Below are 72,089 nucleotides of genomic sequence, written 5' to 3' on the forward strand. Positions count from 1 at the left end.
GATTGTAAGGGGGGCATTTCCTCCCCATATGGGACAAATTACTCCTCCTCCTGATGGTAAGGACGCCTCATTTGTCTCTAGATGGTACAGGCGCCTCCTACTCCTCCAGACTCCTCCAAATGTTAAGGGAGCCTTCTCCTTATTGTGATGGTAAGAGTGGCGTCCTCCTCCCACCATATGAGACAAATGACTCCTCCTCCTGATGGTAAGGACGCCTCATTTGTCTCTCGATGTTATAGGCGCCTCCTACTCCTCCAGACTCCTGATGTAAAGGGAGCCTTCTCCTCATTCTGATGGTAAGGGGGGCATTTCCTCCCCATATGAGACAAATGACTCCTCCTCCTGATGGTAAGGACACCTCATTTGTCTCTAGATGGTACAGGCGCCTCCTACTCCTCCAGACTCCTCCAGATGTTAAGGGAGCCTTCTCCTTATTGTGATGGTAAGAGGGTCCTCCTCCTCTCCCATATGAGACAAATTACCTCCTCCTGATGGTAAGGGCGCTTCATTTGTCTCTCGATATTATAGGCGCCTCCTACTCCTCCAGACTCCTGATGTTAAGAGAACCTTCTCCTCATTCTGATGGTAAGGGGGCAATTCCTCCCCATATGAGACAAATGACTCCTCCTCCTGATGGTAAGGGCGCCTCATTTGTCTCTAGATGGTACAGGCGCCTCCTACTCCTCCAGATGTTAAGGGAGCCTTCTCCTTATTGTGATGGTAAGAGGGTCCTCCTCCTCCCCCATATGAGACAAATGACCTCCTCCTGATGGTAAGGGCGCCTCATTTGTCTCTCGATGTTATAGGCGCCTCCTACTCCTCCAGACTCCTGATGTTAAGGGAACCTTCTCCTCATTCTGATGATAAGGGGGCATTTCCTCCCCATATGACACAAATGACTCCTCCTCCTGATGGTAAGGGCGCTTCATTTGTCTCTAGATGGTACGGCACCTCCTCCTCCTCCAGGCTCCTTCAGATGTTAAGGGAGCCTTCACCTCATTCTGATGGTAAAGGGGGTTTTCTCCTCCCCATTTGAGACAAATGAATACTCCTCCTGATGTTAAGGGCGCCTCATTTGTCTCTCGATGTTATAGGCGCCTCCTACTCCTCCAGACTCCTGATGTAAAGGGAGCCTTCTCCTCATTCTGATGGCAAGGGGGGCATTTCCTCCCCATATGAGACAAATGACTCCTCCTCCTGAGGGTAAGGACACCTCATTTGTCTCTAGATGGTACAGGCGCCTCCTACTCCTCCAGATGTTAAGGGAGCCTTCTCCTTATTCTGATGGTAAGAGGGTCCTCCTCCTCTCTCATATGAAACAAATTACCTCCTCCTGATGGTAAGGGCGCTTCATTTGTCTCTCGATGTTATAGGCGCCTCCTACTCCTCCAGACTCCTGATGTTAAGGGAGCCTTCTCCTCATTCTGATGGTAAGGGGGCATTTCCTCCCCATATGAGACATATGACTCCTCCTCCTGATGGTAAGGGCGCCTCATTTGTCTCTAGATGGTACGGCACCTCCTCCTCCTCCAGGCTCCTCCAGATGTTAAGGGAGCCTTCACCTCATTCTGATGGTAAAGGGGGTTTTCTCCTCCTCATTTGAGACAAATGAATCCTCCTCCTGATGTTAAGGGCGCCTCATTTGTCTCTCGATGTTATAGGCGCCTCCTACTCCTCCAGACTCCTGATGTAAAGGGAGCCTACTCCTCATTCTGATGGTAAGGGGGGCATTTCCTCCCCATATGAGACAAATGACTCCTCCTCCTGATGGTAAGGACACCTCATTTGTCTCTAGATGGTACAGGCGCCTCCTACTCCTCCAGACTCCTCCAGATGTTAAGGGAGCCTTCTCCTTATTGTGATGGTAAGAGGGTCCTCCTCCTCTCCCATATGAGACAAATTACCTCCTCCTGATGGTAAGGGTGCTTCATTTGTCTCTCGATATTATAGGCGCCTCCTACTCCTCCAGACTCCTGATGTTAAGAGAACCTTCTCCTCATTCTGATGGTAAGGGGGCAATTCCTCCCCATATGAGACAAATGACTCCTCCTCCTGATGGTAAGGGCGCCTCATTTGTCTCTAGATGGTACAGGCGCCTCCTACTCCTCCAGACTCCTCCAGATGTTAAGGGAGCCTTCTCCTTATTGTGATGGTAAGAGGGTCCTCCTCCTCCCCCATATGAGACAAATGACCTCCTCCTGATGGCAAGGGCGCCTCATTTGTCTCTCGATGTTATAGGCGCCTCCTACTCCTCCAGACTCCTGATGTTAAGGGAACCTTCTCCTCATTCTGATGATAAGGGGGCATTTCCTCCCCATATGACACAAATGACTCCTCCTCCTGATGGTAAGGGCGCTTCATTTGTCTCTAGATGGTACGGCGCCTCCTCCTCCTCCATGCTCCTTCAGATGTTAAGGGAGCCTTCACCTCATTCTGATGGTAAAGGGGGTTTTCTCCTCCCCATTTGAGACAAATGAATCCTCCTCCTGATGTTAAGGGCGTCTCATTTGTCTCTCGATGTTATAGGCGCCTCCTACTCCTCCAGACTCCTGATGTTAAGGGAGCCTTCTCCTCATTCTGATGGTAAGGGGGCATTTCCTCCCCATATGAGACAAATGACTCCTCCTCCTGATGGTAAGGGCGCCTCATTTGTCTCTAGATGGTACGGCACCTCCTCCTCCTCCCGGCTCTTTCAGATGTTAAGGGAGCCTTCACCTCATTCTGATGGTAAAGGGGGTTTTCTCCTCCCCATTTGAGACAAATGCATCCTCCTCCTGATGTTAAGGGCGCCTCATTTGTCTCTCGATGTTATAGGTGCCTCCTACTCCTCCAGACTCCTGATGTTAAGGGAGCCTTCTCCTCATTCTGATGGTAAGGGGGCATTTCCTCCCCATATGAGACAAATGACTCCTCCTCCTGATGGTAATGGCGCTTCATTTGTCTCTAGATGGTACAGCACCTCCTCCTCCTCCTCCAGGCTCCTTCAGATGTTAAGGGAGCCTTCACCTCATTCTTATGGTAAAGGCGGTTTTCTCCTCCCCATATGAGACAAATGAATCCTCCTCCGGATGTTAAGGGCGCCTCATTTGTCTCTCGATGTTATAGGCGCCTCCTACTCCTCTAGTCTCCTGATGTTAAGGGAGCCTTCTCCTCATTCTGATGGTAAGGGGGTATTTCCTCCCCATATGAGAGAAATGACTCCTCCTCGTGATGGTAAGGGTGCCTCATTTGCCTCTAGATGGTACGGCGCCTCCTCCAGCCTCCTTCAGATGTTGAGTGAGCCTTCACCTCATTCTGATGGTAAAGGGGGTTTTCTCCTCCCCATATGAGACAAATGAATCCTCCTCCTGATGTTAAGGGCGCCTCATTTGTCTCTCGATGTTATAGGCGCTTCCTACTACTCCAGACTCCTGATGTTATGGGAGCCTTCTCCTCATTCTGATGGTAAGGGGAGCATTTCCTCCCCACATGAGACAAATGAATCCTCCTCCTGATTGTAAGGGCGCCTCATTTGTCTCTAGATGGTACGGGCGCCTCCTGCTCCTCCAGATGTTAAGCGAGCCTTCACCTCATTCTGATGGTAAAGGGGGGACCTCCTCCTCCCCCATATGAGACAAATTACTCCTCCTCCTGATGGTAAGGGCACCTTATTTGTCTACAGATGGTACGGGTGCCTCCTTCAGACTCCTCCAGATGTTAGGCGAGTCTCCTCCTCCTCCTCAATCTGATGGTACGGTGTGACCTAGATTGGAGATATACCAAGCAAACATATTAGCAAAACATAAATACAAGTTCTGTATTAAATTATAAGCATATCATATTTCAGATTTCTAAGCTTCATTTTAAAATAAAAACAGGAAAACAATGATCCACAGCATTCCCCATTTGCTATTACATAATATTCAGGTCTGGCCTGTCCATGTGTACCTTTTTGTGTCATATAAATATGGTTTATCATTTGGATACTTAACACTAGAGTAACACTTTATATTTAGCCTGAGAGCAGAACAGCCGATTGTGTTCAGATTTAAATTTTCGGTACTCACTTTTAATGATCTGCAATGTGCGAGGAGCAGCAAAACAGAGATCTTAGTCTAAGAAAAAAAGAAAACCAATCATGACTTTCATGACATTAGAAACATCAGAGCAGTGATGGAGAATACGCTTTTGCCTGGATAGAAAGGAATCTAGTGGGTGGGATGTAGACACTGGTAGTGGTTACAGGGAGGCTTTGCCATGTAGCAGGGTTCACGTAGGGGTGGTATTACAAGCCAATGTGATGGTTACACAAAAATGTTTTCTTACATAGTCTATTCATAGAAAAAGTTTGTCATTATTGCTTTCTGAGGGGCTTAAAGAGGATCTGTCACTTGTTTATTAATGCCCTATCTCCTAACTAATCTAATAGGCGCTATTATGCTAATAAATACAGTGTATGTTTTTTTTTCAAAAACGTTTATTATTTGCTAAGTAATGTGCATTTTTCTAAATACAGTATGCTAATTTGGCTATACTTGCCAAATGGGAGGTAGCTCTGGGCGGTGTATTGTATTCAGTATGACGCTGTCCAATCAGCGTCATACAGTTCTCCTCTTCCCAGCCCAGCAACACAGAATCATCATATAGCATACAGCTTCCATTCCAGACTGTGTTTTCAACTGGTGAGACCTCCGGTTGTTTCACAGCTAGAACTGCAATCGATTAGAATCTCATCTTTTATATGCCACCATAAAAGATTTCCAAAGCCGGAGGTATGGCTATTTGGAGTGATCCCCCTTCCTTTCAGCCTCAGTCTCTCACACTGTGTGAAGCAGCTTCATGCTGATAGGACAGCGTCAGAGACTGTGAGGTAGCGCCACCTGAGGAGAATCGCTGGTGTTGACACACACTTGTCTGGTATAGGCTCATTTGCATATTTAGAAAAAAGCTCATAACTTTTAATATAATATACATTTTGGGACACAATTTTTACTATCATTAGTGTTAGAGTTTTAGATTAGCTAGGAGATTGGGCATTACTAAACTAGTGACAGATCCTCTTTAGGTCTCAACAACTTCTGATAGTTATTTACTTATCCACCGGAGAGACTATGGCTGACACAACGTAATTGACTTTACTGTGGGATGTGTTAGATAAATGAGCCCTTTGTCTATTGAAACCGGGTTATTATATCACATAAAGATATTTACTCCAACAATATATCACACAATAAAACGTATAGGGGGAATTTATTACAACTGGCGTTTCATATGCCAGTCTTACCCTAAAGAGCACTGAAGTAAGATGTTTCTTACTTTATTACACCTCTTAATAAGTTAGGAGCATCTCTGGATGCTCCGCTCTCGCGCCAGAAAAGAACATCTGTGCAAACTATGAGATGTGAACAGAGCCTAACAAGTGTAGAAAAAAAGAGGGTGACAACACTGGAGCGCTGTTTGTCCCAGTAGCAGTTTATTTATCATGTAAATGCATTGACCACATTTGTATTTACCTGGATAGCCAACTGGTTTTCCTGAAGAGAAATGACCAAGAAATGATGAGAAATAAATTATTACTTTAACAAAACTAGAAATATTATATGGAAAAGGATATAAAGAAAACGTAATGTTGTAGCCAGGTCACCAACGCATGCAGGTAGATATATTATGTTCATAATGATTATAGTTACATCCTTGCAGCAAAACATTACTGCCCTGCAATATTCTAAACATATTATAAAAAGTCTTCTAAAACGATATACAATATTGTTCTGGTAACAAAGGGTGACATTACGTAGTCAATGTCTTTACATTTCTTTCTATAAAGTACAGATGGCAAAACGAATGTAAAAAAATTCAGTAAAATGCCACTGCAGCACCAGTGTTGGCCGATTATACTATAGATGTGAACAGAGTCTAACGTCTCTGGACAGTCTGTTTAGGTCATACAGGACTTCTCCATTCTTCCATATTTGGAGCAACTGCTGGCAAAAGCCATGTAAGAGAAAACTACAATTAATTTTTGTTTAACCCCTTGATGCCATATGCTGAGTTATAACTATTGGTTCCTCACCTGGGAATCTGCACGGGATCCTCTGTTTCTTCTACTGCAACCTCCCTGTTTATATATATTACATAAAACAGTTCTTATTTAAATATATAATATATATGACTGGCAGTCAGCGGGGATACATGATTATACAAATACTTGTTGGGGGGGGGGGGGGATTATAGAGGAAAACCTTACAACAGATCACAATGGGTTCATATGTCAACCCATAGTCTCCAGCAGTATGATGTCCGCTCTTCTGCTTCTTCATACTTACATGATGGTCTCCAGTTTAGGGCGCCATTTATATTCCTTGAACTTAAATGGTCTATAACAAAAAGCACATATTTGTTTAGGATTATTGAGACTTTGTCCTATTTGAAAGTTACAGAAAATCTCATGTAGGTTAGGAACACACACAACGTATTCAGTGCGGATACACTGCATCAAGCTGCGCAGCGTATCCGCCCTGAACACTGCAGGGATTGCCGTCAGAAATCCCCGCACCACACTGTGGTGCGTTATTTCATGTGTACATTCCGCTGTGCAAACGATCGCACATACTTACCCCCTCCCTCCTCTGACGTCCGCTCTGGCCTCCCTGAATGATGTTGCAGGCCCATATGACACTGCTGCCTGTGATTGGCTGCAGCGGTCACATGGCCTGCAACGTCATCCAGGGAGGCTGGACTGGAGAAGCAGCAGGGAACTCTGGGTAAGTATAACTTTATTTTTTCTTACTTGCGATTTTTGCGGCGCATCGCTGTGATTCCGCCACAAATATCGCAACACACGCTGCTTTGTTGCGTATCCACAGAATTAATTGACATGCTGACGTTGAAGTAACCGCACCGCAGGGCAATTTATGTGCGGTTATTCCGGCGGAGATTTACCGCAGTGTGGGGACAAGATTTGTTGAAATATCACCCACACTGCTGCCACTGTAAGGCCTCATTTACACGAGCGTAATATACGCACGTTCGACGCGCGTGCTTTTCACGCGTGTCGTACGCACCTATATTACTCTATGGGGCAGTGCAGACGATGCGTGAATTTTGCGCAGCGCGAGTGCGTTGCGTAAAACTCACGACATGTTCTATAATCGTGCGTTTTTCGCGCATCACGCACCCATTGAAGTCAATGGGTGCGTGAAAACCACGCATGCCGCACGGAAGCACTTCCGTGCGAACTGCGTGATTCGCGCAAGAGCTGTCAAAAGGTTGAATGTAAACAGAAAAGCACCACGTGCTTTTCTGTTTACAAACATCCAAACGGAGTGTCAAATTAGAGATGAGCGCACCGAACTTCACCGGGTTCGGTCGAACTCGTTTTGACCGAATCCGGCAAAAATTTTTCCAGTACGCAACGTCAGGAGACAGTCACTGTCCACGGTGCTGAAAAAGTTAAACTGGTTCAGCACCATGGACAGTGACTTCCGATCACAATATACATGTACGTGTAAAAAAAAAACAGAAGTTCTGACTTACCGATAACTCCCGGCTTCTTCCTCCAGTCCGACCTCCCGGGATGACAATTCAGTCCAAGTGCAGCGGTCACATGGACTGCCGCATCATCCTGGGAGGTGGGGTCGGATGACAAGAGAGGGACGCGTCACCAAGGCAACGGCCGGGAGACCAGACTGGAGGAAGCAGGAAGTTCATGGTAAGTATGAACGTCTTTTTTTTATTCACAGGTTGGTGTATATTGTGATCGGAATTCACTGTCGAGGGTGCTGAAAGAGTTACTGCCGATCAGTTAGCTCTTTCAGCACCCTGGACAGTGACGGACGTCGACTAGCCTCATCTCTATGATGGCGGCTGCGCGAAAATCACGCAGCCGCGCATCATACACTGATGACACACGGAGCTGTCAAGTGCCTTTTGCACACGCAAAATGCTGCGTTTTTTGCGTGCGCAAAACGCACACGCTCGTGTAAATGAGGCCTAATACGCAGCGGATTTTCGGCAATGAATCCGTTGCGGAAAATCCGCAGTGTTTACACTGTGTGTGTTCCTACCCGTATAGTGAAATCTCAATAAACTACATGAATTAAAACCTCAGGATTTAATGTTGTTAAATTGACACAAATCCCAGGCTAATTCTGAGTCCCTATGTCAAGAAGACAGATAACAGATAAATACCTGAATTCTCTCGGTGCCTTCATCACCTTCTCAATCCATCTATTGTGAAAAAAAGAAGAAATGTTACATATAATAAGGGGGTAACAATGTTACATATAATAAGGGGGTAACAGTCACTCCTCCAGGTGCTACACATTGGGGGAGATTTATCAAAACTAGTGAATTGAGGAGTAGTTGCCCATAGTAACTAATCTGGTTGCAGTCACACGCTGTGTTGTTGAATCATAGTTTGACTGCAATTTTGCACAAAACCGCAGCAAAAACTGCAATTCAACCTCAATGTGTGAATACAAGGCTGGAATCACACATGCAGTTTTTATCTATGTAGTACATTTTATATTGTACTATAGACTTTAGGCGACATGCACACGACCGTAGATTTTGTCCGCAATTAAAGACCCATTTATTTCTATTGATCACGGACACCTTCCCATATATTTTCGGGAAGGTGCCCAGGCCGTAGAAAGCCTCCGCAAAAGATAGGACATGTCCTATTTATACCATCCATACTCCCATACTTTGTATTCAAGCACGGGCCGAAAATGCGGGTGGCTGTCTGCGGCCGCCAATGGCCGGCCTTGCACGTAATTACGCGGATCGTGATTACGGGCACTGCCGTGTGCATAGGGCCTAAGTATAACATCTAACCGCACAAAAAAAAAACATAAAATAATGCTGCGAAAACCACCATTAAAACGCCACGAAAAACGCAGCATAACGCTGTATGTAAGTCCAGACTAGGGCCACTTTCACAGTATTTAGGTCAGTATTTTGTATCAGTATTTGTAAGCCAAAACTAGATGTAGATCTAAAACACAGGAGAGGTGCAAATATTTCCATCATACTTTTTCAATTTATGTTCCACTCCTGGTTTTGGCTTCAAAATACTGACCAAAATACTGCTGTGTGAAAGTGGCCTAAGGACCAGTTCACACAGAGTTTTTTTATGCTGATTTTGATGTGGAAACCGCTTCGGAATCAGACCCAAAAAACAGCTGAAATCGCTCCCCATTGATTTCAATGGGAGGTGGAGGGATTTTTTCCGCAGCAAGTTTTAGCCGTTCGCAGTAAAAAAAAAATTGCCCTGTTTTTTTTTGCCACTCTTGCGCCTCAATTGAAATCAATGGGAGGCAGAAAAAGTAGTTTTCGTGGCGCTTTTTGCCTGCGGCGCTCAATGGCCGTGAGTAAAAAACGCAGCAAAGATCGCAGCAGAATTTACAGGCAGGTCAAAATCTGCCTCAAAATTCCTGAAGGAATTTTGAGGCAGATTTTTCTGCCTGCAAAAAAAACGTGCGAACAGGGCCTAAGGATTTTTTCACTACAATTAATTTTTGTTTAACCCCTTGATGCCATATGCTGAGTTATAACTATTGGTTCCTCACCTGGGAATCTGCACGGGATCCTCTGTTTCTTCTACTGCAACCTCCCTGTTTATATATATTACATAAAACAGTTCTTATATAAATATATAATATATATGACTGGCAGTCAGCGGGGATACATGATTATACAAATACTTGTTGGGGGGGGGGGATTATAGAGGAAAACCTTACAACAGATCACAATGGGTTCATATGTCAACCCATAGTCTCCAGCAGTATGATGTCCGCTCTTCTGCTTCTTCATACTTACATGATGGTCTCCAGTTTAGGGCGCCATTTATATTCCTTGAACTTAAATGGTCTATAACAAAAAGCACATATTTGTTTAGGATTATTGAGACTTTGTCCTATTTGAAAGTTACAGAAAATCTCATGTAGGTTAGGAACACACACAACGTATTCAGTGCGGATACACTGCATCAAGCTGCGCAGCGTATCCGCCCTGAACACTGCAGGGATTGCCGTCCGAAATCCCACACCACACTGTGGTGCGTTATTTCATGTGTACATTCCGCTGTGCAAACGATCGCACATACTTACCCCCTCCCTCCTCTGACGTCCGCTCTGGCCTCCCTGAATGATGTTGCAGGCCCATATGACACTGCTGCCTGTGATTGGCTGCAGCGGTCACATGGCCTGCAAAGTCATCCAGGGAGGCTGGACTGGAGAAGCAGCAGGGAACTCTGGGTAAGTATAACTTTATTTTTTCTTACTTGCGATTTTTGCGGCGCATCGCCACAAATATCGCAACACACGCTGCTTTGTTGCGTATCCACAGAATTAATTGACATGCTGACGTTGAAGTAACCGCACCGCAGGGCAATTTATGTGCGGTTATTCCGGCGGAGATTTACCGCAGTGTGGGGACAAGATTTGTTGAAATCTCACCCACACTGCTGCCACTGTAAGGCCTCATTTACACGAGCGTAATATACGCGCGTGCGACGCGCGTGCTTTTCACGCGTGTCGTACGCACCTATATTACTCTATGGGGCAGTGCAGACGATGCGTGAATTTTGCGCAGCGCGAGTGCGTTGCGTAAAACTCACGACATGTTCTATAATCGTGCGTTTTTCGCGCATCACGCACCCATTGAAGTCAATGGGTGCGTGAAAACCACGCATGCCGCACGGAAGCACTTACGTGCGAACTGCGTGATTCGCGCAAGAGCTGTCAAAAGGTTGAATGTAAACAGAAAAGCACCACGTGCTTTTCTGTTTACAAACATCCAAACGGAGTGTCAAATTAGAGATGAGAGCACCGAACTTCACCGGGTTCGGCCGAACTCGTTTTGACCGAACCCGGCAAAAATTTTTCCGGTACGCGACGTCAGGAGACAGTCACTGTCCACGGTGCTGAAAGAGTTAAACTGGTTCAGCACCATGGACAGTGACTTCCGATCACAATATACATGTACGTGTAAAAAAAAACAGAAGTTCTGACTTACCGATAACTCCCGGCTTCTTCCTCCAGTCCGACCTCCCGGGATGACAATTCAGTCCAAGTGACAGCTGCAGCCAATCACAGGACAAGCACAGGCTGCAGCCAATCACAGGCTGCAGCGGTCACATGAACTGCCGCGTCATCCTGGGAGGTGGGGCCGGATGACAAGAGAGGGACGCGTCACCAAGGCAACGGCCGGGAGACCGGACTGGAGGAAGCAGGAAGTTCATGGTAAGGATGAACGTCTTTTTTTTATTCACAGGTTGGTGTATATTGTGATCGGAATTCACTGTCGAGGGTGCTGAAAGAGTTACTGCCGATCAGTTAGCTCTTTCAGCACCCTGGACAGTGACGGACGTCGACTAGCCTCATCTCTATGATGGCGGCTGCGCGAAAATCACGCAGCTGCGCATTATACACTGATGACACACGGAGCTGTCAAGTGCCTTTTGCGCACGAAAAATGCTGCGTTTTTTGCGTGCGCAAAACGCACACGCTCGTGTAAATGAGGCCTAATACGCAGCGGATTTTCGGCAATGAATCCGTTGCGGAAAATCCGCAGTGTTTACACTGTGTGTGTTCCTACCCGTATAGTGAAATCTCAATAAACTACATGAATTAAAACCTCAGGATTTAATGTTGTTAAATTGACACAAATCCCAGGCTAATTCTGAGTCCCTATGTCAAGAAGACAGATAACAGATAAATACCTGAATTTTCTCGGTGCCTTCATCACCTTCTCAATCCATCTATTGTGAAAAAAAGAAGAAATGTTACATATAATAAGGGGGTAACAATGTTACATATAATAAGGGGGTAACAGTCACTCCTCCAGGTGCTACACATTGGGGGAGATTTATCAAAACTAGTGAATTGAGGAGTAGTTGCCCATAGTAAGTAATCTGGTTGCAGTCACACGCTGTGTTGTTGAATCATAGTTTGACTGCAATTTTGCACAAAACCGCAGCAAAAACTGCAATTCAACCTCAATGTGTGAATACAAGGCTGGAATCACACATGCAGTTTTTATCTATATAGTACATTTTATATTGTACTATAGACTTTAGGCGACATGCACACGACCGTAGATTTTGTCCGCAATTACAGACCCATTTATTTCTATTGATCACAGACACCTTCCCATATATTTTCGGGAAGGTGCCCAGGCCGTAGAAAGCCTCCGCAAAAGATAGGACATGTCCTATTTATACCATCCATACTCCCATACTTTGTATTCAAGCACGGGCCGAAAATGCGGGTGGCTGTCTGCGGCCGCCAATGGCCGGCCTTGCACGTAATTACGCGGATCGTGATTACGGGCACTGCCGTGTGCATAGGGCCTAAGTATAACATCTAACCGCACAAAAAAAAACATAAAATAATGCTGCGAAAACCGCCATTAAAACGCCACGAAAAATGCAGCGTAACGCTGTATGTAAGTCCAGACTAGGGCCACTTTCACAGTATTTAGGTCAGTATTTTGTATCAGTATTTGTAAGCCAAAACTAGATGTAGGTCTAAAACACAGGAAATATTTCCATCATACTTTTTCAATTTATGTTCCACTCCTGGTTTTGGCTTCAAAATACTGACCAAAATACTGCTGTGTGAAAGTGGCCTAAGGACCAGTTCACACAGAGTTTTTTTATGCTGATTTTGATGTGGAAACCGCTTCGGAATCAGACCCAAAAAACAGCTGAAATCGCTCCCCATTGATTTCAATGGGAGGTGGAGGGATTTTTTCCGCAGCAAGTTTTAGCCGTTCGCAGTAAAAAAAAAATTGCCCTGTTTTTTTTTGCCACTCTTGCGCCTCAATTGAAATCAATGGGAGGCAGAAAAAGTAGTTTTCGTGGCGCTTTTTGCCTGCGGCGCTCAATGGCCGTGAGTAAAAAACGCAGCAAAGATCGCAGCAGAATTTACAGGCAGGTCAAAATCTGCCTCAAAATTCCTGAAGGAATTTTGAGGCAGATTTTTCTGCCTGCAAAAAAAACGTGCGAACAGGGCCTAAGGATTTTTTCACTACAATTAATTTTTGTTTAACCCCTTGATGCCATATGCTGAGTTATAACTATTGGTTCCTCACCTGGGAATCTGCACGGGATCCTCTGTTTCTTCTACTGCAACCTCCCTGTTTATATATATTACATAAAACAGTTCTTATATAAATATATAATATATATGACTGGCAGTCAGCGGGGATACATGATTATACAAATACTTGTTGGGGGGGGGGGGGATTATAGAGGAAAACCTTACAACAGATCACAATGGGTTCATATGTCAACCCATAGTCTCCAGCAGTATGATGTCCGCTCTTCTGCTTCTTCATACTTACATGATGGTCTCCAGTTTAGGGCGCCATTTATATTCCTTGAACTTAAATGGTCTATAACAAAAAGCACATATTTGTTTAGGATTATTGAGACTTTGTCCTATTTGAAAGTTACAGAAAATCTCATGTAGGTTAGGAACACACACAACGTATTCAGTACGGATACACTGCATCAAGCTGCGCAGCGTATCCGCCCTGAACACTGCAGGGATTGCCGTCCGAAATCCCACACCACACTGTGGTGCGTTATTTCATGTGTACATTCCGCTGTGCAAACGATCGCACATACTTACCCCCTCCCTCCTCTGACGTCCGCTCTGGCCTCCCTGAATGATGTTGCAGGCCCATATGACACTGCTGCCTGTGATTGGCTGCAGCGGTCACATGGCCTGCAAAGTCATCCAGGGAGGCTGGACTGGAGAAGCAGCAGGGAACTCTGGGTAAGTATAACTTTATTTTTTCTTACTTGCGATTTTTGCGGCGCATCGCCACAAATATCGCAACACACGCTGCTTTGTTGCGTATCCACAGAATTAATTGACATGCTGACGTTGAAGTAACCGCACCGCAGGGCAATTTATGTGCGGTTATTCCGGCGGAGATTTACCGCAGTGTGGGGACAAGATTTGTTGAAATCTCACCCACACTGCTGCCACTGTAAGGCCTCATTTACACGAGCATAATATACGCGCGTGCGACGCGCGTGCTTTTCACGCGTGTCGTACGCACCTATATTACTCTATGGGGCAGTGCAGACGATGCGTGAATTTTGCGCAGCGCGAGTGCGTTGCGTAAAACTCACGACATGTTCTATAATCGTGCGTTTTTCGCGCATCACGCACCCATTGAAGTCAATGGGTGCGTGAAAACCACGCATGCCGCACGGAAGCACTTACGTGCGAACTGCGTGATTCGCGCAAGAGCTGTCAAAAGGTTGAATGTAAACAGAAAAGCACCACGTGCTTTTCTGTTTACAAACATCCAAACGGAGTGTCAAATTAGAGATGAGAGCACCGAACTTCACCGGGTTCGGCCGAACTCGTTTTGACCGAACCCGGCAAAAATTTTTCCGGTACGCGACGTCAGGAGACAGTCACTGTCCACGGTGCTGAAAGAGTTAAACTGGTTCAGCACCATGGACAGTGACTTCCGATCACAATATACATGTACGTGTAAAAAAAAACAGAAGTTCTGACTTACCGATAACTCCCGGCTTCTTCCTCCAGTCCGACCTCCCGGGATGACAATTCAGTCCAAGTGACAGCTGCAGCCAATCACAGGACAAGCACAGGCTGCAGCCAATCACAGGCTGCAGCGGTCACATGGACTGCCGCGTCATCCTGGGAGGTGGGGCCGGATGACAAGAGAGGGACGCGTCACCAAGGCAACGGCCGGGAGACCGGACTGGAGGAAGCAGGAAGTTCATGGTAAGGATGAACGTCTTTTTTTTATTCACAGGTTGGTGTATATTGTGATCGGAATTCACTGTCGAGGGTGCTGAAAGAGTTACTGCCGATCAGTTAGCTCTTTCAGCACCCTGGACAGTGACGGACGTCGACTAGCCTCATCTCTATGATGGCGGCTGCGCGAAAATCACGCAGCTGCGCATTATACACTGATGACACACGGAGCTGTCAAGTGCCTTTTGCGCACGAAAAATGCTGCGTTTTTTGCGTGCGCAAAACGCACACGCTCGTGTAAATGAGGCCTAATACGCAGCGGATTTTCGGCAATGAATCCGTTGCGGAAAATCCGCAGTGTTTACACTGTGTGTGTTCCTACCCGTATAGTGAAATCTCAATAAACTACATGAATTAAAACCTCAGGATTTAATGTTGTTAAATTGACACAAATCCCAGACTAATTCTGAGTCCCTATGTCAAGAAGACAGATAACAGATAAATACCTGAATTCTCTCGGTGCCTTCATCACCTTCTCAATCCATCTATTGTGAAAAAAAGAAGAAATGTTACATATAATAAGGGGGTAACAATGTTACATATAATAAGGGGGTAACAGTCACTCCTCCAGGTGCTACACATTGGGGGAGATTTATCAAAACTAGTGAATTGAGGAGTAGTTGCCCATAGTAACTAATCTGGTTGCAGTCACACGCTGTGTTGTTGAATCATAGTTTGACTGCAATTTTGCACAAAACCGCAGCAAAAACTGCAATTCAACCTCAATGTGTGAATACAAGGCTGGAATCACACATGCAGTTTTTATCTATATAGTACATTTTATATTGTACTATAGACTTTAGGCGACATGCACACGACCGTAGATTTTGTCCGCAATTACAGACCCATTTATTTCTATTGATCACAGACACCTTCCCATATATTTTCGGGAAGGTGCCCAGGCCGTAGAAAGCCTCCGCAAAAGATAGGACATGTCCTATTTATACCATCCATACTCCCATACTTTGTATTCAAGCACGGGCCGAAAATGCGGGTGGCTGTCTGCGGCCGCCAATGGCCGGCCTTGCACGTAATTACGCGGATCGTGATTACGGGCACTGCCGTGTGCATAGGGCCTAAGTATAACATCTAACCGCACAAAAAAAAACATAAAATAATGCTGCGAAAACCACCATTAAAACGCCACGAAAAATGCAGCGTAACGCTGTATGTAAGTCCAGACTAGGGCCACTTTCACAGTATTTAGGTCAGTATTTTGTATCAGTATTTGTAAGCCAAAACTAGATGTAGGTCTAAAACACAGGAAATATTTCCATCATACTTTTTCAATTTATGTTCCACTCCTGGTTTTGGCTTCAAAATACTGACCAAAATACTGCTGTGTGAAAGTGGCCTAAGGACCAGTTCACACAGAGTTTTTTTATGCTGATTTTGATGTGGAAACCGCTTCGGAATCAGCACCAAAAAACAGCTGAAATCGCTCCCCATTGATTTCAATGGGAGGTGGAGGGATTTTTTCCGCAGCAAGTTTTAGCCGTTCGCAGTAAAAAAAAATTGCCCTGTTTTTTTTTGCCACTCTTGCGCCTCAATTGAAATCAATGGGAGGCAGAAAAAATAGTTTTCGTGGCGCTTTTTGCCTGCGGCGCTCAATGGCCGTGAGTAAAAAAACGCAGCAAAGATCGCAGCAGAATTTACAGGCAGGTCAAAATCTGCCTCAAAATTCCTGAAGGAATTTTGAGGCAGATTTTTCTGCCTGCAAAAAAACGTGCGAACAGGGCATAAGGATTTTTTCACTCTGTTTTTTTGTGGACTTTTTTTTTGCTAGCGCTTCTTAATAGAACATGCGTTTTTAATGCATTTTTTTCAAGTATAGAAAAGTCTATATAAAACTCCTATGGAGAATGTTGCGTGTTGAAGAAAAACACCACTGACCCATAAAGCGCACCAAAAGGTCAGAAAAACTCCACAAGTAAAAAACATTGTTTATAGTGTGTTTAGTATTTCCCTGTTGAATTTCAGCAAACATCTGGCCGCCACTGTTTCTGCCTTAAAAAAAAGCTGGAGAAATGCAGCAAAAAGCGCAGGGTTTTTCCTAAAAACGCTATGTGGGCTTTTGCTCTACTTCTCACTTGCATCATTTTTGATAAATCTCCTCCATTGTCTTCATTCATTACACAATATCTTACAATGATATACTTACAGCACGTCTTCTGGAAACAGAGTCCTGATAGTCACAGAATAGAGAAGACAGTGAGAATTATTCATTTCATCAGTTTTCTGGCGTAATAGTATCTAGAAGAATCTAATTTATAAGTGAATGTCCTCCCAGCAATAATACAGTCGTCATTTGTATCTGTGAGGCTAAATTCACACTGCGTTCCACGTTTATGTTTGCTGAACATATAGACAAACTTATGGAACTGTGTCTGTACAGTTACATTGTTACACAGTTTGTACGGCTCAAAAAAGACACATATCCATCAAGTTCAACCAAGCGACGGGAAAAGGGAAGGAAAATATTTCTACACATAGGAGCTAATATTTTTTTTGTTCTAGGAAATGATCTAAGCCTTTTTTAAAGCCATCCACTGTCCCTGCTGTGACTATTCCATAAATTCACAGTTTTCACAGTAAGGGCTTATTCAGACGAACGTATAATATGTCCGTGCAACGCGCGTGATTTTCACGCACCTCGCACGGACCTATGTTAGTCAATGGGGCGTTCAGACAGTCTGTGATTTTCACGTAGCGTGTGTCCGCTGCGTAAAACTCACGACATGTCCTATATATACCAGTCACTAGAGAATCTCTGAATATTATGAAAAGGGGGACAGAAATAACTGAACTAAGCTCTTTAAGATATCTAGGGTGTAACCCATCTGGTCCCGGGGCCTTGTGCACATTTATTTTATTTTATTTAGCTTGGACCATCTCTACATTCATCCAATTCAGTAGATCAACTGATATATTAACAGCACTGGCACCGGCTACATCAGCTGCTCTTTCTTCTGTTGTATATACAGAGCTAAAGAACCCATTTAGTAACTCTGCCTTCTCTTGATCCCCTGTGACCAACTCCCCATTACCATTATCTAGGGGTCCTACATGTTCAGACCTTGGCATTTTTGCATTTATTTACTTGAAGAATTTTTGGGGATTTGTTTTACTATCCTTGGCCACCTGCCTCTCATTTTGTATTTTTGCTAATTTTATTAAATTTTGACAGTTTTTTTTACGTTCTTTATAATTTAAAAAGGTTACAGATGTACCCTCAGTTGCGTGTGTCTGCCTTAGGCCTCATTCACACGAGCGTGAATCACGTCCGTGTGCTATGCATTGAAACAACGCACAGCACACAAACCCATTGATTTCAATGGGGCCATTCACATATGCGTGATTTTTCACGCATCGAGAGTCCGCTGCGTGAAACTCACTGCATGTCCTATATTGGGGCATTATTACGCACCTACACGCCCATTGAGTGTGCGGTGCGTGATTTGCCCATCAATTCAGTTGAAAATAATACAAAAAAAAGTGCTTTGCGAGTGCATGAATAACGCATGCCCCTCGCAAAGCACACAGATGCATAACACACGGACTCGATTCACGCGCGTTTTTCACGCGCGTGAATCGGATACGCTTGTGTGAATGAGGCCTAAGACTGTTAAGAATACACAGTATGTACCACATGGTATATTTTTTGTGTACATTGAAATGCACAGATGAGTGCACTGTTCAATATACAGTACATTAGTTGCGTCTGTGAGATCCTGACATATCCTGACCAAACATATGCCAAAAGGACAACATCTTGGCATGCAGTATGATTGCATAGTTGCCTATATTTTAAAAATTTTCCAGGGACACTTAGGCTGAGGCGCCTTAGGCGGGTGTGTCTTATGGAGGCGTGGTTTATCTGGTGGGTGTGACTAGTGGGGCGTGGCTTTCCAGAATTTCTGCATACAAAAAAACTAGCAAAATGCCTGCACTAGTTTGGCTGACAACTACTGTGGTGGCTGGTATGACTCTGGTTATCCGGTTGTTTACAGACAGGTGATCTCTCACTTCATCACTAGGGCTAGGTGATATGTGCTGACCATTACTGGTAGCGTACAAAACAGCATAGATAGTGCCACACTGCCCCTTGTAGATAGTGCTCCACACTGCCCCCAGTAGATAGTGCTACACACTGCTCCCTGAAGATATTGCCACACACTGCTCCCCGTAGATATTGCCACACACTGCTCCCTATAGATTATGCCAATACACCCTGTAGATAAGGCCACAGTGCCCTCTGTAGATGGTGCCACGCAGCCCATCTGTAGATGCCACACAGACCCCCTGCAGATAGTGCCACAGTGCCCTCTGTAGATAATACCACAATGCCCCTTGTAGATAGTGATACACAGCCCCCCTGTAGATGCCACACTTACCCACTGTAGATGATGCCACACAGACCCCCCATTGATGATGTCATACTGTCTGCCTGTAGATGATGCCCCAGACACCCCTGTAGATGATGTTACACACATCCCCTGTAGATGATGCAATACAGCCCCCCTGTAGATGATACCATACAGCCCCCTGTAGATGCCACCCCCCCAGTAGATGTTGCCACACACCCCGCTGTAGATTATGCCACACACACCCCCTGTAGGCGATGCCACACAGCCTCTGTAAACAATGCCGCACAGCCCCCTGTAGACGATGCCACACAGCCCCCCTATAGATGATGCCTCACAGCCCCTGTGTAGATGATGCTACACAGACCCCCTGTAGATTATGCCACACAGACCCTCTGTAGATGATGCCACACAGACCCCCTGTAGATGTGGCCACCCATCTCTCTGTAGATGTTGCCACACACCTCCCTGTAGATAATGCCACACACAGACCCCTGTAGATAGTGCCACACACAGCCCCGTCTAAATAGTGCCACTTACTCCCCCTGTAGATAGTGCCAATACTACCCTGTATATAGTGCCATATATGCCCCCTGTATATAGTGCAACATACTTCCCCTGTATATATTGCCACATACTCCCCTGTAGATAGTGCTACATACTCCCCCTGTACATAGCCCCCAACTCCTGTAGATAGAGCCATTGTGGCTCCCTCTATGAGCAGAATCCCCGGCCAGGTGTCGGCAATGCTTTGGCCGGTGATTCCGCTGCAGGAGGTGCCCCTGACGTTACTGCCCTTATATGGACAGTGATGTCATGGGCTACCCATGGAGTGCCGGAATCCCGGCCAAAGCGTTGCCAACGCCATGGCTGGGAATTCCGCTTATAGAGAGAGCCCTGACTTCACTGTCCATATAAGGGCAGCAACGTCAGTCGCACCTCCTGCAGTGGAATCACTGGACATGGTGTCGGCAAAACGCTTTGGCCGGGGATTTCGCTCCAGGAGTGAATGGCAAAGCAGGAAGAGAATAGTTTTCTGCTCTGCCATAGTATTCAAGTCCTGGGACAGTAATTTTCCGGGACCGTTTCTGAAAACTCGGGACATTCCCAGCAAATTCGGGACAGTTGGCAATTATGTGATTGCCCATGATAGTTTATGGGTATGTTGGCTTATATGACAGAAGATTTTCCTGGCGTATACACCACACCACATACAGAAGTAATGACTTTAGCTTCAAAGGGACTTTTCTGTTCAGAACAATGCCAGTGAAGTGAACAATGTTAGGTTGTTCAGCAATGTGGTCATAACAGACGTGCTGCGTTGGGGAGTACATTTCCAGCTACACTGTGTCATACCAGATAGGGAGCATAGGAGACTTGAAGCTTTCCCCTTTGTCATCCACTGAGCATATGGCTGTTACTACACGGCGAGTTTGGTTGCACAACATCAAGTTACATTAAATTTGTGCGACAAGAAAAAAAAAAGTGTGCGTTTTCTCTGCGACATGCTGTTACATTAAAGTTGCAGGACTATTTTGGTGTGCTATTTGGTTGCAAGTCGCATACGATTTAGGGTTTGCGACATCCAAAATACAACCACATGTCGAAAATGAGTCACAGTCACATGCGATTTAACTCTGTGCTGGAAAAGTCGCTTGCGATCTGCGACCAAAAATCCAGCAGATGTGGTCGCATCACGTCACATGTTGTAAGAGAACCACATTCACAAGCATACTTGCGATGTCGCAATGCAACCTAGCGATCTTTGTATCACCCGACCAGCGTCGCCATGTAGCCCTAGCCTTATTTAGATATCCTGGATTTTATAAGAGAAAAATAGTGCAGCATGGAATATAGAAATTATACTGGACTCCAACCAATCCGTGCGCTAAATATTAAAGGAAACAGAAAAGCCGGAAGAGTTCCTGAGTACCTTGATGATTCACTATATGTGCACACGCTTACTAAAAAACGTCTGAAAATACAGAGTTGTTTTTCAAGGGAAAACAGCTCCTGATTTTCAGCCGTTTTTTTAGCAACTCGCGTTTTTCGCAGCGTTTTTAACGGCCGTTTTTGGACCTGTTTGTCTATAGAGTCAATGAAAAACGGCTCCAAAAACGTCTCAAGAAGTGACATGCACTTCTTTTTCGTGGGCGTTTTTTTACCCTTGAAAACAGCTCCGTAATTTCAGACGATTTTGATTTTGTGTGTGCACATACCCTAACAATGAAGATTTACTTACCGGAATCTTCGTTCTGCAACTGAAAAAAGAAAAACACTAATTTAAAATGAGATTTGCACAAGTAATTATATAAAATAAGAATAAAACTAAACTCATTTTAGCGTTCATATTATTGCTACAAGATCAGGACCCCACTCAGTTGTCAGATCACTATAGACTCCGATCATCTTAGATCTTAGCCAGTGAAGCCGCAGGTCTGGGTCTTACAGATATAATACGCATGGGCACTAAAATGCAGCCATATTATGACTCAATTGGTTTGTAATGGGCTTTACTGACCCTTTTACTCCTATCACAGAGATGCCATATTTGAGCAGCACGACTACAATGTGTAATAGGACGATTTTCTTTCAACCTCACCATGTAACTATCACAATATTATAACATAATGGGGGGTTATGAAGTGACAAATGTGTCAGTAGAAGATGTCAAACATGGAAACTATGGAGATAAATTGCTATAGAATGGCACTCACCCTGTGCTTCTTTCACTGCAGCCTGCAATAGTAAAGACAGAGGGTAAGCAGAGAATATATATGTGCCACGTGGTATACGGTTATGTAATATTACGTTTACCTCGATGTAGCTCTGCGTCTGCAGTTCCTTTATATATAGAGATGCCGGAACCTGTAAAAGTAAGGAAAAAACCTACATGTTATCTGCTGACCATCAAATATCTCTCTTTATCCATCTAATCTATTGGATTGTATGTGATAGTCTGGTGGGGGCAACAAGTAAAATCATTAACACTTTCCTGGCTGGACGGTTTGCTGTTCCAGTTTTTGGGATTTACTCATATATAACAGGCTCTATACTTATGTTTAGTTGGCACCACTCAATATATCACTAGTGCAAACATGCCAAGCACCTTACACAAACATGTACATACTTATTTATAAGATAGAGTAAGAATAGCATACATGCACTGATATTATGTCAAAATATAATCCTTCATTTAAAGGGGTTATGTGGGGACCAAATATGATTCGCCGTGTACTCACTGCAATATGTGAGTACACTGCTAATATATATTCCGGTCCACCGTCACGCTGATTCTGAGATTTTTTATAGATTTTTAGTGTTACCGGGGGACTAGAAGTCTAATTGCACAGTCTTCTTTGATGATGATACAACTCTTTGTCATGTGACTGGCTCCGCTGCACTCTATGTACCCACTATACTACTGCTCCTGCATATACATGGAGTACAGCGGTGTCGGTAACATGATGAAGAGTCATATCGTGATCAAAGAAGACTGTGCAACTAGACTTCCAGTCCCCCAATGTTCTTTTATTGGAATTTTTAACTGCATACAGAGCAGCTGTATCTAGCGTTATTTACTCAATCCGTCAGTCCTGCGAACCTGACGGGTTCAGTGACAGCGGTTCCTGCGTGCAGGGCCGGCCTTAGGGGTGTGCGACCATTGCACAGGGCGCATCACTCCAGCAGATGGAAGGGGGCGCTGCACTGGCTCCCTTCCCCTGCTTGTGCCGCCCGAACCAGGCGACTTAGCAATGAGTAATAAAAATTTTATATAAAAATTATTTTTTTTACAATCCCCTCCCTTACTCTCCGCCGGACTAACAAGTAGAAAAGGGGCGGAGAAGGGGGTTCACGTACAGGCCGCACATCACAGAGGAGAAATGTTCCTTCCTCTCCTCTGCCGTGTGAAGTGAGCGCTGATTGGTGGAGCAGCAGGGGCCTCTGTCTGCTCCACCAATCAGCACAGACTGTACTGCACAGCTACACAGACTCAGCGCCTTCTGCAGCTTCCCCCTCCTCTGCTGCTGCCACAGAGAAGACTCCTCCACGGACCTCCGGTGTCAGGTAAGAGCAGCAGCTTTAGGTTAATCTGTGTCCATTTATGTGCTGTGTGAGGGAGGAGGAAAGATTGATCTATAAATCATGTGTAACAGGATGTTTTTTTTTTTTTGCATAGATCGATTTTGTGGGGGAGGGGGACTTCTGTATAGTTTATTTTGTGGTGTAGGAGCTTATTATGAATCATATGGGGAAGGGTAACATGGCTGCAAATGTTATGTAAGGGGGAGAAAGGATTCTTTAGAAATAATTTTTTGGGGGGAGAGCAACTTGATTATAATGGTAGGAACACACAGGGCGGATACGTAAAACTACACAGAGTATTCGTCCTGGAAACCGCAGGAAATTCCACCTGAAAAACTGCACCAAACTGCAGAAATAAAAAAAATAAAGGTAATACTCCCAGCTGTAGTCATGGCGACGCGTCCCTCTCTTCTGAACATAGCCCGGCCTCCTGCGATGACGCTGCGGTCCATGTGATCGCTGCAGCCTTTGATTGGTTGCAGCAGTCACATGGGATGAATCATCATCCCAGGAGGTTGGGTTACGCTCAGAACAGAATACGCATTGCTATGACTACGGCCGGGAGTATTACCTTTTTTTTCTTATTTCAGATTTTTGTGGCGGAATCGCAGCATTTCTCCCGCAACACGTGACTTTGTTGCGGGTTTTATCTCCCATTGAATTTAATGGGGAAATCTTACAATACAAGAGCAGCGATTCCGCAGCATAAATTGACATGCTGCAGATTGAAAAAACGCAGGTCAATTTATGTACAGTTTCTGTGTGGACATGAGATTTGTTTTATCTTATCCACTTTGCTGCTACTGTATTATACTCAATATATAGACTCCAAACAAAATTATATTAGCGGCTGGAGACTGTTTAAACCACCACTGTCCCCCCATATCATCTAGGCGACTCCATATACTAATCTATATAACACAGAGAAACAATTTGAGAGCCTTTGACGCCAATGTATCAATATAAAAATTATTTATTTTATTAAACAGACATCATATACAGTTTAAAAAATGAACAGACAAATATGACTCTAGTAAAAATGCTGGAGACCGCACTCACAAAGTGTTACTAACTATAGTCAATGGGCAGGCATATAAACATAGTTGTACCAACCACCTTCCAAAATAATCAAAGACAGTGCATTGTCTACAGTAAGCTGGTCAGGTTAAAGGACTTACCCATATAAGTAACAAGAGGTAGAAAGAGTGTCTACTCCGCCGTATAAGCCCCGACGCGCGTTTCGCGTCGTATGCTTCCTCAAGGGGATATATGATTATGTGTGTCCCACCACTACCCTTTTATAGTGTCAAAGCTATCTGATTACAGCGATGCATAGCGGCGCATCACCGCTGAGACAGCCGGAAGCGAGGCAAGCCCCACATCCGGCTCCAGGCACGGCAGCACACATCCGGAATCCCGACGCGTGACGGGAGTTCCGGACATGCGCAGTGCGCCCAGGGAGACGGAGGGGGAGTGCATCGCATGCAGCCATCGCAGCGGACATGCGCACAACACCGCGAAATCAGGGCTAATGGAATCTGCATCAGTATGTGTCTATTGGCCGATCACCCTACCCTCTTGCCTCTAATATATATCGACATTGTGTATTGTAATACAAGCATATAAATAAATAGATATGGCCTATATCGTGACCAAGTGTTTTATGCATATGTTTAAAGAGAAAGTCAGAATTGCTGAATAGGATAATATATGAATAAATTATAAAAATTAAGTATAACGAATTGATATAATTATATAATGATGTGTATGACCAGGGTAAATGTGACAAAAAGAAATTACTAGTAATTACTGTATTATACTGCAGATTTTACGCAGTGAAATCCGTTGTGGAGAATCGTATATTCACGTGTTGCAGCCATATTGCAGTTTTTGCTGCATTTAATTTGGTGAAAATTGCGGCAAAATATGAAAGCAACATGTGAATACATCGTAAATAAAATGTGTGGCGGAGTGGGGCTTAACCCCTTCGCGCTCAGCGACGTACTATTCCGTCGTGCTGACCGCCCCGTTCTCGCTCCATGACGGAATAGTACGTCACGGGAGTAACGCCCATTTCGGCCGTCCTTCCGACACATACAGGAGCTGTGACAGATGCTGTCTCGTACAGCAGTTGCCGCAGCTCCTACAGCGGGGAACAATCGCTGTGTCCCCACTGATTAACCCCTTAAAAGCCGCGTTTAATAGGAATCGCGGCTTTTTAGGGTTTAAGTTACCATCGCCGGCCTGCTACACGATAGTGGCAACCGGACACCTAACAATGGTGTCCGGCTATGACATCGACGGAAGCCTAGTGTGTCCTGACAAAGTCAGGACCCACTATGCTTGCGGTCAGTGAGTAGCTGACAGCTCTAATACACTGCACTACGCATGTAGCGATCAGGGCCTCCTGCCCTCAAGTCCCCTAGTGGGACAAAGTAATAAAGTTAAAAAAAAGTTAAAAAAAGATGTGTAAAAACAAGAAAATAAAAGTGATAAAAGTAAAAATCCCCCTTTTTCCCTTATCAGTCTTTTATTATTAATAAAAATATGTAAACAAACAAATAAACTATACATAATTGGTATCGCCGCGTCCGTAACGGCCTGAACTACAAAATGAATTAGTTATTTATCCCGCGCGGTGAACGCCGTAAAAGAAAATAATAATGAACCGTACCACAATCACAATTGTTTCGTCACTTCACCTCCCAAAAAATGGAATAAAAAGAGATCAAAAAGTCGCATGTACCTAAAAATGGTAATGATCGAAACTACAGTTCGTTACGCAAAAAATAAGTCCTCGCACGGCTTTATTGATGGAAAAATAAAACAGTTATGGCTCTTAGAATAAGGTAACACAAAAAGTGAATGATTGTTTACAAAACGTATTTTATTGTGCAAACGCCATAAGACATAAAAAAACTATAAACATCTGGTATCGCCGTAATCGTATCGCCCCGCAGAATAAAGTGAATATGTCATTTATAGCGCACGGTGAACGCTGTAAAAAAAAATACAATATAAAAACAATAGTAGAATTGCTGTTTTTTAGTCACCACGCCACCTAAAAATAGAATAAAAACTGATCAAAAAGTCGCATGCACCCCATGAAAACTACAATAAATTCCTCAAGGGGTCTAGTTTCCAAAATGGGGTCACTTTTTGGGGGTTTCCACTGTTTTGGCACCACAAGACCTCTTCAAACCGGACATGCTGCCTAATAAAAAGGAGGCCTCATAATCCGCTAGGTGCTCCTTTGCTTCGGAGGCCGGCGCTTCAGTCCATTACCGCACTAGGGCCACATGTGGGATATTTCTCAAAACTGAAGAATCTGGGTAATACGTATTAAGTTGCGTTTCTCTGATAAATCCTTTTGTGTTATAAAAAAAATGGTATAAAGAGGATTTTCTGACAAAAAAAAAAGTAAATTTCACCTCTACTTTGCTCTAAATTTCTGTGAAACACCTAAAGGGTTCATAAACTTTCTAAATGCTGTTGTGAATACTTTGAGGGGTCTAGTTTCTAAAATGGGGTGTTTCATAGGGGTGTCTAATATATGGGCCCCTCAAAACAACTTCAGAACTGAACTGGAACCTAAAAAAAATTAATTAGGCAATACTTCGCTTCTTACATTATACTGATAATAAGCCGTGCCCACCCCGAGATGACCCCAGTTTTGACCGTTTGCATAAACAGAGACCCCTATTAGAGTGTTTCAGTGCCCGGTTTTCCCAAGCATACACCCCAAGAAGTGTATTTCTATTGATGAGTCCTTGGTAGATTTTAAAGGGAGGCTTCAATTCCGCCAGGTAGGAGGGATTGTGTGGGATTTGGTGCACCCACTGCTGGACCAGGGTTACCACCTCTACCTGGATAATTTTTATACCAACGTCCCACTCTTCAAGTGCCTCGCTTCCAGAAGTACTGCGCCATGCGGCACTGCTAGAAGAAACCTGAGAGGCCTCCCTAAGACTCTGCTTGGGCAAACACTCAGAAGGGGTGAGAGCAGGGCACAGTCTAGCAGCAGCATATTGTGTGTCAAGTACAAGACAAGAGATGTCCTTGTATTGACAACAATACATGGCCACACCAGTACCCATGTACCAGTACGAAGTACCAGTACAGAGACCCCCAAACCAGACTGCATCCTGGACTACAATAGATACATGGGAGGGGTGGACTTGTCAGATCAAGTCCTGAAGCCCTACAGCGCCATGCGGTGTGGTATAAGAAGCTAGCTGTGCACATCATTATCAAGAAACGAATCTTTAGGGACCAAGAAGGGGGGGCACCCAGTACTTCTGGAAGCAAAGCCACAAGCATCGTACCAGGGCAACACTTTCCAGAAGAAGTTCCCCAAACTGGCAAGAAGGGAAAAAGTAAAAAGAGGTGCAAAGTCTGCTATAAGAGGGGGATAAGGGAGGACACAATATATCAATGCGACACGTGTCCCGAAAAACCAGGGCTCTGTATGAAAGTGTTTTAAAATTTATCATCCATCCCTTAGATTTTTCATCTACCCTGACGCACTCCGCACAGCTTATCCCCCTCATCTTTTCCTTCTGAGCCCTGCTGTATGCCCAGGCAGCAGATAACAGCCACATGTAGGGTATTGCCGTACCCAGGAGAACTCACATTACAGTTTATGGGGTGTATGTCTCCGGTGGCACATGCTGGGCACAATATATTGGACACTGAAATGGCATATATATATATAGAAAATTGCAAATCTCACACTGCACCATCTGCTGCGCATTATCTTTTACACAATACCTGTGGGGTCAAAATGCTCACTACACCTCTAGATGAATGTCTTAAGGGGTGTAGTTTTTAAAATGGGGTCACTTCTCGGGGGTTTCAACTGTACTGGTACCTCAGGGGCTTCTGCATTCATGACTTAGCACCAGAAAAGCTCCAGTAGGCCAAATGGTGGTCCTTTCCTTCTGACGCCCTCCCATGGGCCCAAACTGCAGTTTATCACCACAAATGGGGTATTGCTGCACTCAGGAGAAATTGGGCAACAAAATGGGGTATTTTGTTCCCTGTGAAAATAAGAAATTTTGATCAAAAATGACATCTTTTTGGAAAAAATAAAAAAAAATTAATTTCACAGCCCAATCCAAATACGTGCTGTGAAAAAACTGTGCGGTCAAAATGGTAACCACAACCATAAATAAATTCCTTGAGGGGTGTAGTTTCCAAAATGGGGTCACTTCTGGTGGGTTTCCATTGCTTTGATACCTCTGGGGCTCTGCAAATGCGACATTGCACCTGAAGACCAATCCAGCAAAATCTGGAGTCCAAAGAACAAATAGCGCTCCTTTGCCGTTTGGGCCCATGGGAGGGCTCAGAAGGAGTTTATCACCACAAATGGGCTATTGCCGCACTCAGGACAAATTGGGGAACAAAATGGGGTATTTTATTTCTTGTGAAAATAAGAAATTTTATCAAAAATGACATCTTATTGGAAAACATTTCATTTTTTAAATTTCACAGCCCAATTCAAATACGTGCTGTGAAAAAACGGTGAAGTCAAAACAACAACCATACATGAATCCCTTGAGGGGTGTAGTTTCCAAAATGGGTGATTTTGGGGGATTCCTACTGTTTTGATACCTCAACACCTCTTCAAAACCGGCATGCTGCCTAAAATCTATGCTGATAAAAAAGAGGCCTCAAAATGCACTAGGTGCTTCTTTGCTTCTGGGGCTTGTGTTTCAGTCCACGAGCGCACTAGAGCCACATGTGGGACATTTCTAAAAACTGCAGAATCTGGACAATACATATTTAGTAGTGTTTCTCTGGTAAAACCTTCTGTGTTAAAGAAAAAAAATGCAATAAAATTGAAATTCAGCAAGAAAAATGAAATTTGCAAATTTCACCTCCACTTTGCTTTAATTCCTGTGAAATTCCTAAAGGGTTAAAAAACTTTATAAATGCTGATTTGAATACTTTGAGCGGTCTAGTTTTTAAAATGGGGTGTTTTATGGGGTTTCTAATACATAGGCCCCTCAAAGCCACTTCAGAACTGAACAGGTACCTTAAAAAAAGGCTTTTGAAATTTTCTTAAAAATATGAGAAATTGCTGTTTATGTTCTAAGTCTTGTAACGTCCAAGAAAAATAAAAAAATGTTCAAAAAAACGATGCCAATCTAAAGTAGACATATTGGAAATGTGAACTAGTAACTATTTTGGGGGGTATAACCATCTTGTTTTACAAGCAGATGCATTTAAATTCACAAAAATGCTATTTTTTCAAAATTTTCTCTAAGTTCTGCAATTTTTCACCAATAAACACTGAATATATCGACCAAATTTTACCACTAACATGAAGCCCAATGTCTCACGAGAAAACAATTTCAGAATCGCTTGGATAGGTTTAAGCATTCCGACGTTATTACCACATAAAGTGAAATATGTCAGATTTGAAAAATGGGCTCTGAGCCTCAAGGCCAAAACCAGGCTGCATTCTTAAGGGGTTAATTATAGTTTGCTTGTGTGTGTGTGTTGTGTGTGTGTGTGTGTGTGTGTGTGTGTGTGTGTGTGTGTGTGTGTGTGTGTAGCAGGGGTGTACTTGGCTATAAGGCTAGAATTTTGGCATTAGGATGACATGATCATCAATTTCAATGTTTCCCTATCAGACATTTTGAAATGTTCGCAAGTTTGCGCACAACTTTTTTCTTTGTTATCTATGGCGGCATTATTCATAGTATGGTGGTATTATTTAGTCACTGTATGGCAGTGTTATCTAGTCACAGTATGGTGGTATTATTTAGTCACTGTATGGTGGTGTTATCTAGTCACAGTATGGTGGTATTATTTAGTCACTGTATGGCGGTGTTATCTAGTCACAGTATGGTGGTATTATTTAGTCATTGTATGGCGGTGTTATCTAGTCACAGTATGGTGGTATTATTTAGTCACGGTATGGCAGTGTTATCTAGTCACAGTATGGTGGTATTATTTAGTCACTGTATGGCAGTGTTATCTAGTCACAGTATGGTGGTATTATTTAGTCATTGTATGGCGGTGTTATCTAGTCACAGTATGGTGGTATTATTTAGTCACTGTATGGCGGTGTTATCTAGTCACAGTATGGTGGTATTATTTAGTCACTGTATGGCGGTGTTATCTAGTCACAGTATGGTGGTATTATTTAGTCACTGTATGGCAGTGTTATCTAGTCACAGTATGGTGGTATTATTTAGTCACTGTATGGCAGTGTTATCTAGTCACAGTATGGTGGTATTATTTAGTCATTGTATGGCGGTGTTATCTAGTCACAGTATGGTGGTATTATTTAGTTATAGTGGTAATATTTAAGCATTGCATTATTATAATTTGGGGGTAGGGCTAATCTATGTATAGTGATTCCATATTCTGGTACGGCATAGTATGCATTGTATTTCTCAATAGAAGACATGAATTTTGAGTAACACAGTCCACACCACCTGATACCAGGACCAGACTGTGCACTGGGCATCAATGTCAAGTGTAGATTTCACTATGTGTGGCATTCACATTTATCAATCGTGTCACTGATAACAATGATTTTTACATTACAATTGCAGAGCAACGATAAACAAAGATTTTATCGTTGATCTTCTACTTTGTTAACACTGACCAAATAGCATTATAATTGGTCACAAACTAGCAAATCATGATGATAATTAGCTAAACTAAATAGGCCTTTAATGGGGGCATATTAGGCGTAGTGCCTAGGGCAGTGTGAGCTGTAAATACGGCCCTACTAAGGACACAGATACTATTGAACACTATAGCAGAGCAGGGAGGTATTTCCCTGCTCTTCTATCTACTAGGCCGGTGGTTCCCAACCGGGGTGCCGTGAGAACCCTCCAGGGGTGCCGCGACACTCCTCTGAACCACTGCCAGGGATGTGCTTTCTCTCCTCCTCCTCACAGCTCGAAGTGGATGTGAGGAGGAGTAGATTTTCTGCGAACCCCTTGTAGATAGCACCCCTTGACTCCGTAAATGGCACCCCCACCTTTCCTGTACATAGCTCCCTGAAGGAGCGGAAACCCCCTGTGGCCGGGGATTCCGCTCCTGGACGGAGCGCTTCATGTCTCCGTCCATAAATGGACAGAGACGTCAGGGGCTTCTGGAGTGGAATCCCTGGATACAGCGTCAATGCTGTGGACAGGAATTCCGCTTCAGTAGTTGCCCCTGATGCCACTGTCCATATAAGCAGGGCCGGCTCCAGGTTTATGTGGGCCCTTGGGCGACAAAGACTTAGTGGGCCCCTTTGCGAGGGAACTCACTGCGGCAGTAAAATGCCAAAAATCGTCACTTTGTGCCCCCATATAGACGTTAGGCCCTGTTTATGCCCCCATATAGAAGTTAGGCTCCCAGTTTGTACCCCCATAAATTTAGTGCCCTCTGTAGATAGTGCCACACAGCCCGCCCTCACAGGTATATATGGACAGTGTTGTCAGGAGAAACCCCAGATCCATAGTCCCAGGCAGAGCACTACTAGCACTCTGCCTGGGAGTGGCGTAGCTAAAGGCTCATGGGCCCTGGTGCAAAAATTCTGCTTAGGCCCCCCTACACAACACCACCAGACCCCTGCGCACGCCTATGCCCAGCTGCCCTGCCCGACAGACCCCATGAATGCCTCCACAGTATAATGCCCCCAAAGCTGCCCCCACAGTATAATGACCACCATAGCTGCCCCCACACAGTATAATGCCCCCCATTGCTACCCCCCACACAGTATAATGCCCCCATAGCTGCCCCCACACAGTATAATGCCCCTATAGCTGCACCCCCCACAGTATAATGCCCCCCATAGCTGACCAACAGAGTATAATGCTCCCAGTAGCTGCACCACACACAGTATAATGCCCCCCATACCTGCCCCATACCGTATAATGCCCCCCATAGCTGCACCATACAGTATAATGACCCCAATAGCTGCACCATACAGTATAAGGCAAGGCAAGCGTACTCTCGTTTACATCGTAATCTCGCGAGATTACATTTGCCTTGCTAGAAATCCAACAGAAAAGATTCAGACGTGTCAGGATTCTGAATACACATCACGTCCTGGTTGGGGGTAATGTATATTCATTATCAGGACACTGCAGTAAAGTTATAGTGTGTGTATGTAGCTGCACATAACGATACAGCTATATCGCTAGTACAGTGTAAATGAATGGAGAGAAGTGTATGACGCTGATTGGTCACGGATTGGTCAGCGTCATACACTCCTCTGTACAACGCCCACTTGGTCTAAAGTAAAAACGCCCACTTGGGCATTAAGAAACTAATTAGCATAAAGCTAAAAATCGCTCATAAAGTGGTAAATATAGATTGTTTTTCTAAATAAAAAGCACTTCTGTCACCTACATTACAGCGCCGATCTCCTTATGTAGGAGATAGGGCACTTATAATGTGGTGACAGAGTCTCTTTAAAATTCAAAAGCAGATTTTTTTTTCTGCCTTACAAAACACGCTGTGTGAACATACCATAAGAGTGTATTTCATATTTTTAGCAGTTTTCTGTGTTTCTCTAAACAATTTTTGGCAGGGATGCCCAGAGGAATTTTTTTTTTCATGGGGTGTCTCAAGTTGAAAAGGTTGGGAAACTCTGTACTAGGCTACAGAGGCGCCTGCAGCCTATGAGGCGCAGGGACAGGATCCCTGCGCAGGTCGACGTGATGACATCACTGGATCACGACGGCCTACAAAAGGATCCTGTCATCGGCATTGTGGAGCAGCTCCATTCGTTGTGGGAATGGGGCCTAGGTGAGTAAAAAAAAATTTTGTTTGGGGGGGCACTATCTACAAAGGAGAGGTGGGGACTGTATTGCACTGTCTACAAGGAGGTGGGGGCTAGATGGCACTGTCTACAAGGACATGGGGGCTGTATGGCATTGTCTAGAAGGGGGAGGTGGGGGGCTGTATGGCACTGTCTATAAGGAGAGGGGGGCTGAATGGCACTCTACAAGGGGGAGGTGGGGGCTGTATGACACGGTCTACAAGGGGGAGGTGGGGGCTGTATGACACTGTTTACAAGGGGAAGGTGGGGGCACTGTGTACAAGAGGGAGGTGGGGGCTGTATGACACTCTTCAAGGGGCAGGTGGGGGCTGTATGGCACTGTCTACAAGAAGGAGGTGGGGGATTATAGCACTGTCTACAGGGAGGCTGTATGGCACAATCTACAGGGGGCACTTTCTACAAGGGGGGCTGTGGGGAGCATTATACTGTGTGGAGACACCACAGGTGGCAATATAATGTGTGTGGCACTTAGGGGGCATAATACTGTGTGGGCACAATTAGAGGACAAAATACTGTGTCCTTGAATGGGTTATAATATATTATATCATTAATAATTATTATTATACTGTGTGTGGGGCACTAAACGGGCATTATACTGTGTGGCGGCACTATATAGGGCATTATAGTGTGGGGGGCATTATAGTATTTTATAGGGCGTTTTTTATGATGGCGTGGAGCGCCGAAACCTAATTTCGCACAGGGCGCCATCTACCCTAAGGCCGGACCTGCCTGCGTGTCTCTGACACACGGGATCCACCTGTAAACTGTCACATCTAAGTTATGAACTTAGATGTGATAGTTTACAGGTGGATCTTGCGTGTCAGAGACACGCAGGACACGCTGTCACTGAACCCGTCAGGTCCGCAGGACTGACGGATTCAGTTAATAGCGTTAGAAGATACAGCTGCTGTGTATAGAGAATACAGAGCAGCTGTATCTAAAAAAGTTAAAATAATATTTAAAGAAATAAAAAAAAATTGCCTTACAAATGTTTACATAGCCTTTAATTTAAATAAAAGTCTCCCCCCCCCCCCCCGGGCGCAGTTCAGAGGGGGGCACCAGCGCCACCTCCTCCTGCACTATAATTGTACCTGTGTCGCAAGGACACAGGTACAATTAGAAGCAATGAATGACCGGGCACGTTCCGTGCCCGGCCATTCAGCGCCTTTCCACGAATGAAGCGACTGGTACCTTTTGTACCAGTGACGCTTCCGTCGATGAAAGGCGCTGACTGACTGACAGGGAAAGTCATCCTGCCCAGCCAATCAGCGCCTTTCATAGACGCTGTGTTCAACCCCCTGGAGACCTGCGCAGAAGAGAGCAGGTCTCCATGGCTGCCGGACGGCGTGGGAGCGGGAATAAGGTGAGTTTGAAATTTATTTATTTTTTTAAATTGTAATAGAAGTGTGGCTGTATCTACAGGGGGGACTTTGTCTACACGGGGGACTTTATCTACGGGGGGTGTCTATCTACAGGGGGACTATATCTACAGGGCTGGGCTATATACAGGGGGACTATATCTACAGGGCTGGGCTATATACAGGGGGACTATATCTACAGGGCTGGGCTATATACAGGGGGACTTTTATCTACAGGGCTGGGCTATATACAGGGGGACTTTATCTACAGGGCTGGGCTATATATAGGGGGACTATATCTACAGGGCTGGGCTATATACAGGGGGACTTTATCTACAGGGCTGGGCTATATACAGGGGGACTTTATCTACAGGGCTGGGCTATATACAGGGGGACTATATCTACAGGGCTGGGCTATATACAGGGGACTTTATCTACAGGGCTGGGCTATATACAGGGGGACTTTATCTACAGGGCTGGGCTATGTACAGGGGGACTTTATCTACAGGGCTGGGCTATATACAGGGGGACTATATCTACAGGGCTGGGCTATATACAGGGGGACTATATCTACAGGGCTGGGCTATATACAGGGGGACTATATCTGCTGGGCTATATACAGGGGGGCTATATACAGGGGGACTATATCTACAGGGGGACTATATCTACAGGGCTGGGCTATATACAGGGGGACTATATCTACAGGGGGACTATATCTACAGGGGGACTATATCTACAGGGGGGCTATATACTGGAGTGGGCTGTCTATAGAGCACCATATACAGGGGTGGGCTATATAGTATATAGCCCCCAGTAGATATAGCCCACCCCTGTATATGGTGCTCCATAGATAGCCCACCCCAGTATATAGCCCCCCTGTAGATATAGTCGCCCGGTATATAGCCCAGACCTGTAGAGCTAGCCCCCTGTAGATATATTCCCCCTGTAGATATATTCCCCCTGTAGATATATTCCCCCTGTAGATATATTCCCTCTGTAGATATAGCCCACGCCTGTATATAGTCCCCCTGTGTATAGCCCAGCCGTGTAGATATAGCCCAGCCGTGTAGATATAGCCCAGCTGTAGATATGGTCCCCCTGTAGATATGGTCCCCCTGTAGATATGGTCCCCCTGTAGATATGGTCCCCCTGTAGATATGGTCCCCCTGTAGATAGCCCACCCCTGTATATAGTCCCCCTGTAGATATAGCCCACCCCTGTATATAGTATCCCACAAATAGCTCCCCCTATAGTGCTCCACAGAAAGCCCACCCCTGTATATAGCCCCCTTGTACATATAGTCCACCCCTGTATATAGTGCTCCACAGATAGCCCACACTTGTATATAGTATATTCAGGGGTGTGCTATCTGTGGAGCACTATATACAGGGGTGGACTATCTAGTGGAGCACTATATACAGGGGTGGACTATATGTACAAGGGGGGGCTATATACAGGGGTGGGCTATCTGTGAAACACTATATACAGGGGTGGACTATATGTGGAGCACTATATACAGGGGTGGGCTATATCTACAGGGAGGCTACATACATGGTTGGGCTATCTGTAGAGCTCTATATACAGGGGTGGGCTATATCTACAGGGGGCTATATACAGGGGTGGGCTATCTGTAAAGCACTATAGGGGGAGTTATTTGTGGGACACTATATACAGGGGTGGTCTATATGGGGGCACTATCTACAGGGGCTCTATGGCAGGCACTTTCTACAGGGGGCTCTATGGCAGGCACTATCTACAGGGGGCTCTATGGCAGGCACTATCTACAGGGGGCACAGTGTGTGTGTGTGGGACACGGTGTATGGTGCTATTATAATTAGAGGTGCAGTGTTTGGCGCTATTATATTTAGGGGCGTAGTGTGTGGTATAATGATAACTTTATATTTATTTATAGGTGCAGAAATGTTGGAAAAGTGAGAAGCTGAAGACATGTGAGCGGCAAACTGCAGAAATGGACCGGGAGAAGTCATCATAGAGGTCTGGACCAAATGGAGAAAAAGAACTAGAATCTGAGACGTCACCGGTGAGTCACTTAATGTAAATGTTCACTCTGCCTCTAATCAGCACTGTAGTCACTGTATGATCTGCAGCGAAATGATGGGTGGTGTGATTATGATAGGATTTATTTTTTGTGAAACAGCTTCTCCCAGCATATCCTTACCATTGTTCGGGCTATGCTGGGAGCTGTAGTTTTACGCCGTACAAACCTATACGGCAGGGGTTGCACTAAATTGAGCTGTATTTGTTCTGGGGCTGTATATATGTACCGTGCTTGGTTCTGGTGTTGTGTATAGAACTATATTGCTTGTGAAATGTACAAATAATTTTATGCTCGCGTTACATAAAAAGAAATGACACGTCGATTGGTAGAGAAAACAAACACGGCGAGGGGGAAGAAGATGTCGGGAAAGAGGTTGGGGGGGGGGGCGCCAAGCTGAATCTTTGCCCCGGGTGCTGGAGAACCTAGCTACGCCTCTGCATTATATATTATAAAAAATGTGGTACTGCCACAATCTTAATGAGCCATAGAATAATGATAACTTGTTATTTATACAACATGGCACATTTGTCAATAAGAAAACAACAGTGGAATTGTTCTTTTTTTGTATTCCCTTCCCAAAAACATAATAAAAGATAATCAATACATTATATGTACCCCAAAAAAACAAGCCCTTATAAAGCTACATCGACAGAAAAATAAAAAATAAAGTTATGACTCTTGGAATGCGAGGATAAAAAAATAACAGTTTGGTCAGTAAGGCCCAAATAGGCCCGGTTGTTAAATGGGTTGTCCAGGTTGGGGGCTCTTTTTTATACTGATGCCCTATCCACAGGATAGGTCCTCAATATATGATCGTGGGGGTCCAAACCCCGGACCCCACAACTGATCAGATGTTCCAGCTGCCTCCGGGCGCCGAAAGCTATGCAGGGTCGGTGCTGGAAGCAGATGGCTCTGGTCACAGTATAGTGGTCGTGCTGCAGTACTGCAGCTGAGCTCCTATTCACTTGAATAGGAGCAGAGCTGCAGTACCCCAGCATGGACGCAATACAGTGGTCGGAGCCATCTGCTTCCGGCATCAACCCTGCATAGCCTCTGGAGCCCAACCCTACCAATCATATACTGATCACCTATTCTGTGGATAGGTCATCAGTATAAAAAACAGCCCCTAGCCTGAATAACCCCTTTAAAGGGTTAAATGCTATAGTAAGATATGAGAATGTTTAACTGGTTCCCGACCGCTGGCTGTATATTTACGGCCTGCGGTCAGGGTCCTTAAAACCCGAGCCATAGACTTTTTACGGCACGGGTTTTAACTTGCTGCCCGCACGATCGGGCAGCTGAATGTCGGGTCTCCGGCTGTCAGTGACTGCCGGGGACCCTGAGGAGAGGATAGAAGCAGCTTTCGCTGCTTCTGTCTTCTACGATGTCTTTTTACACAACGTTCAATGAACGCTGTGTATAGGAATAGAGACAGCAGCAGCGGCGCTGTCTCTATTCCTCCCGGTGATCATGTGACAGGTCACATGATCGCCGGGTCCCGTTAGTGACAGACTGCTGCTGGGTCTTACAAGACCCAGCACAGCCCTATTAGTGACAATCGTCACTATGAGAGGGCTGATTTCCCCTGTAACTGGGGCTGCTGTGCAGAAACAGTTACAGTGTAAAAACATTGTGTAAGGCCTCATGCACACGACCGTAAAAACACCCGTTATTGCGGGTCGTTATTACGACCCGCAATAACGGGCTCATAGGCTTCTGTTAGCCACGGGTACCTTCCCGTTTGCTCACGGGAAGGTACCCGTGCCGTTAAAAAAGATAGAACATGCCCTATTTCATGCCGTAATAACGGCACGGGCATCCCATAGAAGTCTATGGGGCTCCCGTAATCATGGGTGGCTGCGTGTGTTCACCCGTGATTACGGTAGCGTTGCGAGGTGAGGCGAGGTCAGGGGACTACCCGGTCTGCAGGCCACAGCCCAGTGGCGTAACTACCGCCGGGACTTCAATGAAAACTATGGCAGAGCGGGGAGGTATCTCCCCGCTCTGCCATAAACAAGACATGTATCCCCTATCCTGTAAAAAATAAAAATAAAAGACGTTCATACTTACCGACAACTCTCCAGTCCGGTCTCCCGCCCGTTGCCTTGGTGACGCGTCCCTCTCGACATCCGGGCCGACGTCCTGGATGACGTTTCAGGCCATGTGACCGCTGCAGCCAATCACAGGTCAATCACAGGCTGCAGCGGTCACATGGACTGCCGCGTCATCCAGGGATGTCGGGCTGGATGTGAAGAGAGGGACGCGTCACCAAGACAACGGCCGGGTAAGTATGAATTTCTTTAACTTTTATTACAGAAAAGGCTGTCCCTTCTCTCTATCCTGCACTGATAGAGAGAAGGGGCTGCCGATTAGTGCAGTGCTATTTTGCTGCCAAAAACGTGCTCGTAAATACGGGTGGAATACGTGTGACACCGGACCCATATTTACGAGCACGGGTTCGTAAATACTGGTGCAAAACGGGTGGAATACGTGTGACACCGGACCCGTATTTACGCCAGTATTTACGGGTGTGAAAAAATACGGTCGTGTGCATGAGGCCTAAAAGAAAGAAAAAATATATATAAAGTTCCCCAAAGGTCTTTTTTGACCTTTGGGGGACAGACCATAGTAATAAAAAAATAATAAAGTAAAGTGCAAAAAAAAATTAAATAATAAATACACATAAAATACCCACGCCGAAAAAACATGTTCCCCCCGCCAATCATTGTTGTAACGCTAGCGCTGACCCAATTACCCTAATATAGACATGTAATATATTAAAATTTACGGTAGACAATGACGATCACAAATAAAAGGTCTATTTTAGGTTAAAACTATGTTATTACCCCAAAAAAATAGCTGAAACGTAAAAAAGCTTATTTTTTTATTATTTTCAAACTTTATGAATAAAAATTCTAAAATCGCAAAAAAGGTGTGTATAAAAACGATAAAAAATGAAACCTGCATTGTCTACGGAAAAAACGTCGCAAAAATCACGTCGTTAGCCCAACAAATAAAAACGTTATAGCCATTTAACTAACACGTGCTAAAAATGGCTAAACGGTGTCTGGTCCTGAAGGCGCAAAATAGCCCGGTCCTGAACTGGTTAAAGAGGATCTGTCACTAGTTTATTAATTCCTTATCTCCTAACTAATCTAATAGACGCTATGATGCTGACAAATACAGTGTCATTGTTTTTCCAAAAAGTTTATCATTTGCAAAGTTATGAGCATTTTTCTAAATATGTAAATTTGGCTCTAATAGCCAAATAGGAGGTGACTCTTTCTTTTCACTGTGGGCGGTGTAATGTTTTCTGTATGACGCTGTCCAATCAGTGTCATACAGTTCTCCTCTTCACAGCCCAGCGTGATCCCAGCTTCAATCGCGAGATCACGCTGTGTTGTCACTTCCGGCCACAGGTCCTTCAACACAGCGACTAAGCGCTCCTCCAGGAAGACGGTCCCTGCATCGCCTCCAGCTGTGCTAGAATGACTGTCATCCGCAGCAGCAGCATGGAGCGATGCAGGGACCATTTTCCTGGAGGAGCGCGGAGTCGCTGTGTTGAAGGACCTGTGGCCGGAAGTGACAACACAGCGTGATCTCGCGATTGAAGATGGGATCACGCTGGGCTGTGAAGAGGAGAACTGTATGATGCTGATTGGACAGCGTCATACAGAAAACATTGCACAGCCCAGAGTGAAAAGAAAGAGTCACCTCCTATTTGACAGGTATAGCCAAATTAGCATATTTAGAAAAATGCTCATAACTTTGCAAATAATAAACATTTTAGATTTTTTTTTTTACACTGTAGTTATCAGCATCATAGCGCCTATTAGATTAGTCAGGTGATAGGGAATTTAAAAAACTAGTGTCAGAGCCTCTTTATATACACAGCATAATAATTTTTGGGGTCAGTGGCGTTTTTATCAAAATGCAGCATGCTGAAGGTATTAAGATTTTTTTAGGAATTTTTCTCCACAGGTTTCTCTATAGAACTTCAAAACTGCCTGGAAAAACACATGTACAAAATTATACACTTCGCAGTATTAAAATTTAACATGCATTTTTTAAGGCGTTGTTAGTGGTGTTTTTGGTGGCGTTTTTCATTTAAGCTGGATTCCCACACCATGTTTTGCTGCGTTTTTTTAATGTATTTTTTAGTGAGACTTCATGTCACATTAAATTCTATAGTAAAATATCACATGCACTACATATAACTGCATTTGGGTTTGTGGCGCTTTCGAGGCAATTTTGTAATCAGTGCTTTTCTTTACAAACGCAGCATGCTCTGGGTATAGCGATTTTTCAGGCGTTTTCCCATTGGATTCTCTATAGGCATTCAAAAACGCCATGAAACATGTACAAAATTATACAAAGTGAAAAACGCCACCTTCTAATAACGCTAGCATTTTTAGAAGTGTTTTATATTGCAGTTTAAACTGCCTAAAAATACTCAGTGTGAAGGAGGCCTTAGTGTCATACTCAGAGCATGCGGTCTTTGGAAAAAAAAAAAGCCACTGATCAAAAAATTGCCTCAAAAATGGCAAAAACACAAACGCAGTGTATTTAGTGCTCTTGATATTTTACTATGGACTTTAATATAACATCTGGCTGCAGCAAAAAAGCGCCACAAAAACGATAATAATAACATCAGCAGATTTCATCCTTTGCATTGCGTTTGAAAATCTGCACAATGTCCTGAAATCTGGGAGCATTTTTTCTGCTACATGTAAATGGGGTTTTTAAAATCACATTCATATGTATTATACTGTAACTTTATTGCAGATTTTTGGTGCGGATTCCCCATAAATAATGTGCCGTGTCTGAACATCACTATACGCTTTTAATTCCTTTAGGCTATGTTCACACAGCATAAAATATACTCTTTAGAACTATCCTAAGGCCTTATTCACACGAGCGTATTTCACGTCCGTGTTACGCGCGTTAAAACAACGGACGTCACACGGACCTTTGGAATTCAATGGGGCCATTCAGACATTCAGTGTTTTTCACGCAGCGTGTGTCCGCTGCGTGAAACTCACCGCATGTCCTATTCTTGTGTGTTTTCTGCACATCACGCACCCATTGAAGTCAATGGGTGTGTGAAAAAAACGGACGGATGTGCGTGATTCATGCAACACTTGCTAAAGAAATGATGAGGAAAAAATAAAGCACCTCCTTCAGTTATTTTTGCTGACGTAAAAAACGCATGACATACGGATGACATACGCGCGTAAAAAACGCAGACGCACACTGTACACGGATGTCACATGGAACTACAATGCAGTAAAGACGCTGCATTTATTACGAGCACAAAACGGACACGCTCGTGTGAATTAGGCCTTAGGGTGAGTTCAGATGTCGCAGATTTCTCGTGGATTTTTGGTGCAGATTCTGTGACAGCTTACAATACAATACATGTGGACAGTGTCCTAACAATCATGGTCGCAGAGGGTGCGACTACCACAGGGCCTGGACGGGAAGGGGTCCCGGCAGTAGACCTTGTTCCCCTGTTGAGTGCCGCTTACTAGGGCATCGCAGAGAGCCATTGGCTCCCTGCCCTGCCATTTACTCTTGTAAGCCATAGTCTGTTTTAGGCCTTGGTATACTGGGCTTTGTTCAGCGATATTTGTTTATTGAATAGTAGTAGTATCTATTAAAGGGGTTTTCCCATAATCAATATTTACCACCTATCCACAGGATAGGTGATAAATACTTTATCAGTTTGTTCCGACCACTGAGACACCCACCGATCCCGAGAATGGGCTTACCTGACTGTCCCTGTGCACCTCATATGACAGGAGCGGTACTGTGCAGCTGAGCATGAACAGTAGCGCTCCTTTCATAGGGGGGGCACGGAAATGGGTAGGTAAGCCCATTTTCGGGATCGGTGGGGGTCCCAGCGGTCGGACCTTCAGCTATGGGAGCATTATAATGTATGGTGCAGCTATGGGAGCATTATACTGTATCGTGCAGCTATGGGCGGCATTATACGGTATGAAGCAGCTATGGAGGGCATTATAATGTATGGTGCAGCTATGGGGCATTATACTGTATGGTGCAGCTAGGGGGGGCATTCTACTGTATGGTGCAGCTATGGGGGGGCATTATACGGTATGGGGCAGCTTTGGGGGCATTATACTGTATGGTGCAGCTATGGGGGGCATTATACTGTATGGTGCAGCTATGGGGGCATTATAATGTATGGTGCAGCTATGGGGGGCATTATACTGTATGGTGCAGCTATGGGGGCATTATACTGTATGGTGCAGCTATGGCGGGCATTATACTGTGTGGGGCAGCTACGGGGAGCATTATACTATGTGGTGGATTTATACTGTGGGAGCAGCTATGGGGGGCATTATACTGTGTGGGGCAGCTGTGGGGGCATTATACTGTGTGGGGGGCAGCTATGGGGAGCATTATACTGTGTGGGCAGCTATGCGGGACATTATACATTATGGGGCAGCTATGGGGGACATTATACTGTATGGTGCAGCTATGGGGGGCATTATGATGTATGGTTCAGCTATGGGAGCATTATACTGTATGGTGCAGCTATGAGGGGCATTATACGGTATGGGGCAGCTATGGGGGGCATTATACTGTATGGTGCAGCTATGGTGGGCATTATACTGTGTGCGGCAGCTACGGGAGCTTTATACTGTGTGGTAGATTTATACTGTGGGAGAAGCTATGGGGGGCATTATACTGTATGGGGGCAGCTATGGGGAGCATTATACTTTGTGGGGGGCAGCTATGGGGAGCATTATACAGGGTGGGCCATTTATATGGATACACCTAAATAAAATGGGAATGGTTGGTGATATTAACTTCCTGTTTGTGGCACATTAGTATATGGGAGGGAGGAAATTTTTCATGGCGGCCATTTTGAAGTTGGCCATTTTGTATCCAACTTTAGTTTTTTCAATGGGAAGATGGTCATGTGACACATCAAACTTATCGAGAATTTCACAAGACAAACAATGGTGTGCTTGGTTTTAACATTACTTTATTCTTTCATGAGTTATTTACAAGTTTCTAACCACTTATAAAATGTGTGCAAAGTGCTGCCCATTGTGTTGGATTGTCAATGCAACCCTCTTCTCCCACTCCTTACACACTGATAGCAACACCGCAGAAGAAATGCTAGCACAGGCTTCCAGTATCCGTAGTTTCAGTTGCTGCACATCTCGTATATTCACAGCATAGACAATTGCCTTCAGATGACCCCAAAGATAAAAGTCTAAGGGGGTCAGATCGGGAGGCATTTCTTCTGCGGTGTTGCTATCAGTGTGTGAAGAGTGGGAGAAGAGGGTTGCATTGACAATCCAACACAATGGGCAGCACTTTGAACACATTTTATAAGTGGTCAGAAACTTGTAAATAACTCATGAAAGAATAAAGTAACGTTAAAACCAAGCACACCATTGTTTTTCTTGATAAGTTTGATGTGTCACATGACCCTCTTCCCATTGAAAAAAGTTGGATACAAAATGGCCGACTTCAAAATGGCCGCCATGGTCAACACCCAGCTTGAAAAGTTTCCCCCCTCCCATATACTAATGTGCCACAAACAGGAAGTTAATATCACCAACCATTCCCATTTTATTTAGGTGTATCCATATAAATGGCCCACCCTGTACTGTGGTGGTCAGCTATGGGGGGCATTATACTGTGTGGGGGCAGCTATGGGGGGCATTCTACTGTATGGTGCAGCTATGGCGGGCATTATACTGTGTGGGGCAGCTACGGGGAGCATTATAGTGTATGGCGGATTTATAATGTGGGAGCAGCTATGGGGAGCATTATACTGTGTGGGGGCAGCTATGGGGGCATTATACTATGGGGCAGCTATGGGGGCATTATACTGTGTGATGGATTTATAATGTTGGAGCAGCTATGGGGGGCATTGTACTGTGGTGGTCAGCTATAGAGGCATTATACTGTATGGGGGCATTATACTGTATGGGATAGCTATGGGGGCATAATACTGTATGAGGCAGCTATGGTGGGCATTATACTGTATGGTGCAGCTATGGGGGCATTATACTGTATGGTGCAGCTATGGGGGGCATTATACTGTACGGTGCAGCTATGGGTGCATTATACGGTTTGGGGCAGCTATGGGGCATTATACTGTATGGTGCAGCTATGGGAGGTATTATACTGTATGGTGCAGCTATGGGGGGCATTATACGTTATGGTGCAGCTATGGGGGCATTATACTGTATGGGGCAGCTATGGGGGAATTATACTGTACGGTGCAGCTATGGGGGACATTATACTGTATGGTGCAGCTATGGGGACATTATACTGTATGGTGCAGATATGGGGGGCATTATTATGTATGGTGCAGCTATGGGAGCATTATACTGTATGGTGCAGCTATGGTGGGCATTATACGGTATGGGGCAGCTATGGGGGGCATTATACTGTATGGTGCAGCTATGGCAGGCATTATACTGTGTGGAGCAGCTGCGGGAAGCATTATATAGTGTGGTGGATTTATACTGTGGGAGCAGCTATGGGGGGTATTATACTGTGTGGGGCAGCTATGGGGGCAGGCATTATACTGTGTGGGTGGCAGCTATGGGAAGCATTATACTGTGTGGGGGGCAGCTATGGGGGTATTATACTGTGTGGTGGATTTATACTGTGGAAGCTGCTATGGGGGGCATTGTACTGTGGTGGTCAGCTATGGGGGCATTATACTGTGTGGGGGCAGCTATGGGGAGCATTATATTTTGTGGGGGGCAGCTATGGGGAGCATTATACTGTGGTGGTCAGCTATGGGGGGCATTATACTGTGTGGGGGCAGCTATGGGGGTCATTATACTGTGGGAGCAGCTATGGGGGCATTATACTTTGGGGGCATTCATGGGGTCTGTCGGGCAAAGCAGCTGGGTATAGGTGTGCGCAGGGGTCTGGTGGTGTTGGGTAGGGGGGCCTAAGCTGAATTCTTGCACCAGGGGCCATGAGCCTTTAGCTACGCTACTCCCAGGCAGAGTGCTAGTAGTGCTCTGCCTGGGACTATGGATCTGGGGTTGCCCCTGACAACACTGTCCATATATAGACAGTAACAGCAGGAGCTGTGTGGCACTACCTGGGAGGAGGGGGCTGTGTGGCACTACCTGGGAGGTGGGCTGTGTGGCACTATCTACAGAGGGCACTAAATTTATTGTGGTACAAACTGGGGGCTAACATCTATATGGGGGCTTAAACAGGGCCTAACGTCTATATGGGGGCACAAAGTGACGATTTTTGGCATTTTACTGCCACCTTGAGTTTCCCCACAAAGGGGCCCACTAAGTCTGTGTCACCCAAGGGCCCACATAAAACTGGAGCCGGCCGTGTGTGTGTGTGTGTGTGTGTGTGTGTGTGTGTGTGTATACAATGCATTCGGAAAGTCTTCAGACCCTTTACATTTTTTTCACATTTTGTTATGTTGAGGTTTTGTGCTAAAAAAAGGTTTTCCCCAAAAAGTAACAGCACCAGGACTTCAGGATGGATGAAAAAAACATTGGTTTAATCACCAGAAAGTGAGCGACGTTTCGGTTCACATCTGAAACTTTCAACGTCGCTCACTTTCTTGTGATTAAACCAACTTTTTTTCATCCATCCTGAAGTCCTCAATAGATTAATATAGATCAGCCGCACTGGACCACAACTTGGGTGGGTGCACGGCTCCTGGGTCACAGCCCAATGACCCTTCAATGTAGAGAAAAAGGAGTGAGGTAGCACAGCCAAATGAGTGAAAAAAGTGATCGTGTTTAATTTCATATACGTTTCAGGTCAGTCGGAGCCTTTCTCATGTATAAGGGCATGCCCCCACGTGGCGGTTTTCCTCCGCAACTGTCCGAATCAATGCCGCACAGAATCTGCGTTGCAGATTCTGTGGCGGATCTGCCCAAAATGTGCAGTAAATTGATGCGGACTAGCTGCTGCGTATTGCGGGGAAAGTACTTCCCTAGTGACAGTAAAAGAATTTCATAATTACCGGCCGTTGTCTTGGTGACGCGTCCCTCTTTCGGCATCCAGCCCGACCTCCCTGGATGACGCGGCAGTCCATGTGACCGCTGCAGCCTGTGATTGGCTGCAGCCGTCACTTAGACTGAAACGTCATCCTGGGAAGCCGGACTGGAGAAAGAAGCAGGGAGTTCTCGGTAAAGTATGAGCTTCTATTTTTTTTACAGGTTGCTGTATATTGGGATCGGTAGTCACTGTCCAGGGTGCTGAAACATTTACTGCCGATCGCTTAACTCTTTCAGCACCCTGGACAGTGACTATTTACTGATGTTGCCTAGCAACGCTCCCGTAATTACGGGTGCACACACATAGTCACCCGTAATTACGGGAGCACCATTGACTTCCTCAGTCTGGCTGTAGACCTAGAAATACATAGGTCCAGCCAGAATGAAGAAATGTCATGTTAAAAAAGCAATACACATCCGCAGCACACATAACATGTACATGACATCTGCGGACTTCATTGCGGAAATTAGAATCTCCATTGAAGTCAATGGAGAACTTCCGCAATGAGTCCGCAACCAGTCCGCAACATCCATTGTATGCTGCGGACACCAAATTCCGCACCGCAGCCTATGCTCCGCAGCGGAATTTTCCGCCTCGTCTAAACGAAGCCTACTAAAAAGAAGTGGAAGGCAATGGAGAAACGGGTCCGCTGCGGATTAACGCTGCGGAGTGTCCGCAGCGGAAATCCAGAGCAATTCCGCCACGTGGGGCTTTGCCCTAACAGTGCAATGAAGTGAGCAGATATATATGCATTTCATAATTACAAATCAACAAAATATTCCATACAAAAATAGTGAAAAGAATACAAAATCACACACAAATATAATATCAATAGAATCATATAAAAAGGTACTTATGCTTATACAAAAATGTATTATCACACAGGACACTGACAGCCGATCCAGCGATGGTGGAGTAGTTTGTTTTTAATTTTTGTATGTTACATACACCTGAGTGACTATATAATGTTCACATGTATTCACAGGTACGTTGCCAATCTTTTTGACTGACCTTATTAACACAATATGAGTATTACACTATATATATTTATCACTATGTTAATATATTATTGTATAAGCATAAGTACATTTTTATATGATTCTATTGATATTATATTTGTTATATATGTTTTTTTCTTTCTCCCATTGATTTCAATGGGGTTATTGAGGTGGAAAACGCCTCAAGATAGAGCATGTCGTTTGAAATCAATTGGAGGCAATTTCGGGCATTTCTTGCCGCGGTTTTTTACGCGGTTTCCGTGGCAAAAACCGCGGCAAAAAACTCTGTGTGAACAGGGCCTTACAGTGTTTTGAGGAGTGCTGTGTTCGTTCTCTTTTGGCATTTATATATAAATATATACAGTATATTTTTTTTGAGGGGGGGGGCAAAACATATAGTTGGAGGGTCGTGGTTGAAGGCTCGGTTCACAAGGCAGATTTTACGTGGCGGGTCCCACTGCAAAATTTGCTGCGGAATTACTCCTGCAGGAAGATTCCTCCTCCCATTGATTTGACAGGAAGATTCTTCCTCCCATTGACTTCAATTTTTCCGCTAGCTGAAAAAATCAGCTAGCAGAAAAAAGAAGCACCATTGAAATTAATGAGAGGCAGTATTTTTCGACAGAATCCGTGGTGGGTTCCGCCGGAAAAACTCCACCCTATAAACAGGGCCTTATAGTTCCGAGCAAGGCCACTGGGTCCTGCAGTTGCGATCAACATACAGGAAGGGGGGAATGGAACTAAGTCCAAAATTGCCCCTGGGGCCCATAGGACTCTAGTTACGCCCCTGCATGTAGATAGCGTTTTCAAAACTCCATCCACATGTAGCAAAAAATGTGCAGCACGTCAATTCTGTTGCAGAAATGTTGCAGATTTTCACCTTAAACTTCACCCTTTACCAAGCAAAAGAGAAAATCATTTTCATTAACATTACAGATGATAAAACCTGAACCAGTTCTACAATTCACAACTGCGTATTATTGCAGTGAAGTCTGAATAAGGTCTTAGACCAGGTTCATGCTTTATGTTGACAATGTGCTTTCTCTTTATATGTATGGAATATATTTCTGCTTATCAGAAGAAAAACAAAAAAGTAGAGACCACATAACACCCACAGTCATGAGCCCGGCCATAGACCACACACTAACCACACATCATTATCAGGTGCACAGATTCATGCTCCAACTAAGCTCCGCCCACTTCAGGGGAGAATTCAAATTGGCAGTTGGAAATGCTCCATCATGGGAAATAACTGACAATAAATGTAAGGTATTTACTATTTAGTGGTCTCCATTCTACAGATTTCCTCCCCTATCACCACTGGTCTCCTCTAGGGGGGTCATCAATGTTACATCATGTGATCACTGGAGGATTTTAAATAATTACAGACAGAACAATCTACACAGACAGCCCAGAGTACAGACTGTCTGCTATATTCTCCTATATTGTATCCTGTACAAGTAAATCACACACTGGGGATTACCTGGATTATATTATCAAATTAACAAAATGTTATTCTCCCCAAATTCTTTATTGGATGGGAAATTCTGACTTACATAATCCGGGAAAAATAGTGGATAGTCCATGTCCTCGGCAGGTCTTTATCCACGTAATCCGCTCCTCTTCCTCCTCCAACGGTAATCCGCTCCTCTTCCTCCTCCAACGGTAATCCGCTCCTCTTCCTCCTCCAACGGTATACCGCCCCTCTTCCTCCTCCAACGGTAATCCGCTCCTCAAACGCTCCTCTTCCTCCTTGAACAGTCGTCTGTCGCAAAAATCTCACAAAAAACGCCTATAAATAAGAGGAAAAAAACATAAACATGAAGGAAACATTTACAAGGTAGGTGGGAAGAAACAAAAAATAAACAGTGGTCAATGAAAGGCATACTTACAATCCAACTCCAACTGAAACCCTCAAAGAAGTGTCTGGTCGGCGGCTGCTTATATAACCTCCCTTCATGATGTCACAATGGGACAGCTTCATGCCATTTAAGGCGGTACCGTCTATAAAATGCAATACCACTGAAAAGTGGGAATAAATTTCCCTTAGCGTACAGTCTTTTAAATCTAATATATTACATAATAAACTATTGACATGATATGTGCAGATTGTCTTTCTTTCATGTAATGTTAATAAGAATAACTGTATATTCTGTACCTAAATGTTATATTCTTTTGCTATAGTTTTTGTGGAGAAACACATATAAAAAACGCCAGCAGTCTGAAGCATTTTCAGTCGTGTTTTGTATTTTGTGTCATTTTGTACAAGCGTTTTTCCTGGAGTTTTTAAAGATATATTGCGAAGTCTATGGAGAAAAATGCCTAAAAAATGCCATACATAGAGCATGCTATATTTTGATTAACCCCTTAAGGACGCAGCCTAGTTTGGGCCTTAAGGCTCAGAGCCCATTTTTCAAATCTGACATATTTCACTTTATGTGGTAATAACGTCGGAATGCTTAAACCTATTGAAGCGATTCCGAGATTGTTTTCTCGTGACACTTTGGGCTTCATGTTCGTGGTAAAATTTGGTCGATATATTCAGTCTTTATTTGAGAAAAATTGCAAAATTTAGAGAAAATTTAGAAAAAATAGCATTTTTCAGAATTTAAATGCATCTGCTTGAAAAACAGACGGTTATACCACCCAAAATAGTTACTAGTTCACATTTCCCATATGTCTACTTTAGATTGGCATCGTTTTTTGAACATTATTTTATTTTTCTTGGACGTTACAAGGCTTAGAACATAAACAGCAATTTCTCATATTTTTAAGAAAATTTCAAAAGCCATTTTTTTAAGGTACCTGTTCAGTTCTGAAGTGGCTTTGAGGGGCCTATGTATTAGAAATCCCCCATAAAGCACCCCATTTTAAAAACTAGACCCCTCAAAGTATTCAAAACAGCATTTAGAAAGTTTTTTAACCCTTCAGGCATTTCACAGGAATTAAAGCACAGTGGAGGTGAAATTTGCAAATTTCGTTTTTCTTTCTGAATTTCAATTTTATTCTATTTTTTTTATGTAACAAAGAAGGTTTTACCAGAGAAACACAACTAAATATGTATTGTCCAGATTCTTCAGTTTTTAGAAATGTCCCACATGTGGCTCTAGTGCGCTCGTGGACTAAAACACAAGCCCCAGAAGCAAAGAAGCACCTAGTGCATTTTGGTGGTGCTTTTTTATTAGCATATATTTTAGGCAGCATGCCAGGTTTGAAGAGGTGTTGAGGTGCCAAAACAGTAGGAATCCCCCAAAACTGACCCCATTTTGGAAACTGCACCCCTCAAGGAATTAATTTATGGTTATTGTTACAATTTTGACCCCGTAGTTTTTTCACAGCGCGTATTTGAATTGGGCTGTGAAATTAAAAGAATGACAATTTTTCCAATAAGATGTCATTTTTGATCAGAATTTCTTATTTTCACAGGGAACAAAATGCCCCATTTTGTTGCCCAATTTGTCCTGAGTGCGGCAATACCCTATTTGTGGCCATAAACTGCCGTTTGGGCCCATGGGAGGTATTAGAAGGAAAGGAGCGCTATGTGTTCTTTGGAGCCCAGATTTTGCTGGATTGGTTTTCGGGTGCCATGTCGCATTTGCAGAGCCCCAAAGGTATCAAAGCAATGCAAACCCACCAGAAGTGACCCCATTTTGGAAACTACACCCCTCAAAGAATTTATTTATGGGTGTTGTGACCATTTAGACCCCACAGTTTTTTCACAGAATTTATTTGAATTGGGCTGTGAATTAAAAAAAAAAAATTTTTTTCCAATAAGAGGTAGTTTTGGCTCAAAATTTCTTATTTTCACAAGGAATAAAATACCGCATTTTGTTGCCCAATTTGTCCTGAGTGTGGCAATACCCTATTTGTGGTGATAAACTGCCGTTTGGGCCCATGGGAGGGCTCAGAAGGAAAGGACCACCATGTGGCCTACTGGAAATTTTCTGGTGCTAAGTCGAGTGTGCAGAAGCCCCTGAGGTATCAGTACAGTTGAAACCCCCGAGAAGTGACCCCATTTTAAAAACGACACCCCTTAAGGAATTCATCTAGAGGTGTAGTGAGCATTTTGACCCCACAGGTATTGTGTAAAAGATAATGCGCAGCAGATGGTGCAGAGTGAGATTTGCAATTTTCTATATATATGCCATGTCAGTGTCCGATATATTGTGCCCAGCATGTGCCACCGGAGACATACACCCCATAAACTGTAATGTGGGCTCTCCCGGGTACGGCAATACCCTACATGTGGCTGTTATTAGCTGCCTGGGCACACGGCAGGGCTCAGAAGGAAAGGACCACCATTTGGCCTACTGGAGCTTTTCTGGTGCTAAGTCTTGTACGCAGAAGCCCCTAAGGTACCAGTACAGTTGAAACCCCCAAGAAGTGACCCTGTTTTAAAATCTACACCCCTTAAGGCATTCATCTAGAGGTGTAGTGAGCATTTTGACCCCACAGGTATTGTGTAAAAGATAATGTGCAGCAGTTGGTACAGAGTGAAATTTGCAATTTTCTAAACATATATGCCAATTCAGTGTCCGATATATTGTGCCCAGCATGCGCCACCGGAGATATACACCTCATAAACTGTAATGTTGGCTCTCCCGGGTACGGCAATACCCTACATGTGGCTGTTATCAGCTGCCTGGGCACACAGCAGGGCTCAGAGGGGAAAGATGAGGAGGGGTAAGCTGTGCGAAGTGGATCAGAGCGAGTAAAACTGGGGTAAATTAAAAATAAAGGGATGTATGATAAATTTTAAAACACTCTTTCATACAGAGCTCTGGTTTTTCGGGACACGCGTCACATTGATATATTGTGTCCTTCCTTATCCCCCTCTTATAGCAGACTCTGCACCTCTTTTGACTTTTTCCCTTCTTGCCAGTTTGGGGAACTTCTCCTAAAAAGTGTTGCCCTGGTACGATGCCTGTGGCCCCGCTTCCAGAAGTACTGTAAGGCTTCAGGACTTGATCTGACAAGTCCACCCCTCCCATGTACCTATTGTAGTCCAGGATGCAGTCTGGTTTGGGGGTCTCTGTACTGGTACCTCGTACAGGTACATGGGTACTGGTGTGGCATCTCTCTTGTCCTTGTACTTGACACACAATATGTTGCTGCTAGAATGTGCCCTGCTCTCACCTCTTCTGAGTGTTTGCCCAAGCAGAGTCTTAGGGAGGCCTCTCAGGTTTCTTCTAGCAGTGCCGCATGCCGCAGGACTTCTGGAAGCGAGGCAGTTGAAGAGTGGGACGCTGGTATAAAAATTATCCAGGTAGAGGTGGTAACCCTGGTCCAGCAGTGGGTGCACCAAATCCCACACAATTTTTGTATTAACTCCCAGTAAGGGGGGGCATTCTGGGGGCTGAGCACTGGTGTCCTTCCCTTTATATATCCTAAATTTGTAGGTATACCCTGATGCACTCTCGCACAGCTCATACATCTTCACGCCATACCTTGCCCTCTTACCCGGCAGGTACTCGCGGAATTGAAGCCTCCCTTTCAAATGTACCAGGGATTCATCTATAGAAATACACTTCTCGGGGGTGAATGCTGGGAAAACCGGGCACTGAAATGGTCTAATAGGGGTCTCCGTTTATACAAACGGTCAAAACTGGGGTTATCTCGGGGTGGGTACGGCTCATTATGAGTATAATGTAAGAAGCGAAGTATTGCCTCATTTTTATTTTATTTTTTAGTTTCCAGCTCAGTTCTGAAGTTGCTTTGAGGGGCCCATATATTAGACACCCTTATCAAACACCCCATTTCAGAAACTAGACCCCTCAAAGTATTCACAACAGCATTTAAAAAGTTTATTAACCCTTTAGGTGTTTCACAGGAATTTAGAGCAAAGTAGAGGTGACATTTAATTAATTTAATTTAATTTATTAGGCACCATGTCCGGTTTGAAGAGGTCTTGTGGTGCTAAAACAGTGGAAACCCCCTAAAAGTGACCCCTTTTTGAAAACTAGAGACCTTGAGGAATCCATTGTAGTTTTCTTGGGGTGCATGCGACTTTTTGATCAGTTTTTATTCTAATTTTAGGTGGCGTGGGGACTAAAAAAACAGCAATTTTACTATTGTTTTTTATTCAATTTTTTTTACAGCGTTCACCGTGTGCTATAAATGACACATTCACTTTATTCTGCGCGGCGATACGATTACGGCGATACCAGATGTTTATATTTTTTTTATGTCTTATGGCGTTTGCACAATAAAATACGTTTTGTAAAAAATCATTTACTTTTTGTGTTACCTTATTCTAAGAGCCATAACGTTTTTATTTTTCCATCAGGAAAGTCGTGTGAGGACTTATTTTTTGCGTAACGAACTGTAGTTTCCATCAGTACCATTTTTAGGGACATGCGACTTTTTGATCTCTTTTTATTCCATTTTTTGGGAGTTGAAGTGACCAAACAATTGTGATTGTGGTACGGTTTATTATTATTTTCTCTTACGGCGTTCACCGCGCGGGATAAATAACGACATCGTTTTGTAGTTCAGGTCGTTACGGACGCGGCGATACCAATTATGTATAGTTTATTTGTTTATTTATATATTTTTATTAATAATAAAGAACTGATAAGGGAAAAAGGGGGACTTTTACTTTTATTACTTTTAAATCTTTTATTTTCTTATTTTTACACAACTTTTTTTTACTTTTTTACACTTTTTTTACTTTATCCCACTAGGGGACATGAGGGCAGGAGGCTCTGATCGCTATTCTAATACACTGCACTACATACGTAGTGCAGTGTATTAGAGCTGTCAGCTGTTCGCTGACAGCAAGCATAGTGGGTCCTGACTTTGTCGGGACCCACTAGGCTTCCGTCGATGGCGTAGCCAGAGTCCATTGTTAGGATTCTGGTTGCCATAGTAGCCATCACGGCCCGCTATCGTGTAGCAGGCCGGCGATGGCAGCTTAACCCCTAAGAAGCCGCGATCGCTATTGAACGCGGCTTCTAAGGGGTTAATCGGCGGGGACCACGGCGATCGGTCCCTGCACACTAAGCTGTGATAGCCTGCTGTCGGAAACAGCAGGTATCACAGCTCAAGCACGCGCCGGGATTAAATGGCGCCGTGTTTACTCAGGTCAGTAATAGTACTGACCTGAGCGCGAACGTTCTACTTAGCAGGACGTACTATTACTGACCTGAGCGCGAAGGGGTTAAAATGCCACAAAACGCTATGTATGAGGATAAGTTCATAAGACTGCTTTAGCCCCCAATGCAAAATGTGTAAAATAATGTGGAAAGTATAGGAGGTTTATCTACAGATTTAAGTGAAGATTTTGTACATTTGTGACAAAATGTTAATATTGGAGGCAAATAGCGGCCAAAGGCTTTTAAAATTGCGCAGGCCATATTCACACCTGATGCACTTCATTATAAGAAGTGTGTGACGTCGCCGCAGGAGCTAGGTAAGATCTGAATTATGTGTTTTTTCTTAATTTGATGAAAGTGAGATGGAATTATTTACCTATACTACCCTGTCAAATAAGTGATAGACTGTACACGCACCCCTTAGTCACAGTGACCACAGAAGGGACATTTTGCCATGCTGTATGGAGAGCTACGGAAGTAAACATTATTTTTCTTTATTATAAGATACTACAACAACATATTAGGTGAAAATATTCACCATATATCACCAAGGCCGACGCTGATGAGGTAGTCCATCAGTGCTGAAGAATGGCTGCTCACCACCGTGCAGTTGTAAAATAAAAAAATACTTTTTTTACATCATTGTGACTTTACACATAGCCGCACTTTAGACACAATTTTTTTTATTTAAAAAGTAATCCCACAGATCACTAAAATGGGGGTCCCAAGCCCCACATTCCGCCTTGCTGCACAATCGCAGTGAGAAGGTGCATGAATGGAGCGGTGATCAAGTATCTACCCTGCTAGTGCATTCAAGGTCACCTGTGGATAGGCTATAAAAAGGAAATTACATATTACAATATTAATCACCATTAAATTGAAGGTGTTTTACCCACAATTGACATTTATCACCTATCCATTGCTGGGACCTCCCATTGATCACTGAAATGGAAGTCTAGAGCCCCTCAATTCATCCTTACTTCACAATCGTAGTGAGAAGGTGCTTGAATGGAGGAGTGATCGAGCATTTACCCTGCCGCTATATTCAATGTCACCTGTAGATAAGTGATAAATGTCAATTGTGGGTAAATCACTTAATTTAACCGTGATTGTGTAATTTTCTTATTGTTTTCTTCTTTGAGACTTTTGGCCACAGGAGAGAGTTTTGCATTTCTGCACCTCCAATGTAGGGTGGGTAAATAGACCATTTCCATCATAGTGTGGTGCACATGCCATATTGACGCCAAACCTGTTATCCACACAGTCATTAAGGGAACTTAATGCCGGAGGAGAATTTTTAAACATCGGCTGAGCTGGGCATGGAGTGTGCCATCAGAATTATGGTTAGTTAGTGCAGGGTCTTTACTATCACCATCCAATTGGATCGAGAAAAAGCTGATGCTATAATCAAAGCATTCTGTGCACTCCACAACTATGCTCAAGGGGGTCATACATGCCTTTTGATTGACACAGCCATCAACTTGATTTCCGGATGTCCACCCAATTGTGGTGGTCTAGAAAAACATTTGCTGACTATTTTGTATCTTACAAAGGTGCCATGCCCTCGCAATAATTCTGTGTCGGTGGTGACCAGTCCATCCACCAGTGATGAATCTCCAAGGCAACTGGGATGGATTATATTATTCTGATTAGAAGATTAGCCTGATGTTTTCATCATGTGTGAATATTTTAAAAGTTATAATGTATATATGTATTGTGAGACAGTGACAGGAAAGTTGTTGGGGATTGCTATATTTCCCCAAGATTCCTCTCATATGTGTACTAGGCTCCGGGAAGTATCTCTTATCTAGGGAAAGCTCGATGAGATGGAAGGAATTCAGGAAAGCTGAATATCCATAGCAAGGACTAGTTTGCTAAGGGTTTTGGTAATTGCTAAGTTCAGGCCTGGATTTTTATGGAATGATAGGCAGGTTGGTAGTGGGAAATAAACCCAAAATATCAGCACGGATCTAATATCCCAAGTGCAAATGCACAAGAAAATTATACATTATTCATATGGACTGATCCTAAATGCATCAAGTAACATATGGCGAACCTACAAAAAATAGATGCTGCAACAACCAGACGTATAGGAAATTGAAAAAATCTTTATTAAATTTAACAATAAAAGCTGAATACAGGACAATAAAAGAATCCACGAACTTACAGATAAAACGGATCATACGCTGTGCGACTCGCAAATGAGATGCTAATAACAAGAGACGCTCCCAATAATTATGCAGACCAAAAGAAATGAAAAGTACATGTAGAAGTGCATAGGTGCCAATTTACACGAATAGGAGCAATGTAGCTCAATTAAAGGTCAGTATAAAAATGAGAACAGGTAGTAGAATGAACAATGCAAGAAAATATCTAGGGACATAACATACCCATGTTAGATTGCAAGAGTAGCCTCCCAGTGAACGTCCGCCCCAATGCGTGTTTCGGTACTTAGTGCCTTCGTCTGGGGTGGCGTTGAACACTGTACACACAACATTTAGATGGGCACTAGCCAATGACCACAATGCATATCCAGGTGGAGGAAGACGGCAATTAGATAGAACTACTCACTGTGTAACTATAGGTCGCGTTGTGTTGTTGGAAAATGTGGTCGGCCTCCCGGAATGATGGCCACGAGACGCCGGTGCTGGAAACCCATCAGCGCATCACTGGATGCGGTCACGTGAGTCCGGAGCCTGGCGCGTCAAGGGCGACGGAGCGCAGGCTGGTCACCAACCACCAATCAGAACGCAACAGTGGGAAAGGGCGTGAAATAGTAATAGAAGGTTGTTAAACCTATCTGAACCTGCCGGATAAAGAAGAATCAATAGAGCAAGTCCCAATAACGTGAAATATATAGAATATGCAAAGTATACAGTAGTATCAGATCACATAATATGATACATAGTGCATAAAATAGCACATAACATAATATGAATGTAAAAGTAAATCAAGTACAAATATGATGAATTGTGATCAGGTAACATGATACATGTATGATAGATAAATACGTATTGAGAAAAGTGTGGTATAAAGACATATATATATATATATATATATATATACATGTGGAGTCACTGTAAAAAAAAATACTCCTAATCAGATGAAATCCTATGGAGATAGTGAAGAGCATATACAAAATTCTGTGAACGTAGTAACATAGTGAAAAATAATGTGCAAAGCATGTATAAGACCATAGCCTGGCAAACTATGCCTGGTATTACAAAATAACAATGTGAGGATGTCAAGAACATGTATGAAATAAAGCAAAAAAATACAAAGTAACGTGTGAAAGTATAAAAATAAGTGAAAAAAACATAATACAATGTTTTTATTGTCCTGTGTTTAACTTTTATTGTTCAATTTAACCCCTTAGTGACCAGCCTATTTTAGGCCCTAATGACCAAACTATTTTTTTTGTTTTTCTATAGTTGCATTCAAAGAGCTATAACTTTTTTATTCTTACGTCGACATAGCTGTATGAGGACTTGTTTTTTGTGGGTTTAGTTGTACTTTTTAATGGCCCCATTTTGGATTAGATATAATTTTTTTATTAACTTTTTTTGGGGGACTACAAATAAAACCTGAAATTCTGCCATTGTTCTATGCGTTTTAAATTCACGCCGTTCACTGTGCGGCGTAAATAAAATGTTAACTTTAATCTATGGGTCGGTACGATTACGGCGATACCACATATGTAGAGGTTTTTTATGTTTTACTACTTTTGCACAATAAAAACTCGTTTGAACTAAAATTATTTGCTTTTTGCATCGTCGCTTTCCAAGAGCCGTAATTTTTTTATTTTTCCGTCAATGTAGTGATATGTGGGCTTGTTTTTTGTGGGACGAGACGTAGTTTTGATTGGTACTGTTTTTGGGTACATGGGACTTATAGATTAACTTTTATTATGCCTTTTGGGGGCAATGGAAAAAAATAGCAATTTCGCCATTGTTTTTTGCAGTAATTTTTACTAATAATTTTTATTTCACATTTTAACTTATTTTATTAGTTCCACTAGGGGACTTTACTATGCGATCTTTAGATCGCTGCTATAATGCTTTGGTATACTTAATATACCAGAGCATTATTGGCCTGTCAGTGTAAATCTGACAGGCAATCTGTCCAAATAAGCATATGCCCTGGGCAGACCAGGGGCCTTTATTAGCCCCCCGGCTGCCATGGCACCCCATCGGATTAAGGGCACCATGGGCCCCAGGCACTTTTTCAGGAGTTATCGTTTTTATTGGCACCATGTAAAGTACCATATAATGGGTGAATTGGAAAAAACTGAGATTCCTCCATGTTTTTTTGGGTTTAGTTTTTAATGTATATATTTACCTTCTCTTAAGGTAAAAGTAGATTTAACATATACTTTTACCTTAAGAGAAGGTAAATATATACAGACCCAGAACCAAGCTCAGTACATATATACAGCCCCAGAACCAAGCTCAGTACATATATACAGTACTAGAACCAAGCTCAGTACATATATACATCCCCAGAACCAACTCAGTACATATACACATCCCCAGAACCAAGCTCAGTACATATATATATATATATATATATATATAACTCCAGTACCAAGCTCAGTGTGTATATATATATATAGTACCAGAACCAAGCTCAGTACATATATGCAGCACCAGAACAAATACAGTTCAGTACAGAGATCATTTGCAAATTCAGTTTAACCCCCTGCTGTATAAATTTGTACGACCTAAAACGACAGCTCCCAGTATAGCCTGAACAATGGTTAGGATATGCTGGGAGTTGCTGTTTAACAAAAAAGAATGCCACCATCCTTCATCTCGCTGCAGATCATACAGTGACTACAGTACTGATCAGTCAGAGGGAGAATAAACATTTACATTGAGTGACTCACAGGTGACGTCTCAGATTCTTTTTCGTTCTTTTTCTCTTTTCTTCTCCATGCGGTCCAGACCTATATGAGGACTTCTCTCGGGCACGGCCCATTTCTGCAGTTCACAGCTCAGATGTCTTCGGCTCTTCACTTTTCCAACATTTCCCCACCTGTAAACGAAGATAAAATTCTCATAATGCCACACTCTATGCTTCTAAATATAATAGTATCATACAATGAATATAATAGTACTATACACTGTACGAATGAATATAATAGTATTATACCATGCGCCCCTGAATATAATAGTACTATGCACTGTACTCCTGAATATAATAGTACTATACAATGTACTCTACTCCAGAATATAATAGTACTATACACTGTGCACCTGATTATAATAGTACTATACACTGTACTCCTGAATATAATAGTACTATACACTGTACTCCCGAATATAATAGTACTATGCACTGTACCCCTGAATATAATAGTACCATACACTGCGCCCCTGAATATAATAGTACTATACACTGCGCCCCTGAATATAATAGTACTATACACTGCGCCCCTGAATATATAAATGTGTGTGTGTGTGTGTATATATATATATGTGTATGTGTGTGTCTTTGTATATGTGTATAGGAGACAGCATATCTATAGCACTACGACCCTATAAATTATGGATAGAATTAGATACAGTGGCTCAGCAGACCGTATCACACATTATAGGATTAGATACAGTAGCTCAAGAGACAGTATCACACATGATAGGATTATATATAGTGCCCAGCTCGCTGACATTGCGGTTCCAGCGCTGGACCAGAAAAGGAAAGTATAAGATTTGTTTTGCTTTTTTATGTGTTACTAATTATTTTTGTGTGTTTGTGTTATTTTACAGGTTCGGTTGTTGGACTACGTCGGGTTCGAGGACTACTTCAATTACAGCGTTTTTTATTTTTCAATAAAATGGTTAATGAGGGTTGTGTGTGTTTTTTTATTTCAATAAAATATTTTTTCTATGTCCTTGTATTTTTTTAAACTTTATTATTACCGACTTAATAATAGCTGCTGGCTGATTGACAGAGTCCATAACTAAGGCGAGGCTTAATGTTAGCAGGCGCAGAGGCTAACACTAACATCCATTATTACCCCAGTACGCACCGCCACCAGGGGTACGAACCAGTAGCCGACCATCTGTAGTGATGGTCGGGCACTGGGCGGCAGCAGGCTGGTATTATTAGGCTGGGGAAGGCCAAAAACAGTGACCCTTCCCCCCCTGGTAATGCTACGCAGCTGCTGTTGTATCTGGATGGTTATGAAAATTGGGGGGGACCCCACACCGTGCTGTCCAATTATTATTTTTAAAAAATTATATGGGGTCCCCCCCATTTTTCATAACCAGCCAGATACAAGAAAGCAGCAGCAGGTTAGCATTACCAGGGGGGAAGTGCCACTGTTTTTGGCTTTCCCAGCCTGATAATACCAGCTCGCGGCCGCCACCAGTATCTGACCATCACTACAGATGGTCAGGTACTGGATCGTACCCGGCTTTTCCCGGCACCCCTGGTGGGCACCGGGGTAATGGGGTTAGTGTTAGCCTCTGCACCGGCTAACACTAAGCCTCGCCTTAGTAATGGACGCTGTCAATCAGCTGGCGGCCATTACTAAGGCAGTAGTAATAAAGTTTAAAAAAAGACATAGAAAAAATATTTTATTGAAATAAAAACCCTCCAGACAACCCTCATTAACCATTTTATTGATAATATAAAACGCCTTCATCGAAGTAGTCCTCGAATCCGACGTAGTCCAACGACCGAACCTGTAAAAAAACAAACGCAACAAAAACTATTAGTAACACATGTGGTAGGCTTAGATACAGGGTCCTTGTGTGATACTGCCTGTCAAGGTAGGCTTAGATACAGGGTCCAGCAGACAGTAATCTTATACAGTACATGTGGTAGGCTTATATACAGGGCCCATCAGACAGGATCACACATGGGCCATGTATCTAAGCCTACCATGTGCTTATGTAAGATGCTTAGATACAGGGCCCAGCAGACAGGATCACACATGGCCCATGTATCTAAGCCCACCATGTGATTGGCTTAGATACAGGGCCCAGCAGACAGCATCACACAATCTGTGATCCTGTCTCATGGGCCCTCTAAGCCTGCCACATCGTAGGCTTAAAGGGATTGTCCAGTCCCTAAACATTGATGGCCTATCCTCAGGATAGGCCATCAATAGCTGATGGGTCAGGGCCCGACTCCCCGTCAATCACCTGTTTTGAAGGGGCTGCAGCGCTCGTACGACAGCTGCTTCCCCTTCATTTCGCTTACTGGCTCACACTGAATCGCCGACACAGATTCACAATGTGAGCAAGTGACTGGAATGAAGGGGAAGCAGCTGTGGTACGAGCGCTGCAAACCCTTCAAAACAGCTGATTGGCGGGGAGTCGGACCCCGCCAATCAGCTTCAACAGACAGGGATGTTAAACTTACCCTCCTCTTCAGCCTGACTCTATCCAGGATCAGGATGCTGTCCGCGGCTCATAGCGTTGTGACGTCATGCGCTGCACATCGGAAACAGGAAGGTAAGTACTGTAGTTACTATAGTAACGAGCCCGCGTCTCCAGTTACTATAGTAACTTTTTATTGATGTAGTGCGGCCCCTATAGCTACGCCACTGGTTGGGTGAGAGGTCCCGCTTCACTCCGGTTCTCTGAACCGCCTGTAATTTTAACAGCCGGTACGGGAGAACTGGGGCGAACTGGGCCCCCTTCCAGCTTGGGCCCCGGGCACTTGCCCAGATTGCCCTTATTATAATCCGCCCCTGGGAGGTCCGTGATTGCATTGGCGGGCCGCCAACGGGTGATAGAGGGTGCTCCCTCCCTCTGTAAATTATTTAATTGCTGCAGTCGCTATTGACCATGGCATTTAACGGGTTAAATGGCCGCGATCGAAGTAAAGTTCAATCAGACAGCCGAGCCCCGGCTCCAGCCTGCACGGGACTCTCATGCAGGACTTAGACTGGGCTGCCGTGAAAAGGCGACGGCGTAGCCTGAGGCCCCTTAGTGACCGCCGTGAAAAGGTGTATTGGTGGTCAATAAGGGGTTAATAAAGATGTTTTCAATTTCCTATACTTCAGGTTGTTAGTGGGGCCTATGATTCCCTTCTTGTCCAGTACATGACTGTATTGAATGAATGTGTCAGAGAATAATTGAATGGTTATAACGCCTATTGCAGGTTCACATAGGGAGAAAAAAAAACTTTTATTAATAATTTTGCAATCAAGCCCTAAAACACTTTACACCTTAATGGCTATGTACACCTTTTAATTTTTTTTAAAGGGAATGTGTCGCTAGAAATTATTATTATTTTTTTTTTAGTTAAACAGTTATTATATACATGATTAGACATTGTTCTAATTTTTTTAATTTTTTCACAAGTCAGGAAATATTATAAATTAGAGGGAGCAATTCCCAAAATTGCAGCATTGGCATGTGGTAAAGCAACCTCATTGCTTTATGCTGCAAAATTGGAGAAGACACACTCGCTCTAGTGTGCTCAATTAATCCCCCTCCTTTATCCTGGCTAGTGCCAGGAGAAAGGAGGGGGTTGAATGTTCAAACCTCCTACACAGTGTGTCGCCATTTTTTGAGCAAATGCACAGTGTAGTAGGCTTACATACAGTGGTAATCACACAGTAAAACACGAACATACGCAAACATAACTTACCTGCTCCTGCCGCCGCCGCTGCTCCTAGTCCTTGCTTCTGAACACGTCCGGAAGCCGCGACCGGAAGTAGTTATCTTACTGTCCGGCCGCGGCTTCCGGTCCACAAGAAAATGGCGCCGAATGTCGCTCGGCCGAAGACCTTCCTTTTGGACTGTGTGGGAATGGCGCATACGCCATTCCCACACAGACGGCGTACACCATAGTGAATGGAACGGCTAACGTTCGCATTCTCTATGGGGATGTATGTGCCGTATTCCATCTCTGTATGTGTCGTTAATCTACACATACAGAGATGGAAAAAAAAATGGCAGCCCCCATAGTGAAGTTAAAGTAAGAAAAAAGTAAAACACAAACACACAAATAAATAAAATGTATTTTAATAACACAATAAAAGCAAATTGATATTAAAAAAATTTTTTCGCGACACCTGTCCTTTAAGCAATTTTTAAATTTACTTTAATTAAATGTATAAAGTTCATGGACTTAGGACTAGTTCACATCTGCGTTGGAGGATCCGTTAGGGGTCTATGTTGTAGATTCTGCCGAAAATATTGGAAACAATAGCACAGCATGCTGCATTATTGTTTCTGGTAAAACCACAGACACCCCACCGGATTCCCGATGGAACCCATTAAGTCTTTGGGTTTCGTCAGTCACCGGTGCTGTCTGTGGTGCAACGGATTCGGCATTTCCGGTTATTCCCTTGTTCTGCTCCTCTGACAGAGCAGAACAATGGAAAATGACCAGTTTTGGTGTGTCTGACCTGGTGGAATCGGCTTTGACGGCACAGCTTTTATGTATGCGGCATGCAAAGAACCTGTATCTTAAAAAGTGAAAACAATTTTTAACTAAGTCAATTCAAACGTTGCTTAAAATCACCTAAAACATTGTTTTATTGAAAAAAATAAAAATAAGTTTAATGGTGTATGAAGCCTTAAAGCGAATGTGTCGCAAATTAATTTTTTTTTTTAAGTAAGTTACTTATTTTTATTCTTTTTTTTAGTGTATTTTCTTTTACTTCCACAAGGTGTATTAAAAATTAAATAATAATTTGACATGTTTTCCTATATTGGCTACAAGGGGGAGGACTTCCCAGAATTACAGCAAGATGAATCAGGCAAAGCAACCTGACTCACAGCTGCTGTAAATGTAGGAGGGAGGCTCACCACCCCTCACTATTTTTGGCTACAAGCCAGGAAGAGGTGTCTTCAAATTGTCAAGCATTGTCCAGCTCCATTTTGGGAGTGATTCTACAATGGTAGCTGGCATCAGCAAAAGGCTAAGAATGATGAAAGTCAAGAGGGAAGACCCTGTGGTGAATGACTTTTCAATTGACAGGTACACACTGCGTGTATTTGACGCGTTTTTTGGCACAAGCCGAAAAACGCGTTAAAAATGCTTGATTAAGCATCAGATTTACATCAATGGGAAAGCGTGCCGTTAGTACATACAATGATATTAATTAAAATGTGTTGCGTAAAAAAAAAAGAAGTGTTGTGTCCATTCTTTGGCACGTAAAAGGCGACAAATGTTCCCATAGTCAATGGGAGTCCAAATTATGCGCCAAAAAAAAGCAAAAAGTGCGCACAAAAAACACGCAAAAGAAGCGTCAGAAAACCTTTGCTTAAGCTCCCATTTACATGGGGACACCAATTAAACTACGTGGGGTGCCCCCCCCCCCATTTTCATAACCAGCCAGATACAATAAATCAGCCGCAGCCTAGCATAGCCAAGGTAGGGAGGGACAATGTTTTTGGCCCTTCCTAGCCCAATAATACCAGCCTGTGGCCGCCCCAGTGCCCGACCATCACTACAGATGGTGGGGTACTGGATTGTACCCGGCTCTTCCAGATACCCTTGATGCCTGTGGGTACTGGGTAAAAATGGGAGGTTAGTGCTAGCCTTTTTACTGGCCAACACTGAGCCCCGCCTTAGTAATGGACGTTATCAAACAGACAACTGCCATTACTAAGGAGCTAATAAAGTATTAAAAAACACAGCGACATAAGAAAATATTTTTTTATTGAAGTAAAAACTCCCCCACACAGCCCTTGTTAACAATTTTATTTAAAACAAAACAAAAAAACTTAGATCGAAGAAGTCCAACGAATCTACGACAAAGTCCAAACTGTCCAGCGGAACCTGCAAAGCAAAAAAAATTAAGTTAGTAATATGAAAAATAAAAATACTTATACTCACCTACAGCAGACGTCTGTCTTCTCCCCTGCGCCACAAAAGAAACTAGAGATCAATGAACTCTGGTTTATATTGAGGCGCACGGGATCTAGAGATGTGCCAGAAATATCAATAGTTATTAATAATTCTGTCAGATATGCCAGTTAGTTTTTCCCACATCAGATTACCGTGCATTGCCTGGTGTAAACACTCCACTACCCAGAATACAAACCACTAGAGCAGGCTTTGTGAAGACATCGAGCCAGCGAGGAATGTTAGGTGATTTCAGCTCAGAAGCATGCAGAATTGTAAATACAAATCTGGACTATAATATAGGCTATAATTTAAAATACAAAATAAATAATGCAACACAGTTACACTACTTTGTATCCAGATTTTTTCTAGATGAATTTTGTACCACTGTCTTCATAGTTGGGTATGTGCTTTACAGGGGTTCTTTGGTATTATTAATACTGCTCATTTACGCACGAAAAGTACATAAATGTTCTAATATACAAAATCACATAGAGTTAAATGTATACTGTGCTTTACCTTATACTAGCAAAGGTCCCCTTACCGGGGTCTGTCGTCAGGTGAATGTCTGAGCTGAACACCAGTAGTAAAGAGGTTGTCTTGCTAACTTTTTGCAAACTTGTTTTAACTATTTACATCCAGATTTATTGTTTATTAGTGGGAAAACCAGCATCACTTCTCTTTCATCAGGCCTTTGAAATGAGGTACAAGGGGAGTGTTTGCCATTCATATAGACTGATGCAAATGCTGATTTGTGATCCGAGTGCGGTATCTGTTCTTCACCAGATTAATAACATGTAATGTCAATATTTTTTAGTATTACCTTTGAAATATTCACTGTCTTCACTAGGGATGTCACGATACCAGAATTTGGACTTCGATACCGATACTTCGTTTAGTATTGCGATTTCGATACCAATTTCGATACTTTGCCAACAGTAATAAATTTTAAAAAATGCTTCCGTTTTCTGATGTGAGGCGCGACGTGTGATGAATTTTGAATGCGCCTCACATTAATAGTAATTAATCCCATCATGTTTCTCAGTCATAATGGGTTAATGTGCGAGGTACATGATGGGGTTAATTACTATTAATGTGAGGAACATGGAGGTTAAATTCATCGCACCTAGCGCCTCACATTAATAAGTGAATGAAAGCAGTGTTTCATTTTTTTACAGCGTACACATCATAAATGATGCAAAAAAATTGTTGTGAAGGTTATTACGGCCGCGCCATTACTGAATGTCTGTATATTTTATGTATTGAGACTTATTTTAATGTTTATTGTAAAAAAGGTGTATGTGTATTTTTTTTAAAATTTAACAATACTTTGTTTTTACTTTATTTTTAAACTTTAATGTACTGACATATATCAGATATGTGCCAGTACATTAGCCTGTGGACGGATAGCACACAGGCAGTTGTTAGGACATACTTGGGTATGTCCTAACAACATGAAATATGGTAAGACAGCCCTGGGGTCCGTCAATAGACCCTGGGCTGTCTGCCCATATATGGTATGGCCCTCGATCACAGGAATTCCCTGTGACGCGATCCAGGGGCATCCCCCCTTCTCATTTTCTCCTGAATGCTGCAGTCAGCTGTGATCGCAGCATTCAGGGGAATAACGGCGGAGATCAGAGGTTTCTCTGATCTCCGCCGTTATAGAGCGGGGCTGCGGCTCTGTAATACAGCCATTGCCCCGCTCCTGACAGGAAGTGCGCGCGCGGTCAGCATGAGGAGGTGCAGCCGGCGCTGCACTAATGAGCGGCAGTTCAGGCACTGGAGACAGAACATGGGGGTGTTTTGTAGAGCGCCCGCCATGTTCTGTCTTCAGTGCCGCCGCTCATTAGTGCAGTGCTGGCCGTATTGCATCATCCTGACCCCGCGAACTTATCATGACTCAGGAGCGGGGCTGTGGCTGAATTACACAGCCGCAGCCGCGCTCCCATACATTCATGTATTACTATACTGAGCTGTGCGGCTGCGCAGCTCAGTATCGAAATACAGGAAATAGCGGTATCGAACCGTTTAGGGATGCACAGTATCGCAACAGTATCGAAGTTTCGATGCACCGTGCATCCCTAGTCTTCACAGCGGACCACTGACAGAGAGGCACAGACACGACGGGAACAAGCCACTGACACTGCGGTGGCGGTCCTTGCCTGCAGTGATGTGATCCCGCCTCTGCCCTTCCCCCTCCAATTCTCCCTCCCTCACTCCCCAAACTGTTTATTGCATTGGTGGCAGTGGTCTACACCCTCCTCTGGTCCAGCACCACCTAAGTATGCTTTGGAGCGAAGAGCCCACTTACATGCTGCTACAGCGGAAAAGGGACCCCCCTCCTTCACTGCTGTAATTTCAGGACAAAACCAGAAGTTGCGCTGCCAAACTTCCGGTTTCGTCCTGACTCCGGCATAATACTAAGTGCTGCTTACCGGTCCAAATAGAAGGGTTTCGGACAACTGGTGTCTGAGGTCCAAGTTTGGACTGCGGTTTGCCAGTTGGGGACCCCTGGACCATGGAGTTGCGACAAATTTATCATTCCATGTGCACCACTATGATAAACTTAGAGCCATTTACCAACCTGTAAAATCAGGCATCTTATGAAACTATTAATAAATCTCCCCAAATGATAAGTTAGATGGATGCTATTTGATAATAACGGAGCATCAGTTTTTGTGTTTTGAAGAGACGGTGTGCTAGTGTACTGTATGTAAATGCTCTGTTTTATTTCGTATCACCACTTATTAGTAAGGGCATGACTTTATTGCTATAACCTTTCTCCTCAAGTCAATGACACTTGCTTGTTACTAGTGTCTGTATTACTTGGGGTATTCTCTTTTCCACAATAAACACGTTCATGTGTTCTGCCTTTGGCTCATGAATTGAAAACAGAGTTCCAGGCCAGGACCCCCCTGGATATGTTTATAAGTGCGTGTAATAAAGACAGGTGATAGAAAGTGACGTTATTCCCTGAAGTTCATCTTTAGGCTAAATGCAGCAAGTTCCATCTCCATCATACTAAAATTAAAGACTAAAAACGAAAAAAAAAACTTCATCAAACACATTAAATGGATGTTAATTCTTTCGAGGAGCATCCTACAACCCTCCATAAATCATTCTGCTGCAGATCATTACACATACTATACAAACAATTGCCATCATTGGCTATAGAATACAAAACAGGCATTACAGAGGATGACGATCATACGTTATACTGATAGCTTATTTTTGTCTCTTTTATATAGAAATTTTGCACAAAAAGCTAAATGTTTAGTGTATCCAGTGGTAGAATTGAAGCCATTTCATGTGAACAAAATCCAAAATATAAGGTAATGACTGAATACTGTAGTGATGTTTGCACTATATTGGTAGTTATTTTCTCTGCTGAAGCCCCCTTCACTGCGGGGACATCTGCAAGAAGGATTGTCCAGAAAAGAAAAGGTGAGCGCTACCATAAGTCCTGTGTTATGCCCGCAGTAAAGCATCCTGAGACCATTCATTTGTGGGGTTGCTTTTCGTCCAAAAGGGAGTGGGCTCACTCACAATTCTGCCTAAGAACACTTCCATGATTAAAAAACGGTATCTAAGCATTCTCCAAGAGAATGGGGATTTCACTTACATTTCTCTGACCGAGTTTCTCCATTTAGAATAAACCCTAGCTGGCATTACTCTCCTAAGTTCTTACATACAGTGAAGGAAATAAGTATTTGATCCCTTGCTGATTTTGTAAGTTTGACCACTGTCAAAGTCATGAACAGTCTAGAATTTTTAGGCAAGGTTAATTTTACCAGTGAGAGATAGATTATATTAAAAAATAAACAGAAAATCACATAGTCAAAATTATATATATTTATTTGCATTGTGCACAGAGAAATAAGTATTTGATCCCCTACCAACCATTAAGAGTTCAGCCTCCTCCAGGCAAGTTACACTCTCCAAATCAACTTGGTGCCTGCATTAAAGACAGCTGTCTTACATGGTCACCTGTATAAAAGACTCCTGTCCACAGACTCAATGAATCAGTCTGACTCTAACCTCTACAACATGGGCAAGACCAAAGAGCTGTCTAAGGATGTCAGGGACAAGATCATAGACCTGCACAAGGCTGGAATGGGCTACAAAACCATAAGTAAGATGCTGGGTGAGAAGGAGACAACTGTTGGTGCAATAGTAAGAAAATGGAAGACATACAAAATGACTGTCAATCGACATCGATCTGGGGCTCCATGCAAAATCTCACCTCGTGGGGTATCCGTGATCCTGAGGAAGGTGAGAGCTCAGCCGAAAACTACACGGGGGGAACTTGTTAATGATCTCAAGGCAGCTGGGACCACAGTCACCAAGAAAACCATTGGTAACACATTACGCCGTAATGGATTAAAATCCTGCAGTGCCCGCAAGGTCCCCCTGCTCAAGAAGGCACATGTACAGGCCCATCTGAAGCTTGCAAATGAACATCTGGATGATTCTGAGAGTGATTGGGAGAAGGTGCTGTGGTCAGATGAGACTAAAATTGAGCTCTTTGGCATTAACTCAACTCGCTGTGTTTGGAGGAAGAGAAATGCTGCCTATGACCCAAAGAACACCGTCCCATCTGTCAAGCATGGAGGTGGAAACATTATGTTTTGGGGGTGTTTCTCTGCTAAGGGCACAGGACTACTTCACCGCATCAATTGGAGAATGGATGGAGCCATGTACCGTCAAATCTTGAGCAACAACCTCCTTCCCTCCACCAGGACATTAAAAATGGCTCGTGGCTGGGTCTTCCAGCACGACAATGACCCGAAACATACAGACAAGGGAACAAAGTAGTGGCTCAAAAAGAAGCACATTAAGGTCATGGAGTGGCCTAGCCAGTCTGCAGACCTTAATCCCATCGAAAACTTATGGAGGGAGCTGAAGATCCGAGTTGCCAAGCGACAGCCTCGAAATCTTAATGATTTACAGATGATCTGCAAAGAGGAGTGGGCCAAAATTCCATCTAACATGTGTGCAAACTTCATCATCAACTACAAAAAAATGTCTGACTGCTGTGCTTGCCAACAAGGGTTTTGCCACCAAGTATTAAGTCTTGTTTGCCAAAGGGATCAAATACTTATTTCTCTGTGCACAACGCAAATAAATAAATATAATTTTGACTATGTGATTTTCAGTTTTTTTTTTATATATAATCTATCTCTCACTGGTAAAATTAACCTAGCCTAAAAATTCTAGACTGTTCATGTCTTTGACAGTGGACAAACTTACAAAATCAGCAAGGGATCAAATACTTATTTCCTTCACTGTAAGTGCAAAATCATTAATAACGCCAATTGTTTAAAATGATTAATGCCCAATGCAGACCCTGTTCACCTGCTCTGGAATTGTCCAAAATGATGTAGATATTGGAGAGAGGTTCTAACATATATTGGAAATGTTTTCTTGGTTCCTGACCATCTTATTTTTTGTACTTTGCGATATGATGAGAGCTTAAGAAAGATTACATTGTTCAAATGTTTTAATTTTACAAATGTTATTCCTGGTTCGGTTAATAATCATCCGTTATTGAAGCGCAAGCGTTGTACATCTCTACAGGAGTAGCAGATCTACAGGGTAAGGCCTCATAGACACAAACGTGTTTTTGCGTCCGCAATTCATCCGCAAAAATGCGGATGAATTTCGGACCTATTCATTTCTATGGGCCTACACACACGACCGTGGTTTACATGTTGCATTGAAATCAATGTGTGCACGGTCTGTGAATTGCGGACGCCCTGCGAATGACACTCTGCGGCCCTCCGTGCCGTAATCACGGCCGTGCACATGGCTACGGCCCTGTGCATGAGGCCTAATGCTTTTTTAAATATCTCACTTTTCTGCAATTTTCAGACTTAATCAATTTAATTGCAAACAGTGTCCTTGGATACAACATTTGTTTCTAGATGAGAGAACAATCTAGACGATATAATATGGAAGGTATAGAGAGAAGTTGGTTGAGGTGGACTCCATGTGTTTTTTTTCTCCCCTCTCTATTTTCCTTTTCAATGGGCTAGGTTGTAGGGTGGGTAGGACTGAGTCGACTATTTTTTGTATTTATGGCATGAATTTTTGTATGAATATTTGTATGAACCACAAGGATGCCTAGTGACCCTCTTGCAATGTATATTTTGTTCAATCCATGCCAGTCTGTTCGGAGAGCCAAAAGTGGGTCCCATACAAAATTTACCCTAATTAATGAATGAATTAATTAATTAAGGTAAAAGTTGTTCCTAATAAATTGGTCACTGAGCGTATATTGCACATATATAAACACAATACATTGTATATTGTGCCCATCTGTTATCTGTACTTATGTACTTCCAGGACAAGTACACAAGAATTAAAAACTACACAGCCTGCAAATAAAATGTCTTACATTTTCATATAATTGTATAACTTTTATTTCACCTTATTACATCCTAAAATGATTAAGTGGGAATGGTTATTGGTAAAAAGATTTATTTGAAGATTTATGATCAGCAATAAATAAAATGAATAGGTATATATTTGATATAATAAAAAATAAGGTCTGGAAAAGTTCATGTTGTACAAAAATATAAAAAGAATACAGTATATTTAGCATAATGTCAATGTTATTTAGACTAAATTCCTTACAATAGAATACACTTTATGTCTGGCTAAAACCTGAGGGTTCACATAATGTTGAGTTGCATGGG

At 43.5% G+C, this 72,089-nt stretch overlaps 1 long non-coding RNA gene across 1 annotated transcript; it reads right to left on the bottom strand.

Moving 5' to 3' along the window:
- Positions 1–13,323: 13,323 nt before the first annotated feature.
- On the bottom strand, positions 13,324–22,018 carry LOC142741492 (uncharacterized). Its single transcript, XR_012881165.1, has 6 exons — positions 21,968–22,018; positions 21,868–21,889; positions 21,393–21,411; positions 16,948–16,971; positions 15,233–15,271; positions 13,324–13,380 (listed from the first exon to the last, which is right to left on the bottom strand). It is a non-coding gene; the product is annotated as an uncharacterized LOC142741492 (long non-coding RNA).
- Between the last annotated feature and the right edge of the window lie 50,071 nt (positions 22,019–72,089).

This window comes from Rhinoderma darwinii, chromosome 2 (genome assembly GCF_050947455.1).
Source record: "Rhinoderma darwinii isolate aRhiDar2 chromosome 2, aRhiDar2.hap1, whole genome shotgun sequence".
Classification (NCBI taxonomy): Eukaryota; Metazoa; Chordata; class Amphibia; order Anura; family Rhinodermatidae; genus Rhinoderma; species Rhinoderma darwinii.